The sequence below is a fragment of the Suricata suricatta genome, chromosome 10, assembly GCF_006229205.1.
Source record: "Suricata suricatta isolate VVHF042 chromosome 10, meerkat_22Aug2017_6uvM2_HiC, whole genome shotgun sequence".
Taxonomy (NCBI): Eukaryota; Metazoa; Chordata; class Mammalia; order Carnivora; family Herpestidae; genus Suricata; species Suricata suricatta.
The window spans coordinates 121,470,321-121,542,409 of NC_043709.1; the positions used below are offsets into that span (position 1 = coordinate 121,470,321).

A 72,089-nucleotide genomic window follows, 5' to 3' on the forward strand; every position below is an offset into this window, starting at 1 on the left:
TGGATAGCAAGAGAAACCCTGAGGATAAAAATGGGAATTTAGTGTGAGACAAATAATCTTTTTCTTTTTTTTTAAACTCAATACCCCATCTGCCTTAAGGGTGAGAGACATAAGAATCTCCATGGCAGCAGGAACTAAGTAAGGTCTGAAATGGCCGCATCTGCTCTATGTGGGGGCAGCGTCTAATGCCTTACTTGTGATGATGGCCATTTAAGGGCGGAGTGTGTATTAAGACAGAAGACAAGGTAACTATAAGAACTCCTCAGAATTTGTTTCTGTGTCCTCTCTTGGGGCGTCCAAAAACAAGATTCTTTAGCTGATGCTCTGGGCTGAGATTTTCATGCTGATTCCTTCTGGGGAATTTGCAATAGACAGTCTGCAATTCAAAGACAACATCTTCACAAGTTTGCTTTGGTTTACTGTTGGGTGGCTGTCTCTATACGAATCAACAGTCCCTTAGGAAGCTTCAAGCACTGGCAGCCCTTATGAGGACAGCATGGTAGACAGTAAAAACCGAGTCCTCCTTGGAGAAAAGTAATCTCACAGATTCGTGGATGGAAATCCTATCTGCAATTTACTTCCTCCGTCCCTCTCTTTTGAATGATGTCTGTGTTTTCACTGATGAGTTTCTGGTGTTTATTGTTTCATAACAAGCTGAGGAAGTCTTGAGATTGGCAGTTTTAGCAGATTACTAGAATTTTGGCAGCATGCTGTCACTTACCCTTTCATGTTCCAATAATGATAAACAGTACTACTTATTGAGTGCCTACTGTGTGCCAATCACTGTGCTAAGTGCTTTATGTACATTACCTTTCATTTTTATAACAAGTCTGCTCTCCTTTTAAGGATTATGGAACTATGGCATGGAGATTAGCTAAGTAGTTTTTGCACTCTAGCTGTTTTCTTACTTGTAATGATATTTGGGGTTTTTTTTTTTTTTTTGCATGTGTTCAGGGGGGGATTCTTGCTGGCATTGTGGGTGGATTAATGCACATTCTTGGTATTTCACTTCTTCATGCACATTTTCCTGTACATGTCAGTAAACACGTTGTTCGATTTTGTAATTGTTTCTGATCCTTTTCAAGTTAAAGCTGTTTACCTCTCCCGTTAGCAGGGTATCAAAGTTGGCTGTTGGCAGCTGATAGGCATTATCAGAAGCTGCAGATCAAAGATGCTTCATCAAATAGAGTGTACTTTGGCTCTGAGAGAGCAAGAGACTTGGGCATTCCTTTCCATCACAGTGATGAGACGTTAGCAAGAATTAACTAATTTGCTGTCTATAAATGTCTATAATTTGCTGTCTTCGACTCAAAGCCTTGAAACTATGCTAATACTGCCTATTATCTATTTGAAACATTCTACTGAAATTTCCAGAAACCTTAAAAATGTATTGCCTTTGAGCACACAAAATTGCACTTTCTCTAATTGCTGGGTTAGTTCCGAATGCATGTATATGAATTAGATTTTTTTTTAGTGTTTATCCACACTCTGTCAAATAAAAGAATACATATATGACATGTATGAACTAAGAGTTCTTAAATATGGATGCAAAATGAGCATCTTAGGAAAGAACTATAAGATTTTCAAACAAGATTTCCCAAAATGCTTGTAAAAGTTCTCAAAATATATTCTTCGGGATACTAACCCCACAAGTTGTTCTTTGGAAACAAGAAGGTAAGTAAATGGTGGTATAAATCTGGGGCATACTGCAGGCTTTATTTCTCCCTTGGAGAGTTAGAATGCACATTAGCATATTGGAGAATCTACAGCCTTCTGCAGTAGGAAATCTGCGCTTTCCTTAAAGCCACTTTTTCTCAAATGCACTTGACCATGGAAGATTTTTTGGGGGTCATACCTCTTAATATCCCATAGACCACACTTTGGGAAAATGCCGGACAGTGGAAATGGAAAGAAAGAGACAAGTTTCAGCTTTTCAAATGCGAAGTCTTCTACCAGAGAGGTTTTGAGAATGCTAATCCCTGTAGTCAGGTTTATGGAGGTTCGAGCCTGTGGAAGAAATTTCTGGGTTCTTCAGTACACACAGATTTGTACTGATAGGCACATAGTCAGCACTAGGTCACCTTCCAAAGGTGCACCATGTAATTTGGACCAGCTCCCAGCCCATTTCACCCCTACCCCTGGAGGACACTCTGTGCAATGGGAGGAGAGATTCTCCCCTCACCACACCACAGGCAAGAGAGGGAAGGAGGCCTGTGAAAACTGGATAATCCACCCCTGTATGTTTTTTTTAAATAAGAAAGTTGGTGCATTAGAGTTTTTTTTCTAAGTATGTCACATATATACTTATGCTTTTTTTTAATAGAAAAATAATGTTTTTGAGTAGCCTGTGATCAGTCTTTAAAAATTTTTTTTAATGTTTATTTTTATCTTTGAGAGAGAGAAATACAGAGTGTGAGCAGGGGAGGGGCATAGAGAGAGGGAGACACAGAATCTGAAGCAGAGTCCAGGTGCTGAGCTGTCAGTACAGAGCCCGACATGAGGCCGGAACTCACGAACGCAAGATCATGACCTGAGCCAAAGTCGGTTGCTCAACTGAGCCACCCAAGTGGTGTTTGGGTCGGTTTCTATGCACCGATTTCTTTAGAGCTATTAAGCAGGAAATGAATTCATATCTGTCACAATTTATTGCCTTAAAGTTGTCTTGAATGTGAATATTGCATTTCACATCCATATGTTTCTCCACGCTCTGTTATATCATTCTTGGGAGCTATTTCAGGTAGACCATGGCCCTTTCATGCTGGTCAAACCCGCTCCCAGAAAGGAAGCCGTTTCCATTAGTGCTTTTGCTTATTTAACAAGCTTCCAAACGGAAAAGGTGACAGGGCAGACAGAATATAGGAAGTAGAAGAGAGTTCTACTGGCCATAGATCAACAATTTGGATTTTAAAAGAGATTTTGTGTCTTTCAGCTGTCCTTAGAGGAAGTGGATTGGATCAGGGTGCTGTATGATTGAATTCCTGGGCCACGGCTTCTTGCCAGCTCCCTGGCAAGACCTCGACCAGCTTTCGGTCTTGCCAGCAGGTTTGTGACATGTGATTTCCGAAAAGGGCTTTCTCATCTGGATGACTACACGGTCCCCCTTGTTGAGACGGAGTCTGGAAGGATATTCATGGGCCTGGTGGAATCTCATTTAGCCTAATGTACTTGGAAATGAATTTGCTTGTCAGAGAACAATTGACAAAAGAAAGAAAAAAATGTCGATTAAATTTTGGGTCTAAAAAAAGCTGCTCTTAATCACTTCTTAAAATAGCAGCACTCCATTGGATCACTGAGCCCACGAAAATGTGCAGGCCTGAAATTTGGTCAGCTCTGTTTCGAAGATACCTTGTAAAGTCTGTGCAACACTTTGCTACCTGAGACCCAACAAAACAACAACAAAAGCCACATCGAACACACAAATGCACACACCTCAATTAACTAGAAAAAAAGCATATTACTTCCTAAGTCCGTTCCTACAATTCTTAGTATTATTCGGAAATAAAACTAGCTTTCTTTCCAGGGAAGATATATTATCAAGAATTTTTCAGTCTTCAGGGAAATCTCTGGCCCAGAGACTGTCAGGGCTACAGAATCCTGTCTGCATCTTCCGGTCTTCTGGGATACTCACCGAATATACCTCTGTCAGCGAGATTGCAAAGCATGACCCAAGCCTGAGGCAGCGTCCATGTCATTTCTACGTGACCGTGACCAAGTTAATCAGCTCCCTCAAGGGCATCTTGCATGTGCAGAAGGAGGAGACTGGAAATCTCCTTAAATCTCCTTAAAGCTAAGATTATTGGAACTTGGAGTTACCAGGCAGATAGGTAGGTAGATAGATAGATAGACAGACAGACAGAGATAGATAGAGATAGACAGAGATACATACATAACAGTAGTGCATGGAAGAGAATCTCACTGTAAGTTGAGTTTCTTGGGGAGCAGACTCTAATGGGGAGGGTAGTTTACAGGATGCTATAGTGCACGTGGGACCAATCCCTGGGGAAGAGAAGGGACAGCAGCAGGACTGGGCAAATGAAGCTGGGCTGAGATGCAGTCTCAAAAAGGCCTCAGCCAGCTCCCTGGGAAGCTTGGGTGCCTGGATGGTCTTTCAGGGCTGACGCGGTTGGAGCCAGGGCTCTGTCTCTTCACACTCTATTGGTCAGTCACAGGACTGATCTGTTCCGAAGGGTGAGGCGGCTCGTTAGCTGAAGCTGTTCCCAAAGGGGTGTCCTTCACAGAATGCCCGGCCCTCCATCCGGGAGGGAGCGCCCACCGCTAAACTCTGCAGTTTCCTTTCCTAACCTTATGTAAGAGGTATCTCACTTAATGACCCTACAGAATCAGAGCTCTGTTAGGATAGGATGTTTTATTTTATTTTATTTTATTTTATTTTATTTTATTTTATTTTATTTTATTTAAAAAAGGTTTATTTCTCATTGCCATGTAATACTCCATCGTATACATATATACCACATCTTCTTGATCCATTCATTGGGCCATTTGTAGCAAAGTGGATGGACCTCGAGGGTGTCATGCTAAGCAAAATAAGTCAGGCAGAGAAGGACAGATACCATATGTTTGCACTCACAGGTCTAACAGGAGAGCAGGAGAAACCTAATGGAGGACCAAGGGGAGGGAAAGAGGGAAAGAGAGTTGAGGAGAGAGAGGGACGCAAAACTTGAGAGACTATTGAATACTGAAAAGGAACTGAGGATTGAAGGGGAAGGGGGAGAGGGGAAAAGAGGTGGTGGTGATGGAGGAGGGCACTTGTGGGGAAGAGCACTGGGTGTTGTATGGAAACCAATTTGACAATAAACTATTTATTAAAAAAAAAGAACTATGTGCTTAGTTAATGAATACACTAGAAGCTGTGAAAATGAATTCCTTCAGATTGTCAATCTTGCTCAGGACTCTTTTTGTTTTGTTTTGTTTTTGTTTTTGTTTTTGTTTTACCTGAAAGATTCCCTACTTCCAAGATTAAAAAAATAATAAAATAGCTTAATGGGGAAAAAAAAAAGTTTATTTATTTTTGAGAGTGAGCACAAGCTGAGGAGGGGCAGAGAGGGGGGCAGGAATCTGAAGTGGGCTCTGTGCTGACAGGAGACAGCCTGATGGGGGGCTGGAACTCACGAGCCGTGAGATCATGACCTGAGTTGAAGTTGGACGCTTATTTGACTGAGCCACCTAGGTGCCTCTGGAGTGCTTCATTTTAAAGAAATATTCACGACTCAGGAGAAGCCATGGCTCCCAGGGGCAACGGTGCTAGAAGCTGGGGACAAGCTCTGCTATAAGCCACGACTTCTGTTCATCTGAGAGGTGGGAAAGGACCTTTTTTATAAAAACTTTTTTTAATGTTTATTTATTTTTGAGACAGAGAGAGAGACAGCGTGTGAGCAGGGGAGGGCAGGGAGAGAGAGACACAGAATTTGAAGCAGGCTCCAGGCTTTGAGCTGTCAGCACAGAGCCCAACATGCGGCTCCAAGGAACTTACCAACCGCAAGATCGTGACCTGAGCTGAGTGGGATGCTTAACCCACTGAGCCACCCAGGTGCCCCTCAAAGAGGTGATTTTATTAAAGCATGGGGACAGGTCCCAGGGCAGAAAGACCTGCCCCAGGGTTGTGAGGAGTGGCTGATTGTACACATCTTGGAGTTGGGGGAAGTAGGGAAAAAAGGAGGCCCCCTGAAGGACTGTCATAAGGTACAGAAGAGACTCAGAAGACACTGCAGGTCTTGTAATTGTCAAGCTAAGGTGACTTTTCCCTCCAGTTAAGGCATTAATATTAAGACAAGACAGTTGGGAGTTTATTGGAGAAATGTTTTACTTTGCCTATCTCAAATATTTGTCAATGGGCTGCAGATTATAAAGGAATTTAATTTAAAAAATTTTAATGTTTAGTATTTATTTTTGAGAGAAAGAGTGCAAGCGGGGGAGGGGCAGAGAGAGAGGGAGACACACAATCTGAAGCAGACTCCAGGCCCCAAGCTGTCAGCACAGAGCCCAGTCTGGGGCTCAAACTCACCAACCGCAAAGTCATGACCTGAGCCGAAATGGGACCTTAACCAACTGAGCCCCCCAGGCACCCCTGGAAGGCACTGTTTCAGTTGTGAGCAGTGTAGTAAATTATGTCCCAACCTTGGCATTAGTGGTCTTTCTCTCCTGCCCTGCTACCCCATGCCTGCTCCATGACACTCTCACCTTCTCCCCCTTACTTCAACCTTCTCCCTTTGCCCCACAGACAAAGTGCCCTTAAGGCACATTTTTTTGCATAAAAAATTCTTAATAAATTTTAATTTTTATTCCTAATAAATTTTTTTGGTATATGAGTAACCTTTTGATATTTTTTTATATTATATTTCACCCTTGGTAGTGAAAGTCTGACAATGAAGACTGTATTGAACTTTTTCTTTTTCTAGTATGAAAAACAGCATATGTAGGATTTAAGTGCAAACCAGAACCTGGCTTTAAACCTGGCCACAAGACTCATCAGCTGTGTCAACTGGGTACGTTGTTAACTCTCTGTGCCTCAGTTTCTTCATCTGTACAAGAAAGATGACAGTAGCACTTTTCGGAAATAATAATAGGATTTTCACAAAACACATTGTTAGGAAAATTAAGTGATTTATTTGTCAAGTGTTTAGGATAGTTCATATGTATTTTGTACATAGTAAACATTATCAAAATACGTTCTTATTATAACTTAAACAGGGGCTCCTGTGTGACTCATTTGGCTAAGTGCATGACTCTTGATTTCAGCTCAGACCATGATCTCAAGGTTTGTGGGATCAAGCCCCCTGTCAGGCTCTCTGCTGGCAACGTGGAGCCTGCTTGGGATTCTCTCTCTCTCTCTCTCTGCCCCTCCTCTGCTCATGCTCACTTGTACATGTTCTCTCTCTCTCTCTTTTCCCTACCCCCGTCTCTCAAAATAAACATTAAAAAAATAGAATAAAATAATCTAGGCATGTTATGTATATTTCTTTATCTGGAAAGGGCGGGGATTTGGAAGTGGGAAGAAGAAATTAACATTAAATACCTACTATGTGCCAGAAACCACTAACGCACAAAGATTGATTTACTTAATTCTCACAATAGACTTGTGATGCTGATATTATTCCCCTTTTAGAGATGAAGAAATTATGAATTGCAGAGTTTAAATTGCCCACTGTCATGGAGTTGGTGAGGGGTGAGCTGGTGTTCAAACCCAAAGTGACCTGGCATTCCTGGTTTGCTTTGTTCCATTTTTCTGGGTCCCTCCCAACCCATTCCCACTCCATGTTTATGATATCTACTCACAGAGGCTTTCCATTTTCCAGTGAAGAAACGCTGATGTACTCTGCAGTGATACAAACCAGAACTCCTAACTCCCATGAAAACTCCCCCTAAAACTGTTAGTTTCATTTTGTTTCTGCTGCAACACGGAACAAAGAGTAATGGCATGAAAAATATGACCTGACAACACCATTTATATTATAATTTCCCCCATCTGATGAACTTTATCCTTAAAACAATGTCCTTTATGGCCAAAAATTCGCTTACTTCTACAGTTAACTGCAAAAATTATACTTTGGTTCTTAGGGTTTGTTTGTGTTCAAAGAATTCACGAGCAAATATTTCTACAGAGAAGCAGACTCAAAGCTGGGGAGATTAATTCATAATAAGTCAAATTTTGATGCTAAAATAGTTTGATCTGAGATTACCATTGACTACAAATTGCCATCTGTGCTCGCTTGTTAAAGATGTCAAGTGTAATTAATTCCGTGGACCCACTATTTGACAGTCTGTTAAGGGAGGTGCAGGATACAGACTGTATGCTAATTTTCAAATTAATCCTGTCAAGTGGTTGTTGGCTTTGTGAAAGTAACTTCTCCTCATTTGACCAAAGCTGGAAAATCCCATAAGGGAGAAGGAAATGATCATTTATTAAAAAGACCTACTGTGTGCCAAGGACTGTGTTATGTTAATATACTCATGTTAACCTTATTCATCCTCCACTCATTCCTGTAAGGGGTCCCTGTTAGCTCCTTTACCGGGGAAAAAGGCACAGAAAATGTTTTTCTCAGATCCTATGAGACGTGAGGACTCTCACACTAGCCCTTTATGTGCAAGACTCCTTGTTAACATATGTGTGAACATCTCTGTGCAGACTGGATTTTCCCTTCTGGGTTCTGGGGGGAGAAAGCAAAGGACAAAGTCAAAGAGGAGGATCAGTTTATCATGTATTTCTCTCTCTTTTTTTTAATTAAAACAATTTTTTAAAATATCATGTATTTCTTAATTACTACTAGTGGTGGAAACTCTGAGACTTCCTCCAGGGGCTTGTGTCCTCGTGTAAGGGCTAAAGGAGAGAGGTTGGTGGATTGATCTTGTTCATGTTTGGTGACGGAGGAACGCCATCTTGGGCAGAAGCAACAGGTAGTGGCGAGGAGAGGAGATTCTGGACTGGGAGGGGTGAGTGGTGCTGCTGCTGCTTGTGAACTGTATCAGAAATAAGACATTGAAAAGAAGGTAAACCTGATCAAAGACATAATACTGAAGGGAAAGACTTGACCTAGAAAATTGACCCTGAAATTCTGTATCTCTTTCCCCAAACCTCTCCCAAGGCACTGCCTGGTTTCCTCATTTCCTGCCAGTCTTGCCCGTAGTCCTGCCTATTGGAGGCCCTATATGAGCCTACAGGAGCCTCCATAAGTGTCCTCGGTTGGAGAAGTCCTCACCAAGGGCTGCCCTCAGATGGGAGAAGGGACAGATGAGAGGATGTCCATGTCCCAATGCCGCATGGGAATAAAACACATATTGGACAACTGAGCTTGAAATGGAATTTATTGACCATGATATAACTGTAAGAGATGATGTTTAGACTCAGAAATCTATGGGAACTAAATTCTAGGAGTAGTTTGTGAGAAATTGGTTGTTTGTTTGTTTTTGAGAGAGAGCAAGTGAGCAAGGAGAGAGAGAGAATCACATGAGGGGCAGAAGGAAGGTGAGGGGGAGAGAGAGAGAGAGAGAGAGAGAGAGAGAGAGAGAGAGAGAGAGAGAGAGAGGAAAGCAGGGCTTAACCTGGGCTCCTGTTTTGTGTTTGTTTTTGTTTTTTACCTGAAGCGGGGCTCCTGCTCACCCGATGTAGGACTTGAACTCATTAACTGTGAGATCATGACCTGAGCCAAACTCAGATGCTTAACAAATGAGCCACCCAGGAGCCCGGGTTGTTGGTTTTTTAATGAACAGTCCTGAAGACCTAACCACCACGAACAACAAAGTGTCTCTAAAAAAAAGTATCTTCTTAATTTCCTAAAAATTTATTTTTAACACAAAATATCACTGGAGCTAACTTAAAGTTGAAGAGGTATGAGAAGGACCATCAAAAGAAGCTAAAAACCTTCCCCAAATAAGAATGCAACAACTTGGGGCTCCTGGGTGCCTCAGTCGGTTGAGTGCCCGACTTTGGCCCAAGTCATGATCTCACAGTTCGTGGGATTGAGCCCTGCATCAGGCTCTGTGCTGACAGCTAGCTCAGAGCCTGGAGACTGCTTCTGATTCTGTGTGTCCCTCTCTGACCCTCCCTTGCTCATGATCTGTCTTTCTGTCTCTCAAAAATAAATAAATGTTAAAACTGGGTGTTGTATGGAAAACAACTTGACAATAAAATATTGGGAAAAAAATTTTAAGAAAAAAAATGCAACAACTGACAAATGAGATTAGAAATGGCTCACAAAAGGAGCTACTAAAATTTACCAAAATGGAGCAAAAGGCTTGCTTTACTTTGAAACAAGTAATTTACAAACTATGCTAATGCTCACATTTGCTACATTGTTTACTAGCCTTTATCTCCCATAGCATGCATTTACCATGAGATGAAATGCACATTGAACCTATGAATTTGTTTTACTAATTTATTTTCATTTTAAATGTTATGCATTTTCAGTAGACACAGATATACAAATATGTACTATGATGTTCTTCTGAAATGCACTGTTCTAAATATTGTGTTTGATTTTTTAAATTAAGAAAACAGATTAAGCCCCTACTTTTTATCGTCTAACAATATCTCATTGGACTTTAACTTTTGTTGTTTGCAGTCTTGTCTGCACCTGTGCTAAGTGGGGGTAGTCTTTTGTGTTTTTATATCTGGACTTGGACATTTTTTTGGACCTTTAAATTATGTATAGTCACAAACTAAAAGGAAAAAAAAACCTTGCTTACCTTCTAGGCAAGGAATGGTAGCTAAGGAAATGCTTGCTGTTTCTTTAATATTTTTCTCCATAATTGGATCTATTTTAGCAGTCTGAGTTATTGCAGCTATTATAAACTGAACAATGGAGGAAGGCCAATTATTCCAAAGCTACACTTAATGGCTGCTCACCTAGCACAGATATCTCTCTTCAAAATCAACTGCAGCACAACATGCATTTTCGGAGGAATTCAAGAGGCAGGCTCATCAACACCATTAAATAGCATCATTTTGAAGTCTAGTGGCAGACATTAAGAATCTTGGGCCATCTGTACCTGCTTCATAGAGTTCTTGTCCAGTTGTACTCTTAACTATATTAAAAAATTTAGATTGATGGTCAGGAACTATATCAAATAATTTTGTTCCTAAAATCTTCTATATGAGCAAGACATGTTCTCATATGTCCTGTGTACTCAATATAGATGTGTTTTCCCAAAATTAGCTTCAAAATTGGCTTGAGCATAGAGCCACAAGCACTCAGGGAAATATGTCGAGGTTAAAGTCCAGATGAAAGGTACCAGTTGAAAGAGACTGGGAAATTGGGTAATAAAATTCAGTTTGGAAATGGCATGTGCAGGGCACAAACTCCTAATATGGCCTCTGTGGGTCCAAGAATGATGTCACGAAAGCAAACCTGATCCCTAACAGCTCCCAGGCTATTTCACTGACTCCTCTTTGCCTCAAGAAAAATAGTGACTGGAGGGATGTTCGTTTTCAGCCCTTTCTTGTTTTATGCGATCCCCCATTATTGCTCACCTCAACAGCTTGCCTCAGTTTCCTGAGTGCTTGGGATCCCTCCCCTCCTTACACCCTCCCAGGACACTGTCCCGAATCACCGTCTTTCCTGCCTCATCTCCACCGAAGTCTATCTGCTTGCGTTCAGTTCCCTCCGGGCATGTGTCCCGCGGAGGAAGCATAGCCTGATTTGGGAATCAGATAGGTCTGGGCTCAAATTCTGGCTTGGATACTTGTTAACTGTAAGGACCTGGGCGAAGTATTTAACTCTTTTGAGCATCAGTATGTTCATAAAATGGGTATAACAATAGGAGTTCCTAAGAAGGTTGTTGTGAGGATCCAAACACATAGTATATTTGAAGAGGCCAATATGATATCTGAAAAAGAATGGGGTCCAGTAAATGGGAGATATCATAACAGATTTGATAATACACAATAAAAAGGAAAAAAAGAGTTTCCTATTAGTGAAAAAGCTAGAAGAGAGTGTACAAATACTCTATAAAAATTGTAAAACCTTATTGGGAGAAATTAAGGAAGACCTAAACAAAAGGTGTGATATGCCAAGAACATGGATTCAAAGAGTCAATATACTAAAGATTTACACTTTTCTCAAATGAAACTTTATCAGTGCAATCCTGATAAAAATCTCAGTGGAATGATTTTCATATTGACCAACTCACATTAAAGTTTATAAAGAAATTTAGAAAAATCCCAAGAATATTCAAGACAGTCTTGAAGTAGAGTAGTAAGGAGAGAGAATTCATTCTGCCAAATATTAAAACCGCAGTCATGACTGTGTAGTATTAATATCTACAGATAGATAGACCCGTGGAAGAGACTAGTGATCATGTAAGCTAAGACAGGTTCATGTAAGTATTGATATGATATATGACAAGAAAAATGTTCCACAACAGATGAGGAAATAAATGATTGTCTTCTCATTAAATGATGTCAAGATAACTAGGTATCTAAGTGGGAAAAGAATGAAACTGGACCCCTTCCTCACACCATGTACAAAAATCAACTCTAAGCGGGTTATACACTTAAATGTGAGAGAAAAAAATGTAAACTGATTATATATTTATAAACATCTTCAGGACATTGGGAAGCATTTAAAAATATGATAGACAAAGACTAGATTAGGGCACCTGGGTGGCTCAGTGGGTTAAGCATCTGACTCTTGATTTCAGTTCAGGTTATGATTTCTTAGTTAGTGAGATTGAGCCCCATGTTGGGCTCTGTGCTGACAGTATGGAGCCTGCTTGGGGTTCTCTCTCTCCCTCTCTCTCTCTCTCTGCCCTGTTCACTTGCACGCACTCTCTTTCTCACTCAAAATAAATAAATACACTTAGAAGATTAAAATAACATTAAAGTAATTAAACTCAGGAAAAGACACCACTTTCAAGAGTGGTGAAAATACAAGCCACGGAATGAGATGACATTTACAAAACATAATCCACAAAGAACTTATATCCACAAGTCAGTTAGAAAAAGACCAACAACCCAATTAAAAAACGAGCAAAAAGGAAGTCCAGACAACCGATAAGAATAAGCAAAGATGCTTCAGCTCACTAATTATCAAGAAGTACAAGCTAAATCAGTAGAACAGATTTTCTAGAACAGAAAGCCAATGTCACCTGTACCAAGAGTGGCACAATAAAAAATCTGATAGAAACAAGTGTTGGCTAGGACGTGGGAGAATGAGAGCTTTCACGCACCATTGGTGGGAGTAGAAATCGGTACAATTGCTTTGGAATACAGTTTGCATTTTCCAACTAAATTGGAGCTCCACAGAACAAATGACACAGAGGTCCTATTCCCAGATGTGTCCCTAGAGGAATGCATGCATTTGCATATCAGGACACATGTATAAGAATGTTCTAAACAGGATTTTGATAATAGTCTGAAGCTGTAAATGAACCAAATGTGCATTAACAGTAAAATGGCCATAGCCATGAAGAGGATGAGTAAATTGTGGTATGTAGATTAGTACACTGAAATTCCTTCAACAATGTAAAAAAAAATTAGAGCTTTTCTGGGGAAAAGTATCTTACATACACAACATTGATCAAAAGAAGCTAAGTAGATAAGAATATATACAGTATATTTTTCATATATATAAAATTGAAAAATAGGAGAAACCATACTTCATAAGGGATAAAATTGTAAAGAAAAACTATGATAGCTAGGACAGGACCGCAGTAAGAATCAGGGCAGTGGTTACTTCTAAAAAGTGACAGAGGGTTTCTATTAGGAAGGTACACAGTGGGCGCCTTAGAAGGGCAAGCAGTATTTCATTTTATAGCTTGGACTTTGGTTCCCAGCATATACTACATCATCATACATTATCCTGTATACTTGGATTCTTTTTTCATTCTTCTGTATGTGTACCATATGCTATAATAAAAATGTATATATATATATATATACATACATATACATATATATATATATATATATACACACCCACACCAGAAAGAGAGTCATGTTGCTATTATTTTAAACTCCAAAATAAAGCAGTTACTATTCAGCCTGGGTGCTTTGAAACATAAAACCAATGTCATGCCGACATCTTGAGCAGCCTTCCAAGTGTCATTGATGGGCTGTATTTAATGTTAATAAGATAATTTTACGTAAATGGAAAACTTGCAACTCCCAGGCAATGTGCTAAAAGTCCAACACACATTAGCTTATTTAATCCTCCCAGCAACCCTGTGCTATTATAATCATTTTGTAAATCAGAGTAATGCATGTTCATCAGAGAAGTATTTGTGTAGAGTTTCACTCAGATGGAAAAAATGGCAGAGGTAGAATCAAACCCAGATGGATTTGACCGTCTAGAAGCCTCGCTGAGCCGCTGTTCTGTTTCACTCCCTTGTTAACGGTGAGACAGGTCATTCAGTGGAAGATCTTGAGCGTAACTAGACTGCTGTCTCACAGAGATGGCTCCTGAGGTGGGGCATCCACTCCTCCCACATACCTGAATGTGACAAGCTCCACGCTGGGCTTTGTGGCTACACAGAGGAAAAGGACACCAGCCTTGCCCTCAGGGAGCTCAGAGAGATAAGTCAACAACTAAACAAAATCAGTAGTTTATGGAAGCTCCAAAATGGGGTGGGGACAAATAAAGCTGGAGGAAGAAAACAGGCAAAGGTAAGAGAAACTGTTTCAGCCATAGCCTTTAAGCTGACCCACCAACCCTTCCTTATGACCCGTTCTTTACTAGTCTCTAACTACTTTGAAGTTAACTCTCTCCTATCACTTGTCTTTTCACTGGGCTCCAAGGTTGTCTATGCTTTGTCTTAGAAAGTACAATTCTTTTGGTTTCCCCTCTCCCCATCTCCCCGCCTCTCTTCCTGGCTTTCCTCCTCTCCTCTGCACCTCTTTCCCTCTCCTTTGCCTCTTCCTCCTCCTCATCCTCTTTTGGCTCCCTAAATCAGAACTCCCCTTTAAAGTCTGGATCACATGTGCCTTTCCAACCCTGGCATTGGAAGTGAGCATTCCTTTCCTGGTATCCTTCCACATTTTATTTATGCAATTTTTGCAGTCTATAGCATATTTGATTTTGCATCATAATTATTTATGGGCATATTTTGTCTTCCCTGGGAGAGTGCAAGCTTTTCCAGCCCAGAGACCATGATTCATTTTGCTTTGTGCTTGTCCACAGCCTTGCTGAATAGAAATGGGCACTTAACCAGAGCTCGGAGGTGTTTGAAAGCAACCTGACCAGATTTTTGGAGGTTGGATGGGTCTTTTGGAACAATGGAGTCATGAATTATATAATAGCAACAACTCTAGTACTTTAACATGTTGAGACGTTTTTAGTTGTGTTGAATGGAATTGACAAAGAGATGATATCTACAAGCCGAACACTACTGTTGTATTTTCTTTTTTTTTTGCAAGAAAAATCATTTATGAGGAAACATAGCTAAGTTTTCACATGTATAAAATATGGAAAAAATGGCTTTTCACCCAATGATTAATTCCACCATGTTCATGAATTCTACTATCAGCAGTAACAATTATAGAATTTAGAACATAAAAGGTATAAAATGCCATTTACCTTATATCAACTACTGTTTCATTTTTGCTTAATGATATTGAATAGAGTCATTAAAATCTTTTCAATGTTTCAGTTTGGAAATTTCTTCGATTTTTGTTTCCTAGTGGATTTTTTGTCATGTCTTTATTGCAGTTTTCTCTGTGACTTTCTCTCTTGGAAAATGTTTTCAGCCACCAGACCTATAGAGCAGGTAGGACATTTGATGAAAATCTATGAAAGTTTGATTACTTTTTGAGACCTTTCCTTGAAATTTCTTTATGTTTGTAAATGTTTAATGTTAAACGATCCCTAGGGAACATCACTGCATAGCTACCTAGAAGTTCAATTTAAAATACTCAAGCACATTGGAGGCTACATCCAAAAGAGAATGAATCACAGGAAAAATACAATTTTTAATGCAGGTCAATGAGATGCTAGCCTCAATTCCAAATTCCTCTTCTCCCTGACAGCGTCTGGGTACGGTTCGCATACTCTCTCTGTGACCACTTGTGTTACCCACCGAGGCTTGTGCCTCTGATCTTCCCTCCATCCGTCTCTTGACAGATAGGACTGTTGTCCTTGAACAGCATGGATCAAAATTGGCTTCTGTCTGTTGGTTGGACTGTTTCCAGGGACACACTCGGGGTACCTAGTTACTGGGGACTTAATGTAAAGAAGTACAGGGAGAGAAGGAGAGACAGAAGCCCCAGTTCTTTTGCCTCATGGCAAAGAGGAACATTTTTAAGATGCAACTTCAGTTTAGTGGCTGTCCCTGCAGAAGTGGGTGTCTAGCGCTGTGTGTACATTTCTGCAGGGGCCTCAAGTGTTTTTAATCATCCAGCAGGGAAAAATATTGACCACGCTTTCCTCAATATGTGTATTTTTTTAATTAAAAAATTTTAATGTTTATTATTTTTGAGAGAGAGCGAGAGAGAGAAAAAAAAAGACAGAGTGTGAGTGGGGGAGGGTCAGAGAGAGACACACACACACACAGAATCTGAAGCAGGCTCCAGGCTCCTAGCTATCAGCACAGAGCCCAACATGGGGCTTGAACCCATGAACTGTGAGATCATGACCTGAACCAAAGTTGGACGCTTAATCTACTGAGCTATCCAGGTGCCCCCCCATATATGTATTTTTTGAAATGTACACAAATAATAGCAATGAAGAAACAATGAGATAAAGAAATATAAATAGGTGGTCTGGTATTTTCTTGTAATGCCACAATGGTTCCTCTTGTAAACTTCACCTTGGACGTCCTTGCTTGGTTAGGGTTAACTCCATGCTTAGAGCGTCTCAGCTACCACCTGCTTCTTTTGCTGCTCCTGTAGCTAATAGGGACCTTCCTTCTATGTTAGGACATCTCCTCACTGTGGTCTCTGTGTCCCTCCACTTTTGCTTTGCCTCCTTTGATGCTGAGTCCGTCTGTATGTGTCACATGCAAACTTCATAAGGCACAGATCCAGTGAGGCCCGTCCATCACTGCTCTGTGTGGAGCTCCTGACAGAGCTTTCTTGCCAGGCTCCAGGAGAACTGCTGACTGGCCTAGAAAGCTCTGTGAGCTGTGTGTTTGGCCCTGGCCCAGCCATCTACTGGCAGCAGCACCACATTTCAGAATGACTGTCATAGATGTGGAGGGGGCCATGGGTGTGACAGTCGCTGATGGGGACCCTGCAGGCTCTGCCCACGGTGGTGGCGCCCCTCTCCTCAGAGCCACTCAACCATAGGTCGCTGCTAGGTTGTTGGTAACAGATCCTGATTTAATTCTTCTTTTCTTGTCCAGTCTTCCTCTCCAAACACCCCTGAACCCTTCCATTTCAGAGCCACAGTGTATCATTCACTGAGCTCACAATGGTAAGACCCCACTATTTTTGTTTTCTCATGTCCTTGGTAAAGCAACAGTTTTATTTTTGTTTTTATTTTTATTTTTATTTATTTTTTGAGAGAGAGAAAGTCGGAGAGGGTCAGAGAGAGAGAGAGAGAGTGAGAGAGACAGAAAACCCAGAGCAGGCTTCATGCAATCAGTACAGAGCCTGATACAGGGATTGAACCCACAAACCAAAAGATCATGGACCAGAGCCAAAACCAAGATTCAGATGCTTAACCGACTGAGCCATCCAAGAGCCCCAAGAAACAGTTTTTTTTTAAGTTTATTTATTTATTTTAAGGGGGGAGGGGCAGAGCAAGAGGGAGAGAGAGTCTCAAGCAAGCTCCATGCTGGGTAAGGAGGGAAACTCGAACTCATGAACCATAAGATTATAATCTGAGCCCAAATCAAGAGTCTGATGTTTAACTGACAAAGCTACCCAGGCGCCCCAAGAAAGATTGATTTAACCCACTCTTTGTAAGTAGAAGTCCCTGTTTCGAGGAAGGAAATAATGACTTTTCAGGACAGTCTGGCACATGTCAGGGTGTCTTCCTTGTACATTGAACCCTTACCAGGAAGGATTTTTTTGCCCACCTCTTCCACCATGTTGGAGAACTTTAAATCTAGAACCAGCTGATAACAATAATTTGTCTGGGTTCTGTTCTGTCCCGGAGCCTCTGGACATTTGTCCAAACTGTATCCATGGCACTGGATACAACATGTTTCTATGCCCTTCGTGCTCTGGAAGCCAAGAATATGCTGCTGCTTTGGAGCCCCACCCCTCCTGTGGGAAGCAGCACAGAATGAAGGCAAGAGCAAGGGCTTTGCAGCCAGACCACCTGGGGCCACAATCCAAGGCTGGCCACCTATTCATGCTGTAACGTGAACAAACCCTTCATCTCTTTGTATCTTGATCTTCTTCACTGTAAAAAAAAAAAAAAAAAAAAAAAAAACCACAATAATAATGGTACCTGCCTCAGGATTGTTGTGAGGAATAGTTGAGTTAGTATATAAATGCCTATTATAGTTAGCGTTCATTAAATTCAGGTTTTTATTATCTAAAAGGAATAATATATAGTTAACCCTTGAACAATGCAGGGGTTAGGGGCACAGATCCTCTGTGCTGTCAGAAAGTCACATATAACTTCTGGTTTTCCCCAAACTTAACTGCTTATAGCCTACCGTTAACTGGAAGCCTTACTGAGAACATAAAGTTGATTAACACATATTTTGTACATTATATGTATTATATCCTGCATTCTTACAATAAAGTAAGCTAAGGAGAAAAAAGTGATTAAGAAAATTATAAGGAAGAGAAAATAAATTTATAGGACTGTACTGTATTTATTGAAAAAAAATCTATGTATATAAGTGGACCATGGAGTTCAACCCCATGTTGTTCAAAGGTCAACTGTACTTTTGTGATTTTTCAGATTAGTGGGGCTTATTACACTTCCTGCTGAAACAACTGAAGATAAATAAAGTGGAAGGATGGGTTTCATTACCTGTGAAATGCAGGAACCGCAAGCCCATATCTATCTCGTTCACTACTCTGTCCTCAGTGCCGAGCCCCATTCCTGATGCAGTGTAGACACTCGATAAATATTAGTTATTGGGTTAGAAAATGCTAGAAAATATAATTACATAAAAGTGAGTATTCTTAAAGGGGTTTTAATACATTTTTTATTTGTTAAAAGAGAATGAGGTGATGGCCATAGACTCTAGGAACATGCAGCAATGATCATTTCTGTTTATTGAAAACTTCCTCTTTCCCCAGCCCAGTATCTTATGTACTTTTCATAAAATCCTTAGAGGTAGATTAGTAATCACATTGTCAATGGAAAACTGATCTTCCCAGAATTTATGATCTTCACAGAGGTCACAGAGCATTCAGTGGCAGAGAGAGGATTTGAAGCAGGGTGACATGGATGGTTTCTGAAATCCGTGCCCTTTCTGCTGCTCTTTTCTCACAACAGTGAGGACAGCTCAGAGGAAGAGCCCCTATCCAGAGCCTCAAACGTCTAGAAACTTGAGAGAAAAGAGCCACTGGGATGTATAGATCTCAGACTTCCTAGGGTGTCACTTATACCACCTGCCATCATTCAATTCCTAAACTGGTCATCATTTGATGTTCTAATCAGTTGATCTGATTAGAATTAAGAGACAGAGAAATAACTGTACTAAATTCAAGTGCTTGATGAAACTTCTTGCTTGATAGTTCTTATTTAAAAAGTGCAGGATATAGTTGCTGTATTATGCAAGAAGGATCAGGAACTCAAAGATATACGTTTAGGAGCTAGGGGGGAAATTGTAGAGTGTGGAACGGGGCAAATTCATTTCAACATTTTGTTACCACCTGCAAAAGGAGTCAAGACCTACTTACCTTCTAAACCAAAGGGGAATTCTCAGGAAGCATTATTTAATGCATAAAAATCAGTTTTTTAAATAACTAAGATAAATGCTAAAAATAACTAGGCAATAAGCCTCTTTTAAATATTTAACCATAGTATATTGCGAACATGACTTACATTCAGATTGTGTCCTGATTTGGATATTTTGTGTTTCTACAGTTTACTCTGTAGATCACTAATCAAAATTAAATAGTGACTATGTCTAATTATGATGATAAGTTTTCACAGGATGCAAAGAGAATGACAATTTTAGAAATAAATGCTTTTGTTCTGAATGAATTCACTCTGAAATCATTTGCTGCTTAGATGAGTAATTTGTTGAGATAGTTTTGAGAGAAGGGATTCCAAATGGAAGTAATGAGATGAAATGAAAGAGCAAAAAAACTTGGGACAAGTATCAAGAAAATGTAAGGTTTTAAACACTTAAACTGGGTGAAAGCCTTCCTGGGGAACAGGTCAAAGTCCTGGGCATTGATATTAGCTAAACCCCACATGATTATGAGGCTGTTTATTCAGCTGGAAATATTCCTAAACACCATTCAAGAATACTATCAAGCACACTTCTATTGTTATCTCTTAGATCTTGAGTAGGTTAGACTTCGGTGTCTATGAATAAATAGGTAATTATTCCCCAAAGTAATTTTCTTTAGAAGTATAAATTGTCTTATACTTTTACATCCTGGGAAGGATGGGGATTTTTATCTCGAACTGTCACCTGATCTGTTGTGGGACTGTAGACTTGAAGGCAGGAAACTTGACCTTTCCAGCTTAATCAGCTGAAGGTTCTCTTGTTGGGAATCCTTAAGTGAAGTAAACACAAACACCTCCAACCCAGATAACAATGCGGGCATATTCAGTCTGCCTGGGTGTTTTGGGGGGTATCAGGAACTTTTCTACATTCCCCAGCAGTTCTACAGAGCAGCCAAGATGGCAAACCACTTCGGGAACAGCTGAGGTCTGCATCTTATTACTTACCTGCAGTACAAATCTGTCTCTACTCTTCTGACTCTAGAGTGTTTGGTGACTGCCTTTGTGGTTTTGCCTGAACTTGAGGAAAATGGTCTATAAAACTGCTACCAAGGTTCTTAACTGTGATGGTTATTATTTTTTTTAAGTTTATTTATTTTGCAAGAGAAAGAGAAAGAAAAGCAGGGGAGGGGTAGAGAGATAGAGAGGGAGAGAATGCCAAATAAGCTCTGCACTGTCAGCAGAGCCCGACGTGGGTCTTGAACTCACGAACCTTGAGATGTGACCTGAGCTAAAATCAAGAGTTGGTGACTTAACTCACTGAGCTACCAGGAGCCCCTGTGATGGTTAATTTTATGTGTTAATTTGTGTGGGCCACGCATGTCCAGATTACACTTTATTCCTGGGTGTGTCTGCGAGGGTGCATTTGAGCCACTGGACACAGTAAACTAGATTGCCCTCCTCAAATGGTTGGCCTTACCCAGTCTGTTGAGGAATTCAGAAGAACAGATGGCAGAGGAAGGAGGAATGTGTCCCCTTTTTCGCCTGCCTCACAGATTGAGCTGGGCTACCTTGTCTCATATTCTGCTTTCTGAGTAGGATTTATGTCATTGGCTCTCCTGATTCTCAAGACTTTGGACTTGGGCTGAATTACACCACCGACATTCCTGAGTCTCTGGTTTATAGGCTCCATATTATGGAATTTATTGACCTTAATAATTGCTTAAGCCAATTCTTCCTTAAATATATCTTCTATTGCTCCTATATCTCTGGAGAATGCTGACTAATTCAGTAACACTTTTAAACTCATTGACACCTTAGAGAATCTGATAACAGCAACAAACCCTTTTCCAGAAAAATGCACATTATCATGGATGCAATTCAAGCATGTTTTAGAGCCCCCAAATTCCATTCCTAAAAATCCGAATTAAAGTCCCTATCTTACTTAGATAATGCCTGAAACCAGATGCGCCATTTTTACCTAACTGGAGCTGTTGCCTCAGAAGCCTGTCCTTGAGCCCAAGAGACTAGAAATTGTCATGTCCTTTCCCAAAGAAGCAAGAAGGACCATTTCTGAAGCCTAATGCTGAACTTCACTGAGGTGGCCATTCAAATATTATCTGGAACCCTAGAGGTGCAGAAACAAAAATATAATTCAACTCCAGCGTAGAATGGGGAACTTGCAGCCTCATAAATGTTACATAAAAATGCCATGGGGTGAATTGCTTTGGTCTGGTTATCAGAACCAATCTTAGCAGCAGAGCACATGGAATGGACTTGATTGGGTTATTGGGTCTCACCCCTGCAGCTGGAAAAGAGTGGATGGAGACTATGGGGGCCACTGTGGAAACAGCCACAAAGCCAACACACGTTCTCTGTGGTTTTCCTGCCGCAGCTCGAGGGCACAGCAGATTTGCTGCAGAACCTTCCACCACATGCTCTGGGAGCTCGTGACCCCCCGGAGATGGCCACATCTCCAGTGTCCGTCACTTGTCAGGGCTCTCAATGTCTACGTCTACTCTCAAGCACTTTTAAAAATGGTTTCTCCATTATCGAAGGGCTTGGTTTCCCCCTAAAATTTAAGAAACTGTGTGATCAGTACATACAGGTTTGTCGTATGCCCATTTGAATGCAATTTAGTATCGAGCAAGAAACATTTGAAACTGGATTGTTTTGTTTCATAATTCGTTTAATTAAGAAATAATGGTTTGACTCAGAGCTCCTCTAAGTATTCATCTAATCTGAGATATTTTTCGCCATTGTAAAGAAGAAAGAAACAATGCCATCTTTAATAGAAACAAAAAAAAAATGCTCATCAGTCTGTTTATTTGAAACGTTTAGTTTTTAGGTTTTTATCTACCTTTCTGCTTGGCAGTGCTCAAAGTCAGAAAGGCCAGCTGAAATGAAGGATAACCAAAAAGACATTGTTTCCAAGAGAAAATTTGTTTAGGTCATTAACTTTAGTAGATACTAAAAAATAGGCAAATATCAACACCTCTCAAAAGGCAATGCATTCAGTTTAGGGATGAATTGTGCAAAACTGTCAAGTAATGGGTAATTAATACTTCAAACTGTTGAAGAGTATTAAAAAAGAAAAGGAAAAACTTCCTTATTTACTCTATATAGCCAGCATAAATCTGAATTCAAAATTGGACAGGAATGGTACTTAAATAAAGGGAATTACAATCTAACTTGAAAATATAGATTCAAATACACAAATAAAATATTAAGAAATCAAATCCAGTGGGTGTGGTAGCTAGGGGGAAAATTGCAGAGTGCGGAGTGGGGGCAATTAATTTCAGCCTTTTGTCATCATCTGCAAAAGGAGTGAATGCCTACTTACCATCTAAACCAAAGGAGAATTCTCTAGAAACATTATTTAATGCTTAAAACAAGTTTTTTTAAATAATGAAGATAAATGCTAAAAATAGCTAAGCAATAAATCTCTTTTAAATATTTGACCATCGTGTACTGCAAACATGGGTATATATTCGGGAAAATTGCATGATGACCAAGTAGGTTTCATCACATGATTATAAAGATGATTCAATACCAGGACATCTATTAACCTAAGTCACTATATAACAATTGAAAAGAGAGACCACGTTCAACCCTCAATCATAATAATGATTATTAAAACACTATAAAAAGAATAGTAGGGAACTTCCTTAAATGCCAAGATAAACATGATGACCAAAACACATTTACACTGAAATTGGCGAGAAGGTGAGGATAAACACCGTCACTGCCGCCATTCAATATTTTTTGGCCATTCTAATTATTGGAATAAGCCAAGAAAAAGAATTAGGTAAATGATTGAAAAACTATTGGGACTTATAAGAGAATTAAATTGCAGATGAAAACAAGAACATAGGAAATTGATGGCATTCATAGTTACCAGTTAGAAAATGTCACAAATAAAATAATGTCACTTACAATTAGCAACTTATCTTTAAAAGACTCGAAAAGAAATGTTAGAATAGAACTATATGAATAAAACTAAAAAAATGTGTAAGGCATAAGTCAAGGCATATATGTATCATTTCACAGAGACATATATAAGCACATGAAAGCATATCAAGGCATCCATTACCTCGATGGGAATATCAATATTATAAAGATATCACATCTACCTCACATTTATTAATAAATATAACGTTCATCAAAATTCCATCAAAATTTTTGTTAGAAATCTGAATTTTATTCTAAATATCACATGATAGAGAAAAATGAGTAAGAGTAACAGAGACATTAATGAAAAAAAAAAACAGAGAAAAGGGTGAATCTTCCGGCCGGCAGGAGAACATATGTAGTGAAGCTGGTAAGTAAAACACTGAGGCAGTGCCTGGAACTGGACACAGCCGCCAATGAAACACAAGAGTCCTAAGACAGAATCCCCCGTAAATATGGGGATTTCATTTTGATCTAGGTAGCATTTCAAGTACGAGAGAAAGGGTAAGCAATTTAATAAATGGTTACTGGATAATTTCCCACACATTTGAAAAAATATTACAGCCCCTATAAAGTTCCTACATTTACAAGTGAGGTATTTAAGAAGGGAAAAGAATCCCACTTGGAAGATGATTTGTCACTCTCTAGAAAAATCAGAAAACAAAATTATAAAGAAAAATTCTAAAATTATTAGAAGGAAATATAGGAAAATGTTTTGATAATATTGAGTTGAGGGAGGCCTTCTTAGACAAGGCAAAATTTTAGAAGCACAAAGTTAAATCAAACAGCCTCTTTTTTTTTAAGTTTATTTATTTATTTTAAGGGAGGAAGGGGCAGAGAGAGAGAGGGAAAGAGAGAATCCCAAGCAGGTTTCACAAAGTCAGTGCAGAGCCCAATGTGGGGCTTGATCTAATGAGACCATGAGATCTTGACCTGAGCCAAAATCAAGAGTAGGATGCTTAACTAACTATAGCACTCAGGCACCCCTCTTTTAAAATAATGATATAAAAAAGACAATAGAAGCAGATTAAAAATAGAAGAAATAAGACTGAGAAAATGTTTACAACATATTTAATAGGTAATGGTTACTCTCCAGAACATGTAAAAAGAATATCTAAATCAATTTAAAAAACCCAAAATAGTTGAAAGATATGAATAAACAATTCATGGAAATGGAAATAAAAAAGGATGCATGAAAAGATCATTAATGTCAAAGGTAATTAAGGAAATACAGATAAAACTTTAATATATTTTAACCATCCAACTGTCAAAATCAGAGAAAATGTTTATCTCCATTATTTGGTGAGGATGCAGGAAAAAAATGTATTTCTATAAACTGTAGGTAAAAGTATAACTTGATATAGCCTTTCTGGAAATCAATTTGCCACTTATATAAATGATAGAAAGTTCCTATGATTTGGCCCATCCATTCTATTTCTGGGATTCAAGTCTTTGGAAATATTTACACTTTAATCTAGAAACATATGTACAGAGATGTTCTAGAATTGCTTTTCAGCATAAAGAATTGGAAATAATCTAAATCTTCAGCAAAATATGGTATTTCTGCTGCTACTGAATACTATACAGCCTTTAAAAATAATATTGGAAAATCATAAAGTCACAAAATATATAGCCAGTAGATACCATTTATAAATCTTCCACAACCTAAATGTGTGTGTGTGTGTGTGTGTGTGTGTGTGTGTGTGTGTGTGTGTGTCTGGGTGGGTGGGTGTCTGTATACACCTTCATAGGAAAAGGTTAGGAAAGGTCTATCAAGTACTGGTGGCCAACATTATGTCATTTATTTCTATTTCATTTCAGTTTTTTACAACAAGAGTCTATCATATGCTGAGTAATAAAAACATAAAAATAAAAACATGGTATGAAGAATTTTAATCACATCACAGAACACGATGACCATGAATTCCCACTGCCCGCCCTTCTCTACCTGAGCGAATAGATACTCTCGACTACCCGTCAGGAAAACAAAAGTGTTTAATCTTCCTCTATACGACAAAATCTTTCAGTTGAGCACTAAAGTACAATATGAGATTTTTTCACAGAGTGAAAAGTGAAGCATGAACTAGGAGAAAATATTCACAATGCATATACTTGATGAAGGACTTGTATCCAGAATCAGTTAAAAGATTAAGTGGAAAACTCCTATTAATCAATAAGGTAGAATACCAAATTAAAAAGAAATGGCAGAAGCACATCAGGAATGGTAGAGTAAGAATCTCAGAAAGCCTACTCCTCCATAAAAGTAGTCAAAACACTGATAAAAACAGTTAAAATATAAACTTCTTTCACAACTCAGGAAAGTAATTAAAGGCTTACAACAATGGAAGGAGTTCTAAAGACGTCACACAAAAAGAAAACTACAGACCAATAGACTTATAAGATTGACATAAAATCCTCAAGAAAATATAAACAAATATATAAAATTAAACATAAAAATGTGGAATAAAAGCAAGACTTAAAAAGAATTGTAGGGGCATCTGGGTGGCTCTGTTGTTGGGAGTCAACTCTTGATTTAGGCTCAGATCATGATTTCATGGTTGTGATACTGAGTCCTGTGCTGGGCTCTGTGTTGAGGGCGGAGCCTGCTCAAGATTCTTTCTTTCCTTTTGTCCCTCTCTCTCATTCATGTGCTCTTTCTCTCTCTAAAACAAAAACAAAAACAAAAACAACAAACAAACAAACAAACAAATATTGTAGACAATGACTAAGTGGGTTGATCCCAGGAATGCAAGGTTGACTTAACAAACAAAAATCAACCAGTATAACACATCAAATTAATAAATAAGATAAACAAAAGATCAAGAATCACATGATGTTAATAGGACCAAAAAGTTTTTTTGACAAAACACAATGACTTTTCACGAGAGAAACACTCAAACACTCAACAAGCTAGGAGTAGAAGGAAATTTCTGAAATTGATAAAGGTCTTCTATGATAGACCCAAAGCTTAACACTTCATAGTGAAAAACTGAATTCTTTCTCCTTCAAATCAGGAACAAGACAAGAATATCCATATTCATCACTTCCATCCAACACATATTAAAGGTTCTAGCCTGTATTTAAGTAAGAAATGAAATAAAAGGCATCAAGATTAGAATGGAAATAATGAAACTATCTCTGTACATAGATGACATAAGCTTACACAGAGAAAATCCTAAGGAGTTGCACACACACAAAATGTTAGTATTCATAAACAGGTCAGCCAGGTTGTAAGATACAAGATATAGAATGAATATGGAAAAGTCAACTGCATTTCTATATGTTAGCAATGAGGAGTCTGACAATGAAATTAAGACAACAATTCCATTTACAAAAGAATAAAATACTTAGGAATAAACTTAACAGAAGAAATACAATATTTGTACAATCAAAACTCAAAATCTTGTTGAAGGAGATGGAGGAGGACTTAAATAAGTAGAAAGACATTCTATGTTTATGGGTTGGAAGTTTTAATATTACAATGGCAATGCTCCCCAAATTAATCTACAGATTCAACACAATCCTTATCAAAATCCAGGCTGAGTTTTTCTAGGAATTACCAAACTAAGCCTAAAATTCATATGGAAATGCCAGGGATCTAGAATAGCCAAAACAATCTTGAAAAATTTGGAGGACTCATACTTTCTGACTTCAAAACTGACTACCATACTACTATCACCAAGAATATGGGGGCTTCACATAAAAATAGGCATATGGATTAACAAAATAAATTGAGAGCACAGAAATAAACCTCTACATTTATGGTCAATCAATTTTCAATAAGGATACTAAGAAAATTCGAGAGAAAAAACCAGTTTTTTCAACAATTGGAGTTGCAGCAACTGTATATCCATATATGAAATAATAAGCTTTTGATCCCTACTATACCATATACAAAAATTAATTCACAATGGATCATAGACATACATGTAAGAACTAAAACTTCAATACTTACAAGAAAACTTGGGAGTAAATTTAAAAATATTTAACATTTATTCATTTCTGAGAGACAGAGCACAAGTGGGGAAAGGCAAGAGAGAGAAGGAGACACAGAATCTGAAGCAGGTACCAGGTTCTGAGCTGTCAGCACAGAGCCTAATGCAGGGCTTGAACCCACAAACCATGAGCTCACGACATGAGCTGAAGTTGGATGCTTAACTGACTGAGCCACCCAGGCGCCTTAAGATCTTAAATCATGCAGTGGTTTCTAAGGTATGATACCCAAGGCACAGATGATTCCATAAAAATGCAAACTTGTGTGTGTCAAAGAACACTATCAAAAAGCAAAAAGACATCCCATAAAACGGGAGAAAAAGATTTGCCAATCATTTATCTGTCAAGGGCAATGTACTCAGAATACATAGACATCTTTTGTAATTCAACGATGAAAAGAAAAACAGCTCCTGTTAAACATTAAAGAATCTGAAGAGACTTTTCTCTCAAGAAGGTATACAAATGATCAGTAAGCACATGGGAAGATGCTCAGATCATTAGTCATTGAGGGAGGAAAAATGAAAATCACAATGAAATACCAGTTCACACTCGTTAGGATGGCAACTCTTTTTTAAAAAGACAGGTAAGGGGCACTTGAGTGGCTCGGTTGAATATCTGACTTTGGTTCAGGTCATGATCTCATGGTTTGTGAATTCCAGCCCTGCATCTGACTCACTGCTGTCAGGGCAGAGCCAGCTTCTGATCCTATAACGCCCTCTCTCTCTGCCCCTCTCCCGTCCATGTTCTCTCTCTCTCAAAAATGAAAAATAAAAGGCAGTAACAAGTGCTAATGAGGATGTGGGGAAAATGGAAACTCCATTCATTGCTTGTGGTATTTTAAAATAGTGCAGTGGCTTAGAAATTTGGCAGTTCCTCAAAATGGCAAACATAGAGTTACCATATGACCCAGCAGTTTTTCTTCTAGGTATATATCTGAGAGGATTGAAGGTATATGTTTCTTTAAAAACTTGTATGCAAATGTTGATAGTAGTATTATTAATAACAACCCCAAATAGGAAACAATACAACTGTCCCTCAAGTAATGAATAGACAAAAAAGAATGTGGCATGCTCTTTCTCTTCAACAAGGTGTCTGAGCAGAGGAAGAGATGCAGATCTTTGTGAAGACCCTGACAGGCAAGACCATCATCCTCAAGGTCGAGCCCAGAGATACCACTGAGAATGTCAAAGCCAAAATCCAAGGCAAGGAGGGCAACTCCCCTGATCAGCAGCATCTGATTTTTGTGGGCAGACAGCTGAGGATGGTCGCACACTCAGGCTACAACATGTGGGAAAAGTCCACTTGGTTCTTCCCCTGTGGGATAGGAACGTCCAACCCTCCCTCCGCCAGCTGGCCCAGAAACGCAACTGCGACGGGATGATCTGCCCCAAGCGTTATGGTCATCCGCGCCCTAGCTGTCAACTAACACAGGAAGTGTGGCCATACCAACCACACCTGCGCTCCAAGAAGAACATCAGATAAGGTCCCTCTACTCACTCTTCCTGAGCTGGCAGGACGCCCAGCGTCCTGGGCTTCAGCAGAGTTCCTCTTTCATTGAAGAAAAAACAAAAAAACGTGGCATAACCGTATAAGGGAATATTGATCAACATTAAAAAGAAAAGAAATCCAGATACATGCTACATACATGGTTGAACTCTGAAGACATGTTTAGTAAAAAAAACCACACACACACAACTAGTCACAAAATGTCACACAATGAATGACCTTCCTTTTAATTATTATTATGAAATGTCTAGAATAAGAGTATAGACTGAGAGTAGATTACTGGTTGTTAGGGGCTGGGGTGGGGGGTGGATGCAGAGGACTACTAATGGGAAGATGGTTTCTTTTGGGGCAATAAAAATGTTCTGAAATGAGATGATGCTGATAATTGTATAACTCTGTAATATACTAATACCCAATGCATTTGTACTGCAATACCATGGAATTTATGGTACGTGAACTATATCTCAATAAAGCTATTATTTAAAAAATGGGCAAAAGACTTTCATAGGCAGTTTCTAAAAGAGCATATCTAACTGACAGTAAGCATATGAGAAGATACGCAATATCGTTAGTCATGAGAAAATTAAAATTAAAACCACAACAAGATACCACCACACACCCACTAGAATGGCTAAAATTAAAAAGATTGACAACACCCAGTTTGGCAACAGGGACCAACTGGAAGTCTCATACACTGCTGGTGGGAGTGTAAATTGGTACAAACACTTTGGAAGACAGAATTATAACTAAAACTAAATAGATGCCTACTTTAAGATTCCCAGTAATTCTATTCCCAAATGTATGTTCAACAGACATGAATAGAAATCTCCACAAAAAAATCAGAGTAGGTTTTTTGGGGGGGCTCCCGTTTACCACCCTCTCTCTATTTCTCTCACTCCCCAGGCCCTGTCAACCACTTTCTTAGTTGGCTTTTAGGAGTTTGACATTTTTCTTTTTAGATTCCACACATAAGTGATGCCATATCTGGTTTATTTCAGTTAGTATAATTGCCCTCCAGTTTTATCCACGTTGTCACAAATGACAGGATTTCTTTCTTTTTAAAAGCTGAGTAATATTCCATATATATTTCAGTATCGCATTTCTTTTTTTTTTTAGTTTATTTTTATTTATATTGAGAGAGATAGAGAACAAGCAAGGGAGGGACGGAAAGAGGGGGAGCTAGGATCCTTCAGCCCAGAGCCAGATGCAGGGCTCGAACTCACGAGTCATGAGATCATGAGCTGAGCTGAAATCATGAGTCAGATGCTTAACTGATTGAGCCACCCAGGCACCCCTCAATAGCACATTTTCTTTACCCATTCATATGTCAATGGATACTTGGATCGTTTCCCTACTTGGGCTATGTGAATAATGCTGTGGTGGCCATCAGAGTGCACAGAGCTCTTCCAGATAATGATTTTGTTGCCTTTGGAGGTGTATCCAGGAGTGAAAGTGCTGGATTATCTGGTAGTTCTGTTTTTAGTTTTTTCAGGAATGTCCACAAGGTTTCCCATCATGGCTCTACCAGTTCACATTCCTACCAACCGCTTTTCCCCACTTCCTCACCAGCATCTGTTACCTCTCTTCTTGATAATGGACATTCTAACTGCTATGAGGTGATGATTTCTCATTGTGGTCTTGATTTGCATTTCCCTGATTAGTGATGTCAAGCACTTTTTCATGTGTCTGTTGATATTTTGTATGCCTTTTTTGAAAAAAGGTCTATTTGGGTGCTTTGCCATTTCTTCATTGGGTTATTTTATTTTTGTTTTCATTAAATTGTTTTTTTATTAATCTTTTATCAGATATGTGGTTTGCACATATTTCTTCCCATTCCAAAAGTTATGGAAATTTTTTCATTTGAAGTAGTCCTTCTTGTTTATTTTACTTAAAAAATTTTTAATGTTTATTTATTTTTGAGAGAGAGAGAGAGAGAGAGAGAGAGAGAGATCATGAGCAGGGGAGGTCAGAGGAAGAGAGAGACACACAGAATCTGAAGCAGGCTCCAGGCTCTGTGCTCTCAGCTTAGAGCCTGATGTGGGGCTTGAACCCTTGAACCGTGAGATCATGACCTGAGCCGAAGTTGGACACTCAACCGACTGAGCCACCCAGGTACCCCTTGTTTATTTTACTTTTTGTTTGTTTGGTGTCAAATCCAAAGAAATGATGCTAAGACCTTTGTCAAACAGCTTACCACTTATGTTTTCTTTTATAGGTTTTATAGTTTCAGGTCTTACATTTAAGTCTTTAATCCATTTTGAGTTGGTCAGTGTGTATGGGGTAAGAGAAGGGTACGATTTTGTTCTTTTGAATGTCTGGTTTCCCCAACACTGTTTACTGATGAGACTGTCCAGAACAGCTAGACATTCTTTTCTGATTTTCTTCCCCAAAAGACAGAAGTAAGAATTGATTTTGGTAAGGTCTCCTAATTTTAAATGTTGAAACTATTTCATATGTGGTTTAAAAACCACTCTGCATGCCTAACAAAGCACGTTGGTATGTTCCATTCAGATCATGGACTGCCATTTTGCAGCATGTGCGTGACACTACTCTTGTCCTCTTTTCTGGGGTTAAGTAATTATAATAGAATTCTTATTTAAAGTGCAGTTATAATTAGCTACTTTGCAGTAATATATAATTAGTAAAATTCAATAGCGAGAGTTTTAGTTCAGTAAGGATGACATAAAATTAACAGATAATCCATTTGTCTGGGAGTTAATCTATTGTGGAGCAAGGTAATATTCTTTCTTTTGTGAAAAACTGTAGTAAAATATGATATATTCTTAGAAACATTACTGGCAAGTAAAACAGAGAATAAGAAGGAATAATGCAATAGGAATGCAACCAAAATAATAGCACAGAGAATTAGGGAAAAGAGAGACCTAATGACAGAATGTCAGCCTTGTAAAAAGCGTTTCAATATATAATCTCCTGAACACAATAAAATACTAATTCTTTCCTGTTTTTACTGATTTCATCTAAAATATTGCAGTTTTCTCTAAGCTAGGTTGTAGCTTCCATGGGTACAGGTTAATACAGCAAACCTTGGCCATTAACAATATATCACACAGGTAGAATTTACTACCTGGTAAAGTGAAAGAATTTCTTTAGGGTCACATTTCAGGGAGGTGATTGAGCCTGGGGAGAACAGGAGGCCTCTGGGATGAGTCTGGGCTGGATTTTGAGTTGGATACTAAGCAAATCTTGTAGGCGGTGAGGAAGATGCTTTCTGACAGATGAGGAAACCATCGAAAAATAGTAAGGCTGCCAGGCTGATGAATCTTATTTCTAATGAAAAGAAAGAGAGTCAATCCTTTTTGTATTTGTGCAGCAGAGAAAACACACTTGAGTGTTCCATCACTCAAAGCCCAATGGGTAAATATAAGTGCTCTAACTTACAGTGCTCTGTGTGATTATCTGCAGAAATGAAATCGTCCATTAGTATTAGTCCTCCCTGGGCTGCCTTAACAAAGTGCCACCTACTGTGTGGCTTAAAACAACAGAAGTTATCACCCCATGGTTCTAAAGGCTAGAAGTCTGAACGGAAAAGTCACCAGGGCCATGCTGTTTTGGAAGGCTTTGGGAAAGGGGCTTGCCTTTTCATAGCCTTCTGATGGCTCCTGGCAATCCTTAACCTGTAGCTTCATTGCTCCAATTTCTGTCTCCATTTTTACATAAGCTTCTTTCCTGGGAATGTGTCTGCAAATCTCTTTCTCCTTTAGGGACTCCAGTCATTGGATTTAGGGCCCACCCTAATTCAGTATGACCTCATCTTAGCTTGATTGCATCTGGAACGACCCTATTTCCAAATAAGGACCCAGTCAGAGGTGCCCAGGGTTGGGACTTCACCATAATCCTTTGCTGGGGACACAATTCAGCTCATAGCAATGACCACAGCTTGTGTAACTGTGGAGAAGGCCCACAAAAGTAAAATATAAATCTTTCCTTCAAGGAGTTTCTGTTATATGAAAGATGCAACATAAACACAGGTACAATTTAAGTATAATCATATGCATAAAATATGAAGAGTCATCATTTCCGAGCTTGAAGAGGTATTCAAAATAATCCATTCCAAGCCCTCATTTTCCATATGATGTGAAGTGGACTGGAGCTACCATTGTTTTCTTATGATATATGACATTTTAACTTATAAATAGGCTAAGTTTTTGATCTTTTTCTCCCTTTGATATATCCAGCAGGTATTTCCCAGCACAGAATCACAATATTATGAATTGATATTACTTTATGATTTTTATGTTTTTATACTTCTACTTTTGTGTAAATCATAATATAGAATGCTAATTAATGCTCTTCTCCAAATCACCATTTTTCATCTAACTTACTATAACTATACTGATGACAAATACAATATTTTTCAATCTGTTTTCTTTATTTTTATTTATTTCTTTATTTTTCTTCATAAATTTGTCTATTCCCGAGTCAGGATCTAATTGTTGAACTTCTGTGGTTTTAGAATTATGTGATAAAGAAAGCCTTTTCAGTCTTTTTTTCCCAAATATAATTTGGCTCATTTCAAATTGTTCTCCGAGTATAATTGTAGTATCATTTTTGAAAGTTTGAAATAGATTTTGTTTGGAATTACACATGAGATTGCATTGCAATTATAGAATCCTGCCAAGGGATGGCAGAACCAGAGTGTGATACAGAAGGTGTTCATATGCAGGGGGGAAGTGCGGGGGGTGGGGGGGAGCGGTGGAGTCTAGAGTGGGCTGTCAGGGCCCCAGTAGAATAAAGAAAGAAAACATGTAGAACTGTCACTTGGCATTAGGTATCAAAGCCTGAGTAGGACCTGTGGGACAACCACAAAAGTGGGGCCAGCCTAGTGGGGGGAATCAGAAGGTCATGGCTCATGTCCATGGTATTCCAGCTAAGGATGCCTAACTTGAATTCAATCACAAAGAAACATCAGGCAAGGCCAAATTGAGGTACATTCCACAAACAACTGGCCTATAGTCTTCTAAATATCAAGGTCATGAAAGTCAAGGGAATACTAAGGAGCTGTTAAGACTGAAGGAGACTAAAGAGAGATAACTAAATGCCATGCGTGGTTCTGAACTGGATATTTTCGCAGTAAAAGATTATTGAGATAATTGATGGAAATTGATTAACAGTTAGATGGCAGTAATAAATCAGTAACAGCTTTCTTATTTGAATGGTTGTGCTGCCTTATATGGAACATCTTTGTTTGTGGAAAAGACACCCTAGAGGTTTTAGGTGATAGGGAAACAGGGAAAGCAACTTACTTCAAATAATTCGGAGAAGAGCAGGTTTTTGTATTGTCCTTCAACATTTTGTACCTAGGTGATTACTTCAAAAATAATTTTTCAAACAGAAAACAATTGTGTGCTGAAAATAAATGAATAGACTAAATTGAAAGAGAATTGAATGTTTTCAAGATTGAATCTTCCCATTTAGAACATTTAATGTACCTCCATTAATTCAATTTTCTTTTTGTTTTTATATTGTCCAAGAAATTGTTTCTTCTGTATAGGCTTTGATTATTTCATTCTTAGGCATATCATAAGGTTCTTGTTATTGTGAACTTGTGAATGGGATCTTTTTTCCATCTTCCACCTTTATTGGCATACAAAAAATCTATTTAGATTTATATGTTTATTTTTTATCTTGGGTACTCAGCTGACTTGACCTTTTATTCTATTTTCAGTTGTTTGTTTTGTAATTTCTTAGTAATGAATCATATACCTGCAAGTAATTCTGGTTTTATCTCTCTATTTTATGAATTTTTACCTTATTTATTGTCCTATCTTACTGCTAGTAATTCCAGAATGAGGTAGCATCTAATCTTAAAGGCTGGTATCCTTATGTTCACCTTGGCTTCCATGGGAATGATACCAGTGTTTTGCTCTGAGCTATAGTTTTACTACTTGTTTATAATAGATACTTCTTACCACACCAAGGAAATATCCTTTATCCTTAATTTGCTAAGATTTTCCTCCCTGAGGATTGAATATTGAATTTTACCAAGTATTTTTGTGGCAATATTCATATGATTGTTCTCACTTAATCCATGTGAGTAATGAGTTGCCCAAGCAGATTTCCTAAAGTTGACTTATTGATAAATTCTTAGGAAAGAAAATCAACTTTGGAATTAATGTAGTGTTGGATTTAATGTGATAATGTTCTATATGAGATTTTACAACTATATTTATAAAAAATATTAGTGCTCATTTGTTCATGTCTATTATGTTCTTGTTCATCTTTAACTTTAGAGCAATGCAAACTTTATAAAATTAACTGGGAAATATTCCAATGTTCTATCTTCTACAATTGCACAGATAACCTAGAACTTGATCAAACAAACCTCAAAGGAATAGAGAAATTGCCTATAAAACATGTATGTCTACTGTCTTTTCTTTTCATTTCTTTTCTTTATTGTTATTATTTTTTTACCTTTTTAAACACATTTTTCCTGGTTATTATGGTATATAAATTTGCTATATTTTTTAGTCAATTTTGGTATTTTACATTTTCTTGTAAAATCATCTCTTTACTATGTGTGTCCTTTTCTCCGGTGATTCAAAACTTATAGGTCCACTTTTTTTTTCTCTATTACTGGTTATCTTTATGTTAAAAATATATTTGATCTTAAATTCCTGTCTTTCTCAAGAACAAAATAATGTCTCTGTACTTTGCCCACTCTGTCTTTCTATCCTTCCGGCAAAAGCTAGTCAGTTAGCAAATTTAATGTTGCTCCTTCTCCAGTAATCTCTTAAATTCTGTTTAAGCAGCTATCGATTATTTTAAAATATTATGTATTTTCCATTAAAAATGTTTATAACTATTTTATCCTTCACAACCATAATTATTATTCTTTAAAAGTTTTATTTTTTCCAATCATCAAGTCATACAAGAATGTATTCTTATTGTAAAAATTCAATCTATACACATAAAACTAAATTCTCCCTTATTACCATTTGCAGTTCCAGTTCCTTCCAAAGAACTTATTGTTGTTATGAATTTGGGTTTATATCCTTTCAAGTATATGGTGATACATGCCATATATAACCAAACCATCTATTGAATGTGCAATATTTAGAATAAATAGTTTAATATGGCACAGGTTATTACATAGCTTCCTTTTTAAAAAAACTGACTGACATGTCTTGGACCTTCTTTTCATGTTTGTATGTATAGATTTACTTTGTTCTTTTTACTTGCTTCATCCCATAATACAAATGTACCGCAATTTATTCGCCCATCCCCCTACTACTAGACATGTAGGTAATTGTTTTGGAGCTATCACAAACACTGTTGAAGTCAGCATCCGTTTACATGCCTCCTTTTGAACATGTACAGGTGTATCTCTAGAGTTATGTATCAATTGCGCTTTAATTCATGAAATACAAAACACTTTAGGTTTTCCAAACATAGAAGGATATAATGTAGAAATAAATTGTTGAGAAAGTAATTGTAAGTGCTGCAGGCATGGCAGTCAGGATAGTCCACTGGAACTTTGACCTCCTTTTGGACCAGTGCTGATGTGATCTCAGCACCGGGTGATTGCCGCCGTCACTGCTGCCACCATCGCCATCCACAGTGACTAGACACGCATGATGACGTTTGTAGGCTGCAAACCCCTCACCGGTAGAGGTCACTTGTCTGTCCACACTGGTGCAGAAAGATCACGTAACTCTTTCTGCCTTTAAAAAAGCTCATGGAAATCCATCTAACTGCCAGAACCAGATTTATATCCAGAATCCTAGCAGCAAGAGAATCAGAGAAATGTAGTTGTTAGCGTTCTAATATCCCCAAAGAAGAAAGCAGGATGGACTAGGAGTTGAGACAGTCAAACTAGTCTATCCCAGCCTAAATCTCTGCCGACTCTCTATCCATACGCAAGTTTTTATGCATATGGAATCTTCCAGAGAGCCACAATAGCGACAACTCACTCCCACCTATTAGGCAGCTGTGCCCCATATGAATAAAACACTCTCTTACAAAAGAAAAAGCACAAATCCCATTAAAGGCTCTATCCACCCCTGAAGACGTTCAATCCTTTTCCAGTTCAGTCACATGCCCATCTTGGTATCCAACAACCTCAAAACTAAATTACAGTTAACCATCACCTCATTGATATCGAGCTGAAAAGGAGGGGCGCCTGAGTGGTTCAGTCAGTTAGGCATCCAACGCTTGATTTCAGCTCAGGTTATGACCTCATGGTTGCGAGATCAAGCCTGGGGTCAGGTTCTGAGCTGGGCGTGAGGTCTGCTGAAGATTCTCTCTCCCTCTCACTCTGCCCTTCCCTCACTCAGGCTGTCTCTCAAAAATAAAAAAATAGAAAAGAAAAGGAAAAGAGAAAATAGAAGATTGGTTAATATGTACAAATATATTCATAATAAAGCACGCAAGAAAAAATAGATACAGCTATGACAATCTGTCCTGCAACAGGTCAGAAAAACATGGCTGGTATTTACAATTTTGTTCATCCACTACTAATTTTATGGGTCAATTTTTCCTCAGTCACCACTAGTTCAGTGTTATATATCCAGTGAGGTGACCCACACCTTCCTTCCCTAAGTGCCTGAGCTCTTCCTGGTTTTATCTGTACTGTGTTACTGTGGACTTCCATTAATCTTTAGTATTGGAAATGTAAGTATTAGGAGACACCCAAGGGGATTCTCTGGGTTATAAATACTGCTTTCTGCCCTTGATATGTACCAGTAACTCTATTTCTGGTTGATAATCAAGGTCCATCACTCAAGCCAGAACAGCAAAGCCCTTTTTTCTCTTTGTTCTTTGTTCAGTAGTAAGAGAGCCCAAAGGTGGCCAGCTGGCTAACCCATCTTTTAGTTCACTGAAATCATTATTGTGTCATAGGTGGAAATAGCCATCTATTGAGAAATAAGAAATTTAAACCAGCAGCATTCAAAATCATGGCAAAGAGAAGTAGATATTGTGAAGTGAGTATTTTAACAGAGAGAGGAACTGCTCATACGGCATTCACCCTCCTTATTCCCAGACCCTCCTATTTTGTTGACAAGGAAACTGACACCATAAGACTGCCCCCAATATCACAAGGAGTCCTCTTTCAACAGATGCATAAATGAGTTTTCAATGGACCATCTCACCATGGTACGGGGTGTTGGGATACAGAGTTAAGATCTGTAAATCTTGTAAAAATAAGTCCACTGTCTCATTTAAAGACTACATAACATGACTTCCTTGGTCAGAAGGAGTATCACGTGAAATACTATGACAATGAAAATGACATCCAGTAAGATCATGGATTCGTGGAAAAAGCACTTGGACAGAGAAGGCAAATCCATATCCAGAATTAGATTATTTTCTGAGTCATATATAAGAAGGCTAGACCCAAGTAAGTCATGAGAAAAATTTCATGAGCTCCACCGGCCGAGTGCCCACTCACAGATCATAACCAGTCAGCTGGTACACCGAGATATGGCCACACCGGGTGTGAGAATATTTAAATATCTCTGTTTGGTGAGTAAATAGTACTTCCCCAGCTCCTGAAGCTTCCTTCTCTAACTCTCTGGCTGTCACACTTCCTCCTTTCAGATCTCGGCCGTAGAATGAAAAAGGCATAAATGATCTGCTTTTGATTTTGTTATTGTTGTCTAAGGGACAAACAAAGATGCAGGCAAGGACCTTCAATTCTGTTTACCTACTATGCCTGGCATTCCAAGTTCAAGTTGGACAGAAACCTTCTCCATAATGAGTAATAACTGCCACCGCTCTTCCCACTTTACATCTGTATCTTGTGAATACACGGTACTCCCTCATAATATTTAGTTTGATAAATTAAAATGTCTTAAATTAACCTTCGATTTGAAACTTTCCCCCTGAGTTCCAACTGGAGATTGAAGTTCAGGACTCGACTTTGCCTCACCTTGGGTTTGTCCCATCCCATGTTACTGAGCTTGTGGGGAGAGAAGGGCAGTGCCCTTCACTCATGTGACAGACCCCAGGGCAATAGAGAGCGGTAGGCTGGTGATGGTGACGCAAAGGCTTCATGTCTCTCTGTCCTTTCACTGGCCAATCTCCTTGAGAAGTCCCAGTCCTTGCATAGACGCTGGCATTGTGCTCCGGTTTTACATCAGAGCTCTGGTATTTATCCTGTAGGTAGCTGCCTCTCCCATATGAACTAGTAAAAGAGGAAAGGAATGAGATGGAAAATCTCAGGCCGTCATGTTTGTCTGAAAATTTTTCTTTAATATTTTTAACATTTATTTATTTTTAATATTTATTCTGATTCTAAAAATAATACATGGTCGACAGGTGGTGGTGATGGTGGAGGGCACTTGAGGGGAAGAGCACTGGGTGTTGTATGGAAAACAATTTGACAATAAAGTATTATGGAAAAAAATAAATTAAAAATATAAATAAAAAATAATAATACATGGTCATTTATTTTTTAATTTTTCAAAGTTTGTTTTGAGAGAGAGACAGAGCTCAAGTTGGGGAGGGGCGGAGAGAGAGAATCCCAAGTAGGCTCTGCATTGTCAATGAGCTCACGAACATTGAGATCTTAATCTGAGCGGAAAGCAGGAGTTGGATGAGCAACTGACCAGCCACCCATGGTCATTTAAAAATGATATCCTATAGAAGTATATGGGAAGTGAGTAGTCTCTTTTATTCTCACGCCCCTCTCCCAGTGATAACCATTGGTGTTAGGCTTGTATTTCACACACACACACACACACACACACACACACACATGCATGTTTATACACGATATCATAATATTTTACTAGTCTTTTTATTAAAAGGAGTATCAATATGCATTTTAACAAATTTAATAATATATTTACTCGTTTATCCTTGACATCCTCTTATGCATCATATTCCTTTCAACAGTGAGTGGTGCAGTATTCCCCCACAGCTGGTCTGCATCATCGTTTCTTTAATCAATGCAGTACGAATGGATATCTAGTAGGTTATATGTTGTGCTTTTTCATATCCATGCACTTATGGTGACAATAGAGGTAGAAGTGTCACTTCTTGCTCCTTGGATCTTGGACTCTTTGCAAAAGCTTGCAAAATATAGAGGCCACCTAAACTTACAGACTCACCAGTTAGTTTGGAAAGTGAGACTGGCTCGTGAGTGCTAATTCAGAACCATTCCAGAGCCAAGCGGGCTTCTCTGTTTTTGTTTGGAAAGGAGGGAACTGGACCATGTCGTGTTGGTAAATGCAGTTCGTGTACAATTGTTCCTTAAATAACTGCGTTACATAAAATGCTTTCTAAGGAATTGACGTATCTGTAAGGTACATTAAAATAGCCTTTATTTTTGTCTTCAAAGAAAATAAAAGTAAGCTGCGTAATGATATATAAAAAATAAAAGTAAGCTGCATAATGATATTTTAGCTAAATCCCCCAACACAGACACACACCCTCCCCGCTGACCCCAGAAATTGCACTTGCATGGACTAGAGAGGTTTTTACACTCTATTTGTAATAACTTTAAGATTTTTAGTCACTGAACCATCCTATCATCAATTTTCATTGCTTTTTATTTTACTTTGAGGTGGACTGGTTCCAAGCTGACTAAGTCGCACATTTAAAATAATTAAAAGTTTCATGTTGCAGAAGAAAAATATACTCTTTCTTCCACCTTGGCGTGTGTCCTTTCCTCCGTTCATTTATCACCATAATGCGGAAAAACAGTAAACCAAAGCAGCATTTCATGTCTAACCTTGTCGCCGCAGACGTTCAAGATGAACCCTGCGAGGGCCTACGAGCTCCCGCATATGGGGCTTTTAGTCTTTGCAAAGAGAATGGAAACAACTAAGTGTTTCTGAAACGATATTTGCAAATAATATTTGCATATCTCTGAATTTTTAAAGTTTATTTATTTTGAGAAAGAGAGAGAACACAAGAGTGAGCAGGGGAGGGACTGAGAGAGAGAGAGAGAGGATCCCAAGCATTTCCACACTATCAGCGCAGAGCTCAATGCAGGGCTCAGACTCAGGAACCATGAGATCATGACCTGAGCTGAAATCAGGAGTTGACTGCTTAACTGACTGAGCCACCAGTTGTCTCTGTAATGTTTTTAAGAGTACTTCATGATAGAAACATGGTTCTATAAAACAATAAACCTGGTGGTGATGGAGGAGGACACTTGTGGGGGAGAGCACCGGGTGTTGTATGGAAACCAATTTGACAATAAACTACTTAAAAAACAAAACAAAACAATAAACCAAAGTGAATGAAAGAAGTGCTATGTGCTGCTAAAGGCCGATGTATCTTATTTAAAAACAATTTTTTTAATGTTTATTTATTTTTGAGGGGGGGAGGGGCAGAGAGAGAGAAGAAGACACAGAATCCAAAGCAGGCTCCACACTCTGAGTGGTCAGCACAGAGCTGGATGCGGGGCTCAAACTCAGGGACTGCAATATCATGACCTGAGCCGAGGTCAGATGCTTAACCAACTGAACCCTCCAGGCGTCCCCCAGTTCATCTTATTTGAAGACAGACGGAATACCTGCTGATATGAATCAGGTCACTGTAGCCTGTGAATTCTCTTCTCTTGCGATCTCTTCCTCCTACATCCTTCTAGTTCCCATTTCCACAAACTGTTCTTGTAGATGCATTGCACTCCTATTTAATTGTCTAGTTTTAGGTGATGGAGACTCCAGAATTTCATGACCATTGTGTAAGGAGAAGAGCTAGAAGCTGAATTTATACTTGTTCCTTACATAAATTTGAGAAATTATTGATTATATTAAAGAATGCCCTATCCTCACCTTCAACCCCAATACCATTGCTATTAAAGTATAAAGGAAATGTAGAGAGAATCCACTTGGATTGTCTTACTTTCTATACAAGACTGAGGCCCAGGAGCTGAGGCTAATTGTCCCCACGCCCCAGCCAGATAACGGCATGACCAGTTTCCCACTTCTCACTTCAGTTTGGTATTTATGAAGCATATTCAAATTGATAAGTAATTACCACAAACTTGACATTTGGTTTTGGAATTGGCTTCATAGTTATGTTTAAATGTTGCTGCTTCTGGCCTTTATATATTGACGAATTTAGGAATCGACTTTAAATGAAATAATCAAGTCCACAGCAAAGACCTGACTTAGGGGATAAGTAGAACTGAAAAAAAGTTTGCTCCTTTCCTCCTTCTCACTGCGGCTTCCCTTGAGATTTTCCTAAAATAATGTTGCAGTTGAATGTCCAAGTGTTCTCTCTGCGGCATGACAATTTAATCATCTTCTTGTGCAAAAAAACAAAGTTTCAACAAAGATAATTAGGTAGTTTATTGTAGGTACTCTTTTAAAAACATTGAAAAGGATTTTCTAAGGAGAAGCTGTATTAAGCTTGTAGGTAAGATGATCACTTTATCGACAATGACAGTTTAATGTGCGATTATGTAGAGATTTGGAAAGACTGGCACAATGGGATCTAAAAGCCCTTCTTGAAGTAGAATGTTCCATTTCTCCATTAGTACATCTTCCTACTCTGTACTCTCACCTGACCAGGAAACCACAAGGGTGCCTTAAGGTACACTAACTCTAGGGGGCGCCTGGGTGGCCAGTCAGTTAAGTGTCTGACTTTGGCTCAGGTCATGATCCTGTGGTCTATAGGTTCAAGCCCCGCATCAGGCTCTGTGTTGACAGCCAAAAGCCTGCTTTGGATTCTGTGTCTCCCTCTCTCTCTGCCCCCACCCTGCATGCTCCGTCTTTCTTTCGAAAAATAAATAAACATTAAAAAAAATAATAAAAGAAAGGTACGTTACTCTCCACACAAAGACTGGTCTTAAGAACTTCCATGCTTGTTTCCAACAGCACCAGAAGTAGCTTCTGGAGGTGGATGTCCACAGAACTGTATGTGGAGGATGCCAGAGTGAGTGCTGGGACATAGACATGGTTGTTGCATTTTTTAAATTTTGTATGCAAAGATCCAAAGATATGAGAAACCTTGGTCCTTCCAAAAAAAGTGCAGAATTCTCAGTAAAAGTGAGCAGAGCTTTCTTCAACGGTGGAAATGTTTAATTTCTCTGCTGTCCGATATAGTCAAGGACTAGCAGACCCTTGAAAAATGACTAGTATAACAGAGTCACTGAATTTTAATTAATTTAATTTTAACTAACTTATATTTACATAACTACATGTTGCTAGTGGATACCACGTTGGTCAGTGCAGTTCTACTGCATAAAGGAATGAATGAGAGTGAAAGGAGATAAGAGGACTAAGCCATGCTAGGAAGCATGGCCTTTGCCCCGTAGGTAACAAAGAAGAACTGGTTGGCTGATGGCCCAGGGCCCTGACGTTGGCATGGAAAAATAAGCTCAAAGGCACAGGTGGAGAGGTTGGCTATGGACTATACCAGCTCATTGCCTGGGATGAGAGGAAACGAGGCAAAGATGTATATGAGAGAAGCTACAGTTCATAAAGGCAAGGAGAAGGGAAGGAAAACTTAAGGAAAGTCATATCAGATTCATTTTTTCCGCAAGTAGCAAGAGACCACTTTGTCTACTGAAATTGAGGGATGGAAAGATGAGTGCTTGGAAGTTGTGTGGAAGAGGGTAGGGTTGGTCTGAAATAACGTTTGGGGACTGACTAACAATAAAAGATGGGATTTCCTGGTTGGGGGACTGAAGGTATAGGTGAGGTTGAAGACTGGCTTCACTGGCTCCAATCTGCATTCCAGAAGGGTTTCCTCATCTGGGGATGAAACTGGAAAAAGTACTATAATAAGAATCCAGAGTCGTAACCCCACGCAATTGCTGTAAAAGGCCTGGGGTGCAAGGAAATTGAGTAAGCTGAAAAGGGAGTACCTCAGACGATAACTTGAGGTCCTGAAGACCTAAAAGAGTAAGTTAAAACTTTCTTTTAATGTTTATTTTTGAAAGAGAGAGAGAGAGAGAGAGAGAGCTAGCAGGGAGGGACAAGGGAACAAGGGAGACACAGAATCTGAAGAAGGCGCCAGGCTCTGACCTGTCAGCACAGAGCCCAACGTGGGCCTTGAACTCATGAACCATGAGATCATGACCTGAGCTGAAGTCAGATGCTTAACCCACTGACCCACCCAGGAGCCCCTAGAAGAGTAAGTTAGATAAAAGAGTAGAAGATTGGATTTGATGACTTCCGAGGTACATTTATAGATGACCACAAGATCCATGGTGTGTCCATGGTGACATATAGCTGGAGATTAGTGAAAGTCATTGGAATTAAGATGTTGAGGGTTATCTATACTAACAATGAACAATCTATCAGGACTTGGGAAAGGGAGTAATGATGTGAGCCAGATGTCATTAATAAGTCAGAGAAGTTATCAAGATCTCAGAAATAAACATGCAGAGGAGGGAGAAGGAAGCAGCATTGTAAGGTGGCCATAAGCCATAAGGAAGACATGTTTATGTGAAGGTAGACACATTATGCCAACTCAAAAATCATATCTCCCGACCCTGGAGCAACACTGTTGGGAGATGTGAGGTCTCCAGTGGCTAGGGCTGGTGGGAAGCAGTGAACACCAGAATAGTGACAGATTTCAGTTAGGGAGGGAGATGGAGTAAGTGTTCACCCCTTGTCAGGGAGCTTATTTACTGGGTATGGAGATTTAAGAGAGCCCATGAGCCATATAGTAGTGACGGGACCAGTGAGAGGTGAGAGAAATTATAGCAGAGGGATGCAAGCATGGTCTTTTTCTGTTGTGACAGATTTGCTAGTATGATATATAGTTGTTTTTGCTGACTTTGGAAATGTTTTAGGACAAAACCAAAATTTAGACCCTATCACCAGTTAGATACGAGGCAAATAGCCTTCGCCATAGGTACAGGATTAGTAAGTCTAGAATTTTACCTTTTCTCTCATCGAGAAAAGGGTTATGCATTCAGAGGTGGAGGGTATAATGGAAGAGGCTTGTTATTCTGGTTTTCTGACCATCTTTAGAAACAGGATAAATTCTCATTGGTCTCGGATGGTTAAGGTGTGACTGCTTACTTGGAATAGAAGGATGAATTACCTTCCTTACCTTACAAGTGCTTTTACATTCCAATGGTTTTGTGAATCTAAGCTAAATGGGCTTAGATTCCTCAATATTATAAACATAGCGGAATACCCCTATGGCATTTTTTGAGGATTTGTGGTGACCTTATTTTATAAATTTAAAATCCGAACACATGGTCCAGCAATGGACGTTTTCTAATCTCTAAATTGAATAATATGAAACCACACTTGGATAAACATTGAATGCACTGCCTTTGTAGAAAAGAATAAAATAAATTTATACTGAATTGTCCCAGAAAAGTCCAAGATATATGACTACTATATTTATAAGTGAGAATAATTTATCAGGTGGATATCTCAGTAACTATTCCTTTTTGGCTATAATTTAAGAAATTCTGATCTAGGGCACAGAATGTCCCAGTGAGGTTCCAGTGAAGCTGTCCAAATCCAGGAAATGAAAGATGTAACTTTAATGTAAATAATTTAGATTTTTCTTCTCTACTTTCAGGCACTCTGGTCTTACTTTTCTCCTGTTTCTGTAAGTATTTGTGCCTTCTACAGGGTCCTGGTTTTATTTAATTGCTCAGAAACACACGATCTCACTTAAAAGGAGGAAGTCGGTGAGAAGAGTTGGCTCTATTTGCAGCACTGTAACTCAAGGAAAACTCCTTCCCCTGCAAACGATGAAGAATTCTCAGCATGTTTAGCCACAACTAATCCTATTCCTTTGGGTATTGTGTGGTGCTGTACATTGGAACGTTTTAAGAGCATTACCCAGCTAAGCAATAAACATGCTTTTAAGGGCTTATAGGTTGTATGCTGACTCAATGCAGAAATAATATCATTTGAAGTGGCCACATCCTCATTCATTCTTTCTAAAAACCATGTAGTCTTTCAAGGTCTTTGGCCCTCTCTGTGACAGTTGGCTTTCCTAAGAGGTGTCTCAGAATCCAGTCTGTTCTGTGATCTTAAAACAGAACAAACCAAAAACAAACAAGGAAAGCTCAGTATTTATTTGGCATTTCATGAGGTGAAGACTTCTCAGTCAAGAGATCAAGCCCAGTCTCTTAGTTACTGGGACCTACCCTCGCTGCAGAAGCCACTTTTTGGTGAAAACAACTTTGATTGGGCTTATGGGAACTGGAGAAGAAGACAAAGAAGTGATGGGGGAAAGAGAGGAAAGAAACCCCATTAGAGCCAAAGTGGGCAAAGGAAGGCAAGGCCAGAGCTACATTGGGGGTTTCTGAGAAAAAGACCACGGGAACAGAAAGAAATTTTCTATAACTGTATAGAATCTGAGGAAAAAGGATGCTTAAAAAACATTTTCTTGAAAACTTAGAAGCTTTTTGTGAAGTTCCAGATATTAAGAATGAGAGTTAGGAGCAATAATCCACAAGGATGTTGTAAGATTCTCTGAACCTCAGGTAATTACCCCAAGTTGTTGATATTACAGTAAGAAGATAGTCTACGTATGTCAAAATTTTGTGACAACAAATCCCTTAAAAGTACCGGGAGATTTTTTAATTTTTAATTTTTTAAAAAATCACATCAGTGGAGAGTTGAGAAACTCACTGTGGTCAGGGACAAAGTGAGAAAGCCAGTCCTAGGAGAGTTGAAACTGAGAACATCTAGAAAGGCTTGTGCTTAGCACTTTCCTGAAAGGAATTTTAGAAATGGTTATTCCCTCAGACAAACAAAAAGAAACAAGTCTAGAAGACTCAGACAGCAAGGAAAATGGTCTCAGCCTCAGTTCTGAGTGGGGACAAAAAAGAATCTCTCTCAGTATTTCCAGGTCTCCAGCCATGACAAGGGTTTCAGTTTTGAACATGCACTATTTGTGTGATGTATAAAATCCCAAGGTAAAGGGGACACTGGTGAGACACTACCTTGGAGGACCTCAGAAGTAAAGTCAAATTCTTCCTCCAAGGAACGGATCCTCCACCTAGGACCTTCACTCCCAAAAAGGAGAATTCTTACAACTATGAGCCCTTAAACACACACACAGACACAGACACACAGACACACACAGACACACACACACGCGTGCGTGCGTGCATACACACATGCAAAACCAAACCAACATGAATGAGGTAGTGGAAATAACACACAGAGCTGTAGTCATAAAAAATTATCAGAGGCAATTAAACAGCTAGGTTTAATACATTTAAAGACAGAAAAGAGTACCTTTTTAAAAGGAGTAAGGAAAAAGAGGTTATACAATGATCGGTCAGATTAAGAAAAGAACCAGACTACAATTCTAGAAATGAGAGAAGTAATGATTTAAATGAGGCACTTAACGGAACAGCAAAATCACCAAATAGACACAGCAGAAGAAAGAACTATGAAGAATATGTATTATTAACATGGCAGAAAATATGAAAGGGAGGTCAGACTGCCTGATAATTTCCCAGGATTGTTGCAAAACACTTCTCCAGGCCAGAAGACCAACACATCTCTACTAGGTAAATAGAAAGAATTTCACACCTAGATTCATCTTGGTGAAGGTGCGGAACACAGAAAATAAAGAGAAGCAGTAACGAGTTGCCAGGGGGGAAAAGGGCAATTTACCGAAGAAGGAATATAATCAGATGGAAGTTTGAGTCCTCAAGAGCAGTGACAGGGTCTGTAGACAGTAGAATATTAAAATTTCAAAGTACTGATGTAAAACAACTGTAAGACAAGAATTGTGTTTCCAGAAACATTCTCTTTCACAAACAAGAGGAAAATCTTTTCTATATAATAAAACTGTGGGGAATTATCCCTAAAAAATGTTCACTTATGGAATTTGCCAAGTGTGTTTTTCAAGTGGAAGGCAGAACTCTCTAGAAGAACATCTGAGCTATAGGAGAAATAGCACATGAATAAAGTCATAAATATATCACAAAATCTACTCAGTGTTAAGAACATAGAACGGGAATGCCTAATATGTGGGGTTCACAATAAAAATCTAGAGTAAAAAGACAGGACAAAAATGGAATGGAAGCTGGAGGATTGGTTGGCAGCGGTTGGAAAGAAAATAAATGTCTGTGTATTACTTAGAGTGAGTAAATATATCCACCAGGAAGTTACAACAGCTCTCTCTCTATATATACCTAATACAACAGACTAAAACTATGTGAAGGAAAAACTAACAGAACTGTAAGAATAAATTGACATTTACAATTGCCGTGTAGAAAATTTCAACACACCTCTCATTATTTATAGATCAAGAACAACGGAAAAGAGTAAAAACTTGAACAACATAATTAGCAAGCTTGATTCAACGGACAATATGAAATTCAGTTAAAGAGTATGAATATTCTCTAACAACATGGAATTTAGAAGTTGATCACATACTAGGGCATAAAACAAGTCTCCATGAATTTTGATAAACATTTATCATATAGACCACATTCTCTGACCACATTTAAATAAGTAAACAGTTAGGGTGCCTTGGTGGCTCAGTCAGTTGAGCTTCCGACTTGGGCTCAGGTCATGATCTCACGATTTGTGGGTTCGAGCCCTGCATCAGGCTCTGTGCTAACAGCTCAGAGTCTGGAGCCTGTCTTTGGATTCTGTGTCTCCCTCTTTCTCTGACCCTCCCCTGCTCCTGCTGTCTCTCTCTCAAAAATAAATAAAACATTAAAACATATTAAAAAATAAATTTAAATAAGTAAACAGTTAACAATAAAACCAACAAAAGAATTTAAAAATGTCAGTGTATTTGGAAATTTTAAATAACTCAGTAACTCATGGATCAAAGATGGATCAAAATAGAAATTAAAGAATACTAAAAATTAAATGATATGAAAACACCATATATTGAAACATGGACAATGCAACCAAAGAGATGTTTCAAAGGACATCTATAGTTCCCCCCCAAATGTATATTAGAAAAGGAAAGAGTTGAAAACTAACACAATTTCTGATTTTGAAGTTAGAAAATACAGTAACATGATAGCAGTAAGAAAAGAGCAGGAATCAGTGAAATAGAAAACAAAGATAGAGAGAATCAAAAAACCCAAATGCCGGTTGTCTGAAAAAGACAGAGAAATCTTATTAAAGAAAAGGAGACAAGACACACAAAAAATAATATTCTGAATGAAAAAGGGACACAACTAGAGATACAGCAAAGATAGAGGAAATGGGACAATAACATTTTCCAATAAATTTTTAAAAAATTTATTTATTTTGAGAGAGAGAGAGAGAGAGAAAGAGAGAGAGAGAGAGTGAACAAGAGCGGGGGAGGGGCCAAGTGAGCAGGAGACCGAATCCCAAGCAGGTTCCTAACTCTCAGTGCAGAGCCTGATGCTGAGCTTGAACTCAGGAACCATGAGATCATGACCGGAGCCGAAATCAAGAGTTAGACACTTAACCGACTGAGCCACCCAGGAATCTCAACCCCCCATTTTTCCAACGAATTTTGAAAATAGATGAAATGGAAATAGTTTCCCAGAAAACTATAACTTACCATGAGTACTAAAGAAATTACAGAAAGAGATAAAAGCTTTCTCAGAACCAGAAAGTGTTTTTAGATAAGCTCTAAGAAACTTAATTTTAAAGAACAGATCATTCCAATCTTTTGGTAACTCTCCCAGGTACCAGGGGAAGAAAAGACAGTACTCCCAAATCCATTTTGTGAGGCCCTTCATAGCCAAACCAGATACGAACAAGAAAGAAGCACAGTTATAAAAATAAAACAAATAAAACACAACAGAATTTAGAACCTTGATGACAGTTGGTACGTAAGCTTGGAGATTGGTGGCTGGACTAAAGCATCCTAAGCTTTTATATTATTCAGTAGCCAGTTAAAGATATTGATTACTGTTTGAGTTTTAAATGTAAGCATGTCAGGACTCCTGGGTGGCTCAGTTTGTTAAGCGCCCAACTCGGGCTCAGGCAATGATCTGGCGGTTTGCACTAGGTTCTGTGCTGACAACTTGGAGCCTGGAGCCTGCTTCAGATTCTGTGTCCCCCTCTCTCTCTGCCCCTCCTCCACTCACACTCTGTCTCTCTCTGTTTCTCTGTCTCTCTCTCAAAAACAAATACACATTAAAAAATTTAAATGTTAGCATGTTAAAATTTCAAGGACAACCACTTGAAGACTAGAAATAAATATGAATCTCCAAAATCATTGCAGGTGAGAAAAAAAAACGAAATGAAAAGAGAATATCAAGTCAGAAGACTAGAAAGAAAAGAGGTGACTTCAGAAAAAAATGGGACAAAATAAGATAAAGAAAAACAGCTAAATATATGAAGAACCACAAGGCATCTTAAAAGCACAGATTGATAGTCTAATTTCAAAAAAGTCCACCTACATATCATTTACGAGTAAAAGTTGAGGGAAAATTTCTTCACGTGCCTTACCTGTGCAAAACTATCCTAATTATGTCTACTCCGTGTATGTTAGGTATCTAACATTATAGAAATTCACAGATGTCTGAGCCAACAAATGTCACATGAGTCAGAATTAATTTGCCTCCAAGTTTCTTGGAGACCTTCAGAGGCATGTTTTGATTTCATCAGTCACTGTCTTGAGATTGTGAGATATTTTAGGCCAACCCCACAGTTCTTTGTGAAGTCTCTGTGAATCTCAAAAAACTGACCACTTGACCAAACACTTGTATGAAGCTTTTTGCTCTTAGAACACCATGGATCTTGGCATAGGACATCAGCCTCAAGATGTTATTCTGGGACCTTTTCTAAGGGCTGATTTCTTTCTTGGAGAGCTTCAGGGCTGACTTTACTAAAATATGATTCCATATTTTCTGTCAGTCGTGACATTTAGTTATGTCAATTTCATAATGTCAGGACCAATCTTATTATATAGGCTGGCCATCAACTGTCTAGGGCAGCACATTACTGGCATTAAAGTGCTGGGTGACTGTTTATGCCAGCAGAAAAAAAATCTATTTGAAAGACCAGAAAAAAGAAGATAGAGTTAAAAAGAAAACTTTAAAATATAGGAGTTCTTATGCCTTTGTTTCCTTTAAAGAAAAAAATGCTGTAAGAAGAAGCAGGTCTGAAACTTAAGAATCATGCGGTGCCTCTTTTCCTTCCCCAGAAGGAAAACTCACAGGGCCAGCTCTAGGCAGATTTGAAAAACAGAAAACAACTTCCCTTTCTCCAAAAATATTATCCTGCAGACTTCCACTCTGACATTCTCAAGATAGGCAATGGTTGTTAAAGATGTTTAATTCTATTTTTATCAAAGTAAAGTACACACGGAGTTTTAAAAAATTAACACATCCAATCAAAACGCATTGTCCCTTGCTCCAGTACCAGAGCCGGCTTTCTCAAAAGCACCCTCTTCATTTTGTTAAGCTGTATCTCCTGAAAATTACCTATATAAATCCAAATACCACTCTCGTTTTGATTTTTCAGATTTACACATTGTTGACTTCTTTGTAGGAAAGATGAGTACTTCCTCCTTCCTCTATTGTCCCAATATGCCTATATATAATTTTTTAAAATATTTTATTGTCAAACTGTTTTCCATACAACACCCAGTGCTCTTCCCCTCAAGTGCCCTCCACCATCACCACCACCTCTCTTCCCCCCCTCCCCCCTCCCCCCCAACCCTCAGTTCATTCTCAGCATTCAATAGTCTCTCAAGTTCTGCATCCCTCTCTCTCCCCAACTCTCTCTCCCTCCTCCGCTCCTCCTGGTTCTCCATTAGGTCGCTCCTGTTTTCCTGTTAGACCTATGAGTGCAAACATATGGTTTCTGTCCTTCTCTGCCTGGCTTACTTCACTCAGCATGACACCCTCAAGGTCCATCCACTTTCCTACAAAGGGCCATATGTCATTCCCTCTCATTGCCATGTAGTACCCCATCGTGAGTATATACCACATCTTCTTGATCCATTCGTCAGGTGATGGACATTTATCAATGGTGCATTCTAATGGCTATGAAAGTTTTGTTCACTGCTGAACAAAATCTTGTTCTGTGACTGGGTTTTGTTTTTGTTTTTTTTTATGAAACTTTCCATTTTCTTGGGAATTGACACTGCTTCATTTTTACTTGCTAGGTTATTTTTAAATGCTCCTATCACAAATTCTTTTCAAACTCTTTACAGATCTGTAAGAGCCCTGGTACTATTTTCAATACTTTCTTACATGGTAAAACACTGCAGGTAATCTATCAACTCCAGTTTGCTCCCCCCCTAGAGGCATATTTCTTGAATCCTTCTATTCTCCTTTTTTAAAAAAATTTTTAATGTTTTTCAATTTATTTTTGAGAGAGGCAGAGAGGCAGAGAGAGGAAAATACAGAATCTGAAGCAGGCTCCAGGCTCTGAGCTATGCTGTCAGCACAGAGCCTGATGTGGGGCTCAAATCCACGAAGTGTGAGATCATGACCTGAGCCGAAGCCGGACACCCAACCGACTGAGCCACCCAGGTGCCCCTATTCTCATCTTCTAATCTGGGGGTTTGAAATGGCTAATTGCAGATATGGAATCCTGGGACCCCTGTTTTCTTCACTTCATGTTCAAACCCCTCTAGCTTAGATTGGCTCTCTGTTTTTCTTATTTACTCTCTGATTTTGCAATGTAACATCATCCTATAGCTTCCTGAGATCTAGCTCATGGGAATTGGACAGTAACATTTCTGAAGCCTTACATGTCTAAAAATGTGTTCTTATTACATTTTGTACTTTTGCTAGGTTGGCTAGATATGGATTCTAATTTTTTTTCATACTTCTGAAGATTGCTCCATTGTCTTCTAGCTTCTAATGTCTCTAATAAGAAGTCTAATGTCATTCTGATTGTTTATCTGTGGAGGTAACTTAGTCTTTCTCCTTGGAAATTCCCTGGGACTTAAAAAAAAAACTCTGGTGTTTCTAAAATTTGTAATGACATGCTTTGTTTAGGTCCTTTGTTACTCATTTTGCCAGGCTGGTCATTTCAATTCTAGAAGATTATCTTGAATATTTTATTGACCTAATTTCTTCTCTGTTTTTGTTTGTTTGTTTGTTTTTGTTGCTGTTGTTGTTGTTCTCTTCTGTATCACTTATTATTTAGATGTGGAATTTTGAATTCATCATGCCATTTCCCAAATTCTCTTTCATGTTTTTTTTTATCCCTCTTTACCTTAGATTCTGCCTTCTGGGAGGTACTCCTCAATTCATCTTCTAGCCCTTCTGATATTTTTTATTCTATTGAGCCTGTTTTTCATTTCCAAGAATTAATTATTTTTCTCAGATTGTGTCTTTTATTATTATTGTTTTTATCAAGTCAGTATCTTCTTTTACCTATTTGTGGGTATTAAATGCAGGTCAAAAAATTCTTTTTCAACTTTCTACATTGTTTCATTTCCCCCAAATGCTTATGGCTTCTTGGATGTCTCTTTACATTAAGAAGCTATTTGGGATATGTGTGTGTGCAGGCAGGATGTATCTACTAGGGCTTCATGTGCGCTCCAAAGCAGAGGCCCAGCTGTTTCAGTGAGTAGTATCAAATGTCAGTATATGCAAATCTTTCCCTCATCCTCCACTCGATCTTTTTATAGCTCAAGAGAAGAGAATTATCTAGTCTCCAGCCTTGGGAAATATGCCTCGTTGCCTGCATTCTTAGAGTTGAGTCATGGAAAAGTGGTGGGTGTCTCAATATTCAGTATATAGGTTTTTAAGTTTTATTTTTAAATTTACATACAGTAGCATTCACTTTTTTTGGTTTATAGTTTCCTGAGTTTTGACAAATGCAAAAAGTCACAGACCATCATGGCAATAGAAATAGAACGTTTCATCCATCTCTAAAATACCTTCATGCTTGCCCTTTGTAATCAATCTCTCCTCTATGTCCTGACCATGAGCAACCACTGATCTCTTCAATATTCCTAAGGTTTTGTTTTGCTGTCGTATCATATTCATGGAATCATTCATTTGTTACCTTTCCTGGTCTAGTTAATTTTGTTTGGCATAACACATTTGAGATTCATCCATCCTATTATGTACATCAGTGTTTCATTTTTTTCTTGTCGATTAGTATTCCAGCATATGGAGTATTACTGATTGTTCATCCAATCCCTTGTCGAAGGACATTTTAGGTTGGTTCTAGTGTTTGGTGGTTATAAATAAAGTTTCAAAAACATCTGCATACAGGTCTATTTATGAAAATAAATTTTCATTTAAACCCCACCACCTACAAGTAAGATTGGTAGATCAAATGATAAATATATACTTAACTTTGTAAAAAACTGACAACTGCTTTTCCAAGTGCCTGTACCATTTTGCATTTTCATCAGCAATGTATGAGAGTTCCAGTCACTCTGCAACCTCTCCAGGATTGGCACTGTTAAGATTTGTTATTTTTTTTTAAGTTATTTTAATAGGTGAGTAGTGATATCACATGGTGGTTTTAATTTGCATTTCTCTAATGACTAACTGTGATGATTATCTTTTTACATGACTGTTTGTAATCTATATATCTTATTTGGTAGAGTAGCTTTTGAAATATTTTGCCCATGTTTTCTATAGGATGTTTGTTTCCTTATGGTGGAATTTCAAAACTTCCTTATATATTCTGGGTGTACTGCTGCTTTTTCAGAGGTCTGGTTTGCAAACATTTCCTCCTAGTCTGTGGCTTGTCTTTTCATTCTTTTGTTTTAAGTTTATTTATTTTTGAGAGAGAGAGAGAGAGAGAGAGAGAGAGAGAGAGAGAGAATGAGGACATGTGCAAGAGTGAGTGAGAGGATCAGAGAGAGGGAGAACGAGAATCCCAAGCAAGCTCCACACTGTCGGTGGAAAGACTGTGACATCATGACCTGAGCTGAAATCGAGATGCTCAATCAACTGAGGCACCCAGGTGCCCATTTTCACTCTTTTAATAGTGATTTTCACAGAGCATAAATTCACCATTTTAGTGAGATGCAATTGTCAATTTTTTCTTGTACGAATTGTGCTTTTAGTGACATACTGAAGAATTCTTCACCTAGTCAAGGTCATAAATATCTTATCCTATGTTTCCTTATAAAAGTTTTATTGTTTTAGACTATTTCAATCATAACCTACTTTGAATTAATTTTTGTAAAGATGTGAAGTATAGGACAATGTTTCTTTATATATATATGTATATATGTATATATATGTATATATGTATATATATGTATATATGTGTGTGTGTATACACACATAAAATTTTTTCAGCAACATTTGTTGAAAAGATGATTCTTTCCACCATTGGATTTCCTGCCCTTTTGACAAAAATAAACTGACTATATTTGTATGAGTCTATTTCTGAACTTTATGTCCTATTCCATTAATCTATCCTTGAACCAATATCTCATTGTTTTGTTGGTTTATAGTGAAATTTAAGGTAAGATAGTATGTAGCCTCCAACTTTGTTCTGTTTTCAAAATTGTTTTGGTCCTTCTCTTTCCTTTTATCCACATACCTTTTTTTTTTTGATAAAGAAATAGAGAGAGAGAAAAAAAGGGAGCATGACAGGTAGAGGGAAAGAGAGAGAATTGTAAGCAGGTTTCATGTTCAGTGTGGAGCTTGATGTGGGCTCGATCCCACAGCTCTGAGATCATGACCAGAGCCAAAATTAAGAGTTGAATGCTTAACCAACTGAACCATCCTGGTGCCCCAATCTACTTACATTTTATTTTATTTCATTTTGCTTTATTTTATTATTTATTTTTATATTAAAAAATTATTTTAATGTTTATTTTTGAGAGATTGAGATAAAGAGAGAGAAAGAGACAGCACCAGCAGGGAGGAGCAAAGAAAGAAGGAGACACAGAATCCAAAGCAGGCTCCAGGTTCTGAGCTGTCAGCACACAGTCTGATGTGGGGTTTGAACTCACAGACTACAAGATCATGACCTGAGTCAAAGTCAGACACAATGTAGGCACCCCTCCACCTACATTTTAGATCAACTTATTGATACATATGAAAATTCCTCTGGGATTTTGTTTGGGATTGTAGTACAAATAATTGTGGAGGACACACACGTAAGTTACCTCTCAGAGACTCTTAGAAATAGTCAAGAACATTTTGCATAAAAGTCTTAAATCAGCATGCATTTCCAACAAACTTTGATCTGGAACCCCTGCTTCTGTCAAGACACTGTAACAGGAATTGTTTCGTGGCAGAAACAACCACAGAAACAACAACAACAATTCTAGAAAAATATATTAAACAATGAGTTCCAAGTCATTGTGTATTAACCAACAGACAGCAATTTTCCCTGAAAAATGGGAAACAAATGACATGAGCATTATGCAGGATGGAGGTGGGGATCTGGGGATATGAAGTCTGCTAATGTTTTCAGAGTAGAATACTAGACAGGAGAATGCTGCCTTGAGAGGGAAGTTCAGTGATCTCCAGATGTGCCCCTCTGAGTACTCTTCCAGGTACTAATATACACATGCATATGAGAAAACTACTCTAGGCAGGGGAAAGGACCACTTTAAACAACTAAAATGAGTATATTATGGGGCCCTGAAGTAGTGCCTGTTGCCACCAGCCAAAATGGAAAAACTCAATTCTGGGAGCAATGGTAGAATGCTCAGGAACCTCTTGCATAAGAAGTTGGGTAAATAATTAGCCATAAACTGGCACAGCCCTGAACCTGACTAACAAACCAGGAAAGACAGATCAAACATATCTAACAGTTTTGCAATAAATTAACTGCATCCAAGGACAAAGCTTAAGAAGATTTATAGGAATATAAAAATACCCAGTACCCAAAAAGATAAAATTCTTAACGCCTGGCATCAAATCAAAAATTACCAGGCATTTGAAGAAGCAGGGAAATATGATTCCTAATGAGGATAAAAACCTAGACCAATCAAAGTGGACCCAGGACTGAAACAGATGCTAGAATTAGCAGACAAAGATGTTAAAATGGTTATTAAAACTGTATGCCAGATGTTCAAAAAGCTGGAGGAAAAATTAAACATGTAGAAAAATGATATAAATAAAAATCCTAAATCATACTTCCAAGATGATAACTAAAATCTCAGAGATGAAAAAAGTCACTGATAAAATTATTGACAGAATAGACATTGTGAAAGAAATAATTATTAAACTTGATGACACATCAACAGAAACTAGGCAAAATGAAAAACAGACAGAAAAAAACCACCCAAAAAACCAACAAAAAAGCAAGAATAGGAGAATCACTAAGATGTGGAATTACTTCAATGATTCAATATGTGAACTTGAAGTCTATAGAAGAAAGAACAATGAAGTTGAGACAGAAAATATTTGAAAAAATAATGACTGAAAAAGTTTGAAATTTGATGAAAACTAAAAATCCATATACCCAAGATGACCAATGAACCCCAAACAAACAAAGGCAAAACAAAACAAAAAACAAAAGCAAAAAGTACATCAAAACACAGAAAATCACATTCTTCAAACCATGATAAGGAGAAAATCTCAAAAGGAGACAGAGGAATAAAAGATATATTAAGTAGAGAGAGAAAAAAAGATGAGGATTACAGCAGATTTGGCCACAAAAACTATACAAGAGAAACGACAAAGGAGTAACTTCTGGAAAGTTTACTGGAAGAAAACCTGTCAACTGAGAATTCTATACTTATTAAAAATAACTTTTAAATTCACACATGAACTAAGGACTTTTTCAGATATACAAAAGCAGAAATAATTCATCACCAGCAGAGACAAAATACAAGAAATACTGAAGAAAGTCCTTAAGACAGAATAAAAATACCAGATGGAAATATGAATATACACAAAGGAATGAAGAACATTAGAAAAAGTAACTATGTGTGTAAATGTAAAAGGACTTTTCTCTGCTTACTTAAATGTCTGTAAAGGATAATTGACTATTGACACAAAAACAACAGCGATGTATTGTGGAGTTGAAGACATGTAGAAATAAAATATATGACTACAACAGCACAAAAGACAGGGTGCCTGAAATGGAAGCATACTGTTAAGATTCTCTTATAATATGTAATGTGGTTTAACATCACTTGGTGTTAAAGATAAGTCAAAGATGAGTACTAAAGCCCCTAAACGCAACTGCAAAAATAAGAAAGTGAAGAGTAATATCTCCTAGGCCAACAAAGGAGATAGATAGAATAGAACTATAAAAATATCCTATTAATTAAAAAATGTGAGAAATGAAGAAAAGGGGAACAAATAGGTCAGACAAACAAAAAGATGGTAGATTTATTTTTATTAAAAAAATATTTATTTATATTTGAGAGAGAAAGAGGGTGCATAAGTTGGGGAGGGTGAGAGGGAGGGGGAGAGAGAAAATCTCAAGCACACTGTCAGTGCAGGGCCCCATGTGAGGGCCCCATCTCATGAATTACGAGGTCATGACCTGAGCCAAAATCAATGTCGATGTTTAATCAGCTGAGCCACCCAGATGCCCCAAAGATGGTAGATTTAAGTTTAATCATATAATTAATCACATAAAATTAAAGCATTTAAAAACCTTATTTACAAGGCAGAAATTCCAGGTTGGCCAAAAAGCATGACCTAACTATTGGCTGCCTCTATGAAACCCACTTTAAATATTTTAGACACAAAGAAGTTAAGAGTAAAATAATGGAGGGGTGCCTGGCTGGCTTGTTCAGTTGAGCATCCAACTTAACGCTTATGTTTTGATCTCATGGCTCACGGGTTTGGGCCCAGCATCGGGCTCTGTGCTGACAGCTCCAAGCCCGGGGCCTGCTTCAGATTCTGCGTCTCCCTCTCTCTCTGCCCCTCACCTGCTTGTGCTCTGTCTCTCTCTGTCTCTCTCCCTCAAAAATAAGTAAACATTAAAAATTTTTTAAAAAGTAAAATAATGGAGAAGGATATACTATGCCAATGCTAATCTAAAAATAGCGGGAGTGGTTTATAAACATCAGACAAAGTAGACTTCAGAACAAAGAATATTATGTTGGATAAACGACGATTTCATAAGAACAAAGACTTCAACTCATCAGGAGGACATGACAACCCTACAGTTTTATGTACCTGGTTAAAAAGCTTCAGAATACATAAAGCTGATCAAAAAACTGAGAGAAGTGTGTGGAGAAGTATATAAATCCACAAATGTAATAAGAGAATCAAATCTAACTGATAGAATAAGAGACAAAATATCAATAAGGATGTAGAACATTTGAATAACACTGTAAGTCCCGACCTAATTGATATTTATAGAAAACTTTATGTAACAGCAACAAAAACACACATTCCTTTCAAATTCATATGGGAACATTTGCCAAGTTGGATTGAGTTTTGAACCATAAAAAAGATCTCAACAAGTTCTCTGACCACAACAGAATTCAGTTAGAAATCAGTAACAGGAAGTGTCTGGAAATTTTCTGAATATTTGGCAGCTAAATAACGAACTTCTAAATAACTCAGGGGTTAATTAAAAGCTCAAAAATAAATCAGAAAATATTTTGTCCTGAATGGCAGTGAAAACAGAAAATATCAAAATATGTGGGATGCTACCCAAGCAGTAATTAGAAGGTGATTTATGGCACTAAATGTCTATATTATTGGATAATAAGAAAGTTCTCAAATCATTGACTTCAGCTTCCACTTTAAGAAACTGAAAAAGAGCAAATTAAACCCAAAGTAAACAGAAGGTAGGCCATGGTTAAAGATTAGAATGGAAAACAAAGAAACAATAGAAAAAATCAGTGAAACTGAAGTTGGTTCTTTGAAGTCATAGATAAAATTGATAACCAGATTTATTACAAACAAAAAAGAGAAGGCACAAATTATCAATCAATATCGGAAATAAAAGAGAATGCATAAGTACAGATTTTACAAATAATAGATGAGTAATAAAGAAATATTATGAAGGACTTCATGCCAATAAATTTGACAACTTTGAGGAAATGAACAAATGCCTTGAAATACACAAAGCACTAAACCTCCCTCAAGAAGAAATCATATAACCTGAATTGAATATACAGTTAAAATCCTCCCTAAAAAGAAAAATCCTACATTTAGGGAAAAAAATGATACCAATTCTATATGAACTTTTCCAGAAAACTGAAGCATAGGTCACATTTCCATCTCCTTCTATGTGGATGATATTGTCCTTATACAAAAACCAGACAAATATATTACAAGAAAAAACAAACCAAAACAAAACTATGTACCTAGTGGGCATAGAGGTAAACTTCTTAACCAAACTAGGAAATCAAATTGAACAATGAGTATATTTTAAAAAAGATATATTACAAACAAGTGAAGCTTATCCCAGAAATGCAGGGATTGTTTTAACATTTGAAAATCTGTCAATACAATTTATCATATTAACAAACTGAGAAACAAATGATGAATATCTCAATATACACAGAAAAAGTATTTGACAAAATTCTATTCCTAGTTGAAATGTTTTTTTCTCAACTTGATCAAAGGCATATATGACATATGTGTAGCTGATATCACACTTAATGGTGTGAGATGTAATGCTTTCCTCCTAAACGAAGACACAAGGCAAGGATGCCTAATCTCACCACTTTTGTGGATCATTATATGGAGTTTCTAGCTAGTGCAACCAGGCAAGAAAAAGAAACAAAAGGTATTCAGATCAGAAAGGAAGAACTAAAACTGTTTTTTATTCACACACGACATAAGTGTCTCTGAGGAAAATTTGATGGAAATGTACAAAAAGTTATTAGAACTAATAACAATTTAGAAAGTTGCAGGATACAACATCAATATACAGAAGCCAATGTGTTTCTGTGTTTTAGCGATGAGCTATCAGAAATTAAAATAAAAAATATCATTAAAGCAGTATCAAAATTATGAAATATTTGGGATGAGTCTGACAACGTGTGAGACTCACATGTGGAAAACTACAAACCACACTAAGAGGAATTTTAGGAGATTTAAGTAAAAAGGGATAAATTGGGCTCATGGGTTGGAAGACTTAAAACTGATCAGATATCAATTCTCTCCAGTGTCATCTATAGATTCAACATAATCCCAGTGTATAACAACAAGGTCAAGGCCAACATTCCGCTAACACTTTTAAGCAACACCGTAGAATTGGCTAGAAAAGAAATGGCGCCATTGTTGCCATTGCACTAGATACTTGACTTTGTAAGCCTGCGGGCAACCTCACTTAGCGTCTGCTGCTCCACTTTACTGATTCTACTCAGACAGGCTTTGCCTTGTAAACAGAGCTTCTGCTAGAAGCCCAAAGTCTTTGCCATCATTCTCCCTGATATATTGGACCCTCGGCACAGAGGCTGTCTCTCATGTTGCTCACTTCTGGACTGAAGTCTCCTGGGGGAGTCACAGACTCCTGGCACCACGTTACCTGTGCTCCAGCTGCAAAGGAGGTTGAGCAAGGGAGCCATCCGCATGTTTAATCTTGAAAAGGTGAAACTCACAAAGTGGAACACTTCCCAAAATTAGAAAGGTGTTGGAAAGTGTTGGGAAGCCAGAAACATGACATAGGCCCCGTATATAGGCCAAATACTAAAAATAATCAACATAAAATAATTGGACTTTAGCTGTATTTTAAAAGAAACTGCCTAAATTAGAAGAACACGAAGCTTTTGTTAGTCCTCCAGACAAGAAAAGCCTGTATTTTATTTCAGGGTGTATGTCCATCTCCATTTCCCTCAGATTCACTTGAAGAGTTCCAAAAATGTGTGTGCAGGTGGCAGTCAGAAAGCTAGAAGACAAAAACAAAGCATAGCCTAAGGGATGTCGAAAGTCTTCACCAAAAATCTAAGAAGGAATGACCTATTTCCCTTTGCCCAATCTGCATGCTTTCCAGGGAGTCCTAGAGAAAATGGAGAAAGGCAACCCTATGCAATAGCCCGTGAGCAGACATGGAAATCTTGTGTGAGTGTATCTATCAGTGAGCCCTAACTTGAATCCTGAACTTTTGGTAAAGAACCATGAGAAAAATGAAGTTTGTACCCTTCTGGCCCCTCCAACTCCAGGTGTGGGATGACAACTGAGTGAGTCCATAACCAGACCAACCACCAGGGATCAAGAACGACTCCTGCAGGTCCTCGCCCTATTTCCAGAGGAGGGGGCGGTCTAAAAGAGCTGGGGTTAGCGAGGAAGAGGTCATTTTGAGAATGTCTAACACTCAGATAATCCTCTCTCTCCATCACCTTGTGTCAGCAACTTGGAGGGAATTCTGTCAACAATGAATGACCCATTCCATGGAACCCTTTCCAAATCCTTAAACAAATGAAGCAGCCCTGCTATCAGCCTGAGTTAACTATATATAATATGTTACATATTATATTATATATAGTTATATATAGTGTATACTATATGGTGTATGATATATATACTATATACTATATATATACTATATACTATATATAACATACATTATACTATACATATACTATATTATATAATATATATAAAGGAATTATTTTTCAAAGGAAATACAGCAGGAGTAGAAATAGGAATGACTATGAAGCCCATTGGCAGGAGAGCACCAGCAATCCAGCACGCACCATGCAGATCTGACACAAGTCAGCTAGATGAAGTAGAGTCACACCACAGGCAGGTGCCATTGATAGCAAATCAGAAGGCACTTCCCCTGGTCCCCTGGACTAGGCAGGAGCCAGAGAAGATGGAAACCACATGCTCCCCAAGGTAGCTGAGAGTCCCTTTCAGAAGGAGCTCTGCAAAAGCTCAGCAATAATCGGGGTGTACGGGGTCAGGAGCTGCTGAACAACCAGATGTTGAGGTGATCAACTGAGACAATGGCCAAATTGAAAGCAACAATCAAGCTCATCTACTGTGACAAACGCAAGCAAGAAGCAAAAAGTTGTGCACGCTGCCCAGTGTTCCATTTTCCCCATGAAATGGCACTGGGCAAGGGTCCGGTAGATCAGCAGAGATTGAGGGAGGAGTGGAAAGATAGGCTCACTGCTGTGGAGCCCAAGACAAAAAGGCTTCTGCCTTTTAATGCACCATGGGCAAGGGGGAGGAGGAAGGTAAGGAAGAACCAAAAATGGAAAAGCACTTACTCAGAGTTGAGAAAGGTGCCTCAGTCAAGGTCTCCATAAGGAGGCTTCTAGATGGAGGTGCTTATGGTAGGAATACAGATCTGAGTGTGACCATGGCTGGCCTTTGGAGCCCAGAGTCCTTGATTGTAGCTCCCTCTGGACAATTGCAATGCAGCAGCTGTGCACCAAGTCTGGTGTGGAGAGGGCAGCTTCTCCCCCTACAGGGGCTGCCAGGCAAAGCCTTAGTAATTTCCTCTGGTTGGTCCTGAAAGATCCACAAAGGATTTTGGCCTAGAGCTGGACTCCTCAGGACAATGCAAGGAATTCTCTTTAGGTAGAGGATTAAAGTCCTGTAATAGAATATGGGGTAGAATTATATAAATGCTGTGTGTGTGTGTGTGTGTGTGTGTGTGTGTGCGTGTGTGTGTGTGCTTGCATGAATGTGTGCATTCACAGGTGCCTATTATATCTCCGCTCTCATGGTGGTCTGGACAAACAGATTACACATTTTTAGACTACATCCACTTAAAGCTATATACAAATTTTATTTTAAAGGCCTAAAGGCTTTTTTAAAGTTAAGAAACCTATAAATGAATGTACTATTCTTTCAAACTTACTTGGTTATTTGATCCCCAAGACTGCCAGTGATGCCTTAAATTATAACAGCGATGTTAACAATGACTCTGGTGTCTGAATTATTTTTCCCCCCTGGAACTTCTGAAATCTTTTATAAACAATAATGAGAAAAAACCAAGTGAAGGAAAAGTCCCAGGAACCAAGCACTAACTCTTCTTGAAACCTGTCCAAAGAGGTGTCTGATGAGGCAGAAACCACCTTCCTCCCAGCTTTGGGTATTTCTGCTGGCAGAGAAAGTCAAAGAAATGACCATTTCCCTGCAGCCTCTTGCCTTCCGGACGCCTAGAAAGAGCAGCAGTAGCAGAGGTGGAACATACCTTTGGACCTAGAGACTTCAATGGCAGCCCCAGAGGTCATGGCTGTCCTCCAGGTTCAGTTCTGTGTTTTTTTGCATGTCATTTCTGGAATCTCAGATCTCCAGTCAGAATGTTTCCCTCTAGATCTTCCAACGACTCTGTGAGCCCCTAAGTCCGGACATGGAGTCACTGCTTTCTCGAAATATCCAGAGTAGTTTCTGTTTTTTCTCCCCTCTTGTAAGTAGACCTCTGGGATGCAAGTTTAAACTCAATCTGGAACATGTTTCACTTTAAACCCACCTCTCCTTTGCCACTATAAATATTTCTCCTTGGATATATTTTTCCCCCTGCCCGATACTGAGTAGTAGTGTATATATTTTCTGATGGTGTTTTCACTAAGAATACGTATCGTTTAAAACTTCAGAAGCTGTGGCTAGAGGGCACGTCCAGTCACTGTACACTTCTCCTTTAATCATTTTAATGGGAATGTTCCGGAGGGCATTTTGACTTGCATTTCTCATTTGCCATGGTCTTTCACGCACACGTTTGAGGATTAGGTCGGATTTTTTTTATTATTAAAAAAATTTTTTTAAGCAGCTGCAAGTAAAGGCATACATACCTCATGATTATTTTGGCAGATTGGATAATGTTTCAAATGATAACATCTTCCAGAGTCGGCTCCATGTACCATAAAAATCAATGGATTTTGCTCTGCTGGAGAGAACCTTGGAGAGCCAGGGCTGTTGAGTGCAGATTCAGCGCCTTTGCCAGAGTGTCTCAGCTCTGTGACCAGCCAGCGGTTCTTTCTGGGAACTACGCCGCAGGTATTTCTGCGGCAGTGTCAAAGGGATTTTACTAAAGGGTGCTATATCCAATTAATTCAGGAGACTGAAAATACAGCCTGAGACACTGGAATTTTTGACTGCAGAAGTCTCTGGCTGGGGTTTCCATTCTGGCACATTAAAATAACATTACTGCATTAGAAGAAAACCCCTGGGCAAAAAAAAAAAAAAAAAAAAAAAAGAAAAAAAAAGAAAAAAGAAAAAGAAAAAAAAGAAAGGAAGGCAGGGAACTCCCTCTTCTTGGTAGTAAAATGGTGTGAGGTTTTCAGTTTTATATACTGCTGCTCTTTAAACACTATATGCTTTCAAATGCCATGGGTATTTTGGGCACGAAACCTGTCTGCCTAATGATTTAAGCTACAGGACTAACTTAATTACCTCAACCTGGCAAGTTTGTTGCAGGAAGAGACCAGCAGTGTCACTTATGACAAACCAAGAGGTATTTATCAACTGCGTTTCCCACAGTTTCTTTCTTTCCTCTCTCCTCTGAGTTTGAAAATGAGAGGCAGTTCACGGTTTTTATCACAAAGTCAGACTAATTTTCTGGTTGCAGTTTTATCAGACAAAGGAGGCTCAACCAGGTTACAGCAATGGCCGTTGATAGTTACCCATGGTTGAACCTTACATAAATGGCCTGAAGCTCTGCATTTCCTGCAAAAGAGTGTGGCAATCTCTAATCCTCAGGCTGTCCTTTATGTGGGGAAAATTATACCTTCCCATCATCTTGTTCAAATTACTTCTTTAGGACACATATATCTTAACCATACTTAATGCTGGCTGGCTTTTAGGGAGGAAAAGCCTGAAAAGGAGATGACTTTGAATAGTTTGCAACACGAATACAACTTAAGGATCGCCCTGCCATTTCTGTATCTTAAGTAGGTGGAGGAAAACCGCAGGTGCATCTCTCTGCCAGAATATATAGGAACGTATTTTTGGAAGATTGTATAATGTAGTGCCCATTATCCCACTGGTTTCATGAGATGATTATGAAGCACTAAAGCAAATCAGCATACTAGACTAGTTGAATATGCTAACATTCTAATTTTGTATAGAAGGTGATTACTGTTATTATTATTTTTAAAGTTCAGTAAGTGTACATAATGCTTTATAAACACAGAGGCAGACAAGGGCTCTGCCCAGAGGTACCTAAATTCTAATTGCTTGAATTAGATAATCTAAATGAAAAAAAACCCCCAAAACCAAAAACTACTCTGTGCTAAAGTGGAAGTAGACTAGGCAGAAAATGGGGTTAAAGAAATAAGCGTTCTGGAAAGACTGAAGGATAAAAGCAAGTGTACTTTCAATCTTAGATTGCAGTGGCTTCACCCAACTCAGAGAAAATCAAAGCACTGTAACTACATCCACTTAACAAGACTTCCTGACGCTTCTTAAGAAATTCTAATTGGCTCTTACAAATTCAGTCCACCCCTACTTGCCCAGGCATAAATGGGATCCCCAAATCCCAAAGCATAACTCACAGGGAGTCACAAGGAAAACAGGAAAAGGTACCAGATTGTAGGGTCTTTGGGGGCAGGAACCAAGTCTGATAGGTACTTAACCTTATAAATCTATTCTCTTGGCCAAGACTTTGTTGACTTGATCCCAGTGATGGGAAGAATGAAAACTGTAGCAGCACTGTGTTCACACATAAACAAATCTACCTATAAAAGCACCCCTTCTAAAAACCCTTAAAACCCACCCTTTGAATAAGGCTTCCCCCAAATTTGAATTGAAAACAACAGGGGCGCCTGGGTGGCTCAGTCGGTTAAGCATCCGACTTCAGCTCAGGTCATGATCTCACGGTTTGTGGGTTCAAGGTCCACGTCAGGCTCTGTGCTGACAGCCAGCTCAGAGCCTGGAGCCTGCTTCCGATTCTGTGTCTCCCTCTCTCTCTGCCCCTCCCCCATTCCTGCTTTGTCACTCTCTCTTGAAATTAAATAAACAATAAAAAAATATTAAAAAAGGAGAAAACAACAAACTGACTCTTTAATATTCCTTATTAGGTTTCATAATGTGACAAAAATGTTCTTTGGTATCAATATAGTCCATTTAGGATGAGCAGTCTGTGACTCATGAAAAGTAGACCCAAAGAATGTTCTAAATCCTATTTGAAAAGCTATGGTGCAATAGCATTACAACATATGAACACATGTGTAAGCTAATGTTATAAATACTAAAAAATTTTTTAAATGTTTATATTTATTTTTGAGACAGACATGGAGCATAAGCAGGGGAGGGGCAGAGAGACAGGGAGACACAGAATCCGAAGCAGGCTCCAGGCTGTCAGCACAGAGCCCCATGCAGAGCTCGAACCCATCAACCACAGTATCACGACTGGAGCCGAAGTTGGATGCTCAGCTGACTGAGCTACCCAGGCGCCCCAAATGTTATAATGTTTAAAAAAATAACCCCAGCCAAATCCAATTTTTATCACAAAATTATTGTTCATCTGCACTAGTACTTTAGGAGTACTCTTTATAAATATGTCATACCAACTACTTGTTTTGGTTACGACATTTTCAACATTTGAATTTTTCAGTTTATACCTTCTTAACTTCTTAAAAGAAATCAGCCACTTAGATTTTTGTCTTTGAGGTTAATTCTACCAGGATTAGAAGTTACTATACAAAGCTATACTGTTCAAATAAAAGCTATTAATATATCATGAGGCATAAAATATTAAGCACAAATCCAAGTCCTGAGAGAAGTTACAGGAAAATTCCGGTGTTTTATACCAAAATTACTATGTTCCAAAAACAAATGTTTACAATGTTTGATGTTTTCTTTATCATGAGCTTAAACGGCTCTTTTTATGTCCTTTTAGAAATGTATCCACACAATTGGACCAATTGTCAAAATTATGTTGACCATAATCTCTTTATAAACATATGTAATAAATATATACAAGATATATGTGTCAACTGGTTTTTAGGTAAGCCCTATTGTGCAATCATGTTTTTCATTTTTGATTTTTTAAAGTTTTAATAAAATTTTTTTAATGTTTTATTTATTTTTGATACAGAGAGAGACAGAGCATGAGAGGAGGAGGGGCAGGGAGAGAAGGAGACACAGAACCGGAAGCAGCCTCCAGGCTCTGAGCTAGCTGTCAGCCCAGAGCCTGATGTGGGGCTCGAACCCACGAACGTGAGATCTGACCTTAGCTGAAGCCAGAGGCTTAACCGACTGAGCCACCCAGGCGCCCCTAAAGTTTTAATTTTAATCCCAATTAATTAACATACAGTGTTCTATTAGCTTCAGGTGTACAACACAGTGATTCAACACTTCCATACATCACTCTGTGCTCATTACAAGCACACACCTTAATCTCCATCACCTATTTCTTCCCACCCCCCACCTCGCCTCTGGTAACTGGTTTGTTCTCTATAGTTGAGTCTCTTTGTTCTCTATGATTAAGAATCCGTTTCTTGGTTTCTCTCCTCTCGCTCTCTTTTAGTTTGTTTCCCTTTGCTTGTTTGTTTTGTTTCTTAAATTCCACATATGAGTGAAATCATAGGGTATTTGTCTTTCTCTGAATTATTTTGCTTAGCATTATACTGTCAGCTCCATCCATGTCATAGCAAATGGCAAGGTTTCATTCTTAAAAAAATTTTTTTAATGTTTATTTTTAGAAAGAGAGAGATTGCAAGTTTGGGCAGGTGCAGAGAGAGAGGGAGATACAGAATTTTAAGCAGTCTCCAGGCTCTGAGTTGTCGGCACAGAGCCCAATGTGGGGCTCAAACTCATGAACCATGAGATCATGACCTTAGCTTTAGATGGATCCTTAACTGATTGAGCCACCCAGGTACCCCATTCTTTTATATGGCCAAGTAATATTCCATTCATATACATACCACATCTTCTTTATCTCTTCATCTATCGATGGACACTTGGGCTGCTTCTATATCTTAGCTATTGTAAATAATGCTTTATTTAATAAACATAGGGATGCATGTATCCCTTTGAATTAGTGTTCTTTGATTCTTTGGGCAAATACCCAGTAGTGCAATTGCTGGATCATCAGGTAGTTCTATTTTTAACTTTTTGAGGAATCTCCATACTGTTTTCCTGACCTTTATCCCCCCTTCCTTTCCCTTTCCCCTTCCTTCTTCCCACTTCCCCCTTTTCCTTTTCCTTCTATTCCTCCTTCTTCTTTTCCTCCTCTTCCTTCTTTTGTTGCAGAAAATGAGGAGTTGAATCAGAGCTTGTTTTGCTCAGGAGATAGCTTCCAGTAAAACAGAATTATGAGTCTCCATAGTTTTGCCAACATGTATTTGCTAAAAGATCTGGCTTAGAGGCTTTAATAGCTACAAAGTGTATGATAAAAGGCCACTGCTATATTAAAATATTGTCCTCTCCAAAACAAAAACAGAAACAAAACCCCACTCTGACTCCCAACAGAGCTGTTCCTTCTTTGTAAAGGTGATGTTCGGACTATATGGTAGCCATAGATTTGCGTGTATGTATAGATCATTTTCCACCTGGTCCCTGCAATGTGCCTGTCTGGCCATAGGTGTTCTGTGTTTGAGAGCGTGGCTCCCACAAGCGTGGGCCTGAGCCTCCTGGCCATGTGGGCAGTGCCTGGAGCAGTGAGAGCTGTGCCCGCAGTGATTAGGGCAAAGTCCAGGGCAAGTTGAGCTCAAAGTGTTTCTTAACTTCTCAGAAACGCATGCACCCAACTCAAATGATTTGCTGCATTCTCACCAAGGGAAAATATTTGTAATGCACTTTGGACAGTGCTTTGAGTTCCAAACACCAAACTTTTAAAACAGGTAAATGTCAATTGACAAATATGAAAGGATTCTCATTGGATAAGATCAGTAAGTGATGTTTCTATGGACAACTTAACCTCCCACTCAATCATTGACAGTTATCCTTTTGACAAATGATTTTCCTCCCCTCTCCTCTCCTTTTCATTTCATATATATATACATATATATATATGAGATATAGATATAGATAGAGAGATATAGATACATACATACTGTATCTATTTTGTTTGTTTCACATAGATGGCATGAGACAGTTTAAAACATGTAGATTTTAACATGGACTTATTTAAAACCCTTTAAAAAACAATTAACCCAGTCAACATGTATTGATTAAATGCCATTTCCCAGGCACTGTGCTGGGTCCTGTGGAAAGAATGACAAAATTCCTGCTCTGAAGGAGATTTTAAATTTAGAAGGGAGACAGAACAAACAGCCAACAACCTATCCCATTAGAATGTGAAGAAAAGTTACCCTGAAGCCGTGAACAGAATATAGTAGGAAATCAAGGAGGAAGTACTTAGGCCTGCCACATCAAATAGCTGTGACTTACTTTGGCTTTGTCAGCCAGCTGTCACACCTGCTAAGACAGCATTACTAACTAGCAGTTGACATTGAACACTTGGAAGCAAAATCATGCCCCAACTTAGAAGGTTCATATGTACTAGCATAGCTGCCACTTTACAATCTTGTTTCCAAACCATTCCTTTGTCAATGACTTGCTTATTCCGACACTAATAACCTGAATTTAACATTTTCAGGAACAGTCATTCCTACTGAGGAATCACGGTTTCTGAAACATGCATAATTAGGATCCAGTTATGTAATTCCTTTGTGATAACAAGCTGGTTTCAAGCTTCTCTATTAAAAAAAGGGCCATTGTGGGGCGCCTGGGTGGCTCAGACTGTTAAGCTTCCGACTTCGACTTCAGCTCTGGTCATGATCTCACGGTTTTTGAGTTTGAGCCCTGTGTCCGGCTCTGTGCTGACAGCTCAGAACCTGGAGCCTCCTTCAGATTCTGTGTCTCCCCGTCTCTCTGCACCTCCCATGCTCATCCTCTGTCTCTGTCTCTCAAAATAAATAAAAAAGTTTAAAAAAGGGGGGGGGGCGTTGCAAGAGGCCCTGAAAGCTAATACCCTATGTCCTTCTCTGAAAATTTCCTGTTCTATCTTCTAATTAGGAATATGCTGCATCTTCACTTACTTTAATTATTCTATTTGTTTGTTAAATCCATCTCATAGTGAAGAATATCCATATATTGTCTGACTAGCTAGAATTATGTTTATTTTATTTTATTTTTAGTGTTTTTTAATTTATTTTTTGAGAGACAGAGAGAGACAGTGCGAGCAGGGGAGGGTCAGAGAGAGAGAGAGGGAGATACAGAATCTGAAGCAGGCTCCAGGGTCTGAGCTGTCAGCATAGAGCCGGATGCTGGGCTCCAACCCACGAACTGTGAGTTCATGATCTGAGCCGAAGCCGGATGCTTGACCGACTGAGTCACCCAGGCGCCCCTAGAATAATGTTTCAAATGTGGGAGTTCCTGAGGCTTTTTAACCTAAGGCAGTAGACCAAGAACCCAGACTTTCTGCTATTCTGTTAAGCTTCCATTCAAGATTCAAGAATGCAATGAAACTTTTCTGCTGCTGCTTCAACCAGGGCCGATCCTACTTTTGGTAACTTTAAGAAGCTGAAGTTAAAAAGCGTGCGCAAGGGGATTTCTTTCTCCCATTCTGTTTACTGCCTGCTTCCCACCTTTCACTCTTTCCATTTTAAGCAAGTATTTTGACAAATTAGAGGCAACTCGGATATCAAACACTATTCAGGAAGGGACACGCTTGCAGTTAAAAATTACTGCCACTTGACTGGGGCAAAATTGCTGGCTTGCTCCCGCGGTCACTGCAGTGCGCACCTGACGTCTGGGGGTTGACAGAGGATCTGTCTCCGCGAGAGCGCATTGCACATTTTGCTCCAGCCTGGAGGCGCGTGCGGCGGGAGGGCACTCCCGGCTGGGCACGGCCTCGCAGTGCAGAGCTCAGCGGGGGCACCGAGCTGGGCACTTTCCTCCAAAGATGACTGGGTCGTTCTTAAAGGACAAACCCCCAGGGAAAACTTTAGCCATTCCAGAACCTCTTGAAGATCGACCTCTCATTTGGCTGCTCCACAAAAAGGGTCTTATATATTTTTTTATCCTCAGGACAACTTCAGAGAACGAGGATAGTTGGGTGGCTACCTAAGGGTTTGGAGTGTGGCAGAGACTCAAACTGTGGCGTCACCGTGATGATCTCTAGGGACTCTGCGTGGAGTTCTAACCATCGCAGCTTCAGACCCAGAACCGAAGAACAAGGTATACCGCAGCTACAGTCCACCCTCGGCCTTGACCCCTTTCTCTGGTTCTGGGTGCCTCCGCCCAGTTGTGGCGGAAACTCCCCCTAGTTCACGCGGGGCTGGGAATTCGGTGGGAAGGGCCAGGCCCCCATGATCTCTTTACAGCGAGTTCTCAGCACACAGCGGTAGTGGGCTGGGTGTCTGTTCGGAGCAGGAGACAGGCACCCTTGGCGGACCAAAGCGAACTCCTTCCTAGGACCTCTCCGAGAGAGTGGAGGCCACGAGGACGCTGCGGGGACCTTTCCCGTCCCCATCCCGCCTCCTTGCCACGGGAGGTGAAAATCAACCCCCTTGCACGGTTCACTCCTCTCTTTTTCCTAAATCTCCAGCGCAGCTTTCTCAAGGCGTCCAGAGCATCCTGCAACTTTGGGGAAAGAGAGCGCCCAACTCCCGCTCTCCCACTGCCCCTGCCGCGTTCATCCGTTTCTCTTGGTCGCTTCCAAACTCGCGTGGGTCGTATCCCCGGATCCCCGCCCCAACCTGGAGGCGAGCGCCCCCGGCTGTTCACGGCAGCCCCTCGGCGCCTGTTTGCAGGAAGCTCGGTTTCTGGCTCGTCGCAGATCCAGCTGCGGTTCCGACCGGTCCCCAGCCTCGCGAGGCACCCGCGCG

The 72,089-nt window shown here is 38.9% G+C and overlaps 1 pseudogene; it reads left to right on the top strand.

The window, feature by feature from the left end:
* The first annotated feature begins 28,302 nt into the window (after positions 1-28,302).
* LOC115305363 lies at positions 28,303-28,752 on the top strand (annotated as a pseudogene).
* Positions 28,753-72,089: the final 43,337 nt, after the last annotated feature.